Source organism: Atractosteus spatula (assembly GCF_055471065.1).
Source record: "Atractosteus spatula isolate fAtrSpa1 chromosome 10 unlocalized genomic scaffold, fAtrSpa1.hap1 SUPER_10_unloc_12, whole genome shotgun sequence".
NCBI lineage: Eukaryota > Metazoa > Chordata > Actinopteri > Semionotiformes > Lepisosteidae > Atractosteus > Atractosteus spatula.
The window spans coordinates 269,706-341,794 of record NW_028296615.1 but is presented as its reverse complement, the minus strand read 5'-3'; the positions used below and the strand labels follow the sequence as shown (position 1 = coordinate 341,794).

The 72,089-nt window shown below is 42.0% G+C and overlaps 1 protein-coding gene and 3 non-coding genes across 4 annotated transcripts; 2 read left to right on the top strand and 2 right to left on the bottom strand.

The window, feature by feature from the left end:
• Positions 1-6,727: 6,727 nt before the first annotated feature.
• On the bottom strand, positions 6,728-6,801 carry trnan-guu (transfer RNA asparagine (anticodon GUU)). Its single transcript has one exon. It is a non-coding gene; the product is annotated as a tRNA-Asn (tRNA).
• A 15,804-nt stretch (positions 6,802-22,605) lies between these two features.
• On the top strand, positions 22,606-22,699 carry trnai-uau (transfer RNA isoleucine (anticodon UAU)). Its single transcript has 2 exons — positions 22,606-22,643; positions 22,664-22,699. It is a non-coding gene; the product is annotated as a tRNA-Ile (tRNA).
• Positions 22,700-36,598: 13,899 nt separating this feature from the next.
• LOC148812994 (uncharacterized) lies at positions 36,599-50,911 on the top strand. The gene is made up of 2 exons (XM_088908453.1): positions 36,599-37,192; positions 45,748-50,911. The coding sequence occupies exons 1-2, from the start codon at positions 36,898-36,900 to the stop codon at positions 47,856-47,858; spliced, it is 2,406 nt and encodes an 801-aa protein (XP_088764579.1). The 5' UTR covers positions 36,599-36,897; the 3' UTR covers positions 47,859-50,911.
• Positions 50,912-66,191: 15,280 nt separating this feature from the next.
• On the bottom strand, positions 66,192-66,263 carry trnaw-cca (transfer RNA tryptophan (anticodon CCA)). Its single transcript has one exon. It is a non-coding gene; the product is annotated as a tRNA-Trp (tRNA).
• Between the last annotated feature and the right edge of the window lie 5,826 nt (positions 66,264-72,089).

Below are 72,089 nucleotides of genomic sequence, written 5' to 3'. Positions count from 1 at the left end.
TGTGCCAGTTTCTTTTTTGTGGAAAAGAAGGATGGTGGGCTCCGTCCCTGTATTGATTATCGGCTGGCCTTGCCTCCTACCCTCAGGATTCACCCTACGTTCCATGTTTCCCTCCTTAAGCCCTTTCGTAGATCCACTCTGTCTAAACCGCAACAAAAACCCCCACCACCTCGTGTAATTGATGGACTTCCTGCCTACACCGTTAATAAGATCTTAGATTCCCGATGGTCTCGTGGATCCCTGCAATACCTAGTGGATTGGGAAGGCTACGGTCCAGAGGAGCGGTCATGGGTAGCGGAAGGAGATATACTGGATTCAAACCTGATCCGGGATTTCCATCAGAATTTCCCTAATCGTCCAGCTAGGGCGTCGGGAGCCGCCCATAGAGAAGGGGGTAATGTTACGATCCCTGCCTCTCGGCAACGAAAGAGGCAGAAGAAGGCGTAGCCTTAGTTCATCAGTCCACCTATCACGGTACGCATTCACCACCACACCTCCGTCTCATCTGGTATTTAAGCATTAGTCTTTCCCTACCTCCTGGCTCAGTATTGGTTTTCCCTTTCGAGCTTCCTGGTTGTGCTTCATCTACACTGTGTTTGTCTTGGTTTTTGGTTTGCGGTTTTTCCCTTCGGACTTCGGCTTTTCGGATCTCGGCTTGGATTGGTACTTTCGCTCTACTTTGGATCACTGGCTACCTCTGGATTCTCGGATTGCTTTACGGACTACGACTTCGGATCACCCTTCGGCTTCGGTACTCGTTCCCTTCGGATATCTTGCTTCCCCTGGACTCTCGGCTCGTTCCTACGATTACGGTTTGCTTACGGATTACGACTCGGATTTGTTCGCTCCTGCAAGTGGGTTCATTCACTGGTTCGGTCCCTATTACCGAACCCTTAACAGAAATATAGAGGTAAAAAAACCCCAATGTCTTCTAGGCCAGTAATTCATCCTCAAAGATGTTTCCAAAGAACACCAGCACGTACTTCACAAAGTATCTAGCAAAGGCGATTGACCTGGACGGGAGCTGGGAAGTGGGTCTGGTCGAGCTGCACTATCTGCATACGCTAAACACGTTTGATCAAGATGAAGATTTTCTGTTCATCAACGATGAGACTACTGTATATGGACACGTACCTTACCTGGAGGGTACTACTGCAACATTGATCAGCTCATGCATGAAATGAAACGTGCTGCGGAAAAATCCAAGTTTTAATAGTTCTGTTAAACCTCTCTATCACACTAACCTGGCCGTAACGAAATGTTCAGTATTGTTCAACATATGTACAATAGTCCTCTAAAGTTATCCGTATAATAGAACTCCAACAATTTATGTATAATGAACATATAATCTTAGATGTATAATTGACATATAACGATATATTAGAATTTCTTTCTAGAGGAATTACGGACCACATTTATATGTCTAAGGTATGTGTTTAATAGAAGTATATACTACATCTTTTGCCCACTGGGCCAATTGCTGTTCACGAACTCCTAGCCCCACTTGTTCCCAGTGGAACCAACCTGGAGCAGCAGAACAGAGGTTTTGTTTCATTATATTGTCTGCTGTTGTAAAACAAGTCATCCCTTAGGGATAAAAACTCTCCCTCGAGTAACGCGTGCCTTCCGTATTTGCTCCATACTCCCAGGGCTCATCTCTCAGCTGAGTGATCAAAAGCTGAGCTCCAAGATTCTGAATTTCATGTTGGGGTACAACAGACCCTGCTGTGAGATTGGGCAGGGGAGAGCTGGTTGTGCTCCTGAACTAGTCCCTCCTCTCTTAGTTATTCCTGTATCACAGTCTATAAACTCCAGCAGTGCCCTATTGCTTTTCTTCCAGTTCCCATATTTTGTTATAAAAACAGCTCTGGTGAGTTAGGTATCTAACTCAAATTTCACAAACTTATCCAAAACGAATTCTGGTACAATTCTTTTTTTACTTGAAGGTCTTTAGCTTAGTTGGCAAGACCTGGGTTCGAGCCTATACAGTGAGGCATGAACTAGGGCGGGAGCGAAAAGGGCACAAGCCCTAGAACCCGAATCCGTTACAATTACGGAAGGACAGAATTATATGGGGATAATTTCGAAAACGCAAATATGAGATACCATAGCGCGGTTTTTTCTCACTCCCTGGTGGAAATGGGCTTCATTATTATGTGTATTCTTGATACATCACAAGGAGGTACTGTTCTCTTTATCGCACGTAGCCCCGAACACCGCGTATGGAGTTTGCGTGAGTGAGGTCAGTACGAGCTCGATCAGACCCAATCTACTGCTTTCATCCAAAACAGCCCTTTATTTGGCTTTAAACTCCACCTGTTACCCCTCACACTCAATGTTTCAGAAAAAGGTTTTAATTTAAGCTTTGCCCAGCAGAGTATTTGAGCAGAGAAAATGAATAGAAGCGCTATTCGCGCCAGTCTAGCACAGTAACCACTAACTCCAATAATAATACAGTAATAATAAAATAAAAATAATAATAATAGCAGGGAAAAAATCCTGGCTTCTGCTTAAAAAAACAACTACTGAAATTGTACATCTCCAACACTAGCTGGAGACTCTGTGTATCCGGGCTCAGCGGTTATATAGGACAGGACTCGGCGAGCTGCAGGTGAAACTCATTGCTCTGCGCTCCCCGTGCGGAATGCGCGTCTCCTCCCTCCAGACTCGTCACACCGCCTTCATACTCTACAGCGAGGGAAAAAAAACTCCCCTTTACTGTCTTCATACATCCCTCTTAAATCCCAGAAACACCGAAACTCCGGGGCGTTTCTGTGAGTCAGTACTGGGTTTTTCTGTTCGAGGTTACAAGCAGAAACAATAAAATCGCTGAAAGCAGGAAGTTATTTCTGCTCTTAGGCATAAACGTGTAAAAATACATTTTCTGATTCCTAAAACCTAATAATATCCATGTAAGTTTCCCTTTTGTTCCCAATGCACATAACTGAATATAAACCAGTCAAGTTCAGGTACTTTTCTGATGTATATGAATACACAAGTTCTGGCGCAGTTCTTACAACAAAGATACTTACATTACGAACTTTTTTTTCATACGAGCTCTTGCCGTTTTTAAATTGAATATTTTGTTTCAATTCGCTAAATCACACGAAACACCAGCAACACTCATCGTAAGCATCTGACCAATCACATTCCTGAATTTTAAAAGTATTTAGTATTTATTTTTAACTTTTTAAAAAAAAATTATATACCTGTTTTACATATTATTGCCATTTTTGGCATATTGTAAGTGGATTGTAACTTCAAATTGATCATTCCTGAGCTTTATAACTGTGTATCATTTCTTTTAACCTTATTTTAATATTTTTTTTAATTATTTTTGCATTTTACAGAACTTTTTAAATATATTGTGAGTATTTTAGCATAATTTTAAAATAGGACTATCATTGCTCCTGACTTTTAAACCTGTATTTCTTCTGACATCTCTCTCTCCACCTGCAGATGAGGAGGGAGGTAGTTGATTTTAAATTGGTTGATTTGGGGGGGAAATGTACATTAATTTCCTTGTGTGTATCACCAGTGGGAAACTTGGCATTTTTGGATGAATTGCAATCTATATTCAGACTGATATAGTAATGACTGGAGATTTAAATAACACATTTGATACATCACACAGGAACAGCATAACATCTAAAATGGCAGAACCCTCTAAATCACTGAAAAAATTCAGGCACATTCATAATCTATAAGATGTTTAGTGGTTACTGTGTCCTGCTACCCTTTCATATTTTTTAGTGTGCACGAATCTGTCCCTCTTCTTTTACTAGTTTTTAAGGAATATTCTGAAATCTCTGATTACAAGATCAAGCCAGAAAAAAATGATGACAATTAGTAGGAAGAAAGATACAGTACAATGTATTGAAAATGTAATATGTTTTAAAGGATTAAAGGTGTAGCGGCGAGGCTTAATAATAAGGCAGAATTAAGTGTTTCTGAGCTTCCCAAATGAGGCCCCATTTCTCTGTTCATCTCTGTGGTGCAGCCACAGAGAGACCATTAGTGCAGGGTGATTTAAGGTTTCCTAGGACAGCTCCCAAAGGGGGATGCACTTAGCTAAGCCTGGCTATCATGATCAATGGTCATCCATTGGCGCCTATCTGTCTAGGGAGTGCCAGATGGACATCTGGACTGCATTCCTAAGTGTCAGGAGTAAGTGACTCATATCTCACCTTGATCAACCAATGGGACTCTGATGCCCATGGAACTTTCAGCCAATCAACGAGCTGAAGTTCCTCCAGGTAAAAACAGGCAACACAGAGAGCCTGGGAGATTCAGTAAGATTCAGGAGGATTCTGTGGACTATTCTAAAGGGAATTCAAAGGAGAATTCCAGGGCAGGACGGCCCAGGAGCAGAAGGCTCCCAAGGGCAGGACATTCTTGCAGCGAGCCTCCTGACCATCCTGAGACTCAGCCCGGACAACCACAGAATGGCCAGTGTGTCCGAGTGCCAGAACTTTGCTTTGTTCTAAGAGTCTAGAGCGGAGGTTGCCAGAGAGTAACCAGAGGATCCACCCGAGGTTAGCACCAGCAGCAAGCCTCGTGAACAGGTCGGAACTGTGGACAGCTGAATCACTATTCAGAACTAGCTCTTCATCAGGAACGAACCAGTCCTCTTCCTGACTTGCTGGGACCCACAGTCATCTTTTCTCCTGTGCGCAAACTTTGCTAGTTAAAGCCAACACTAACTAGCCGGTCAGTGAGCATCAGCAGCGCACCGTCGCAAGCCGCACAGCACAGCCTGGCACGGAGCCAGAGAGCGCAGATTGGACAGCAACAGCCTGCAACTGTTTCTTTGAGCCCGCAGGAGATCTGAATCCCCAAAGATTGGATGAGTATTCAACTTCACTGCATTACTGCTCGAGAATTCAATTGTTATCCAAACCAGTTGATATCAATTTAATTCCTAAGAGTTATGTACTTGTTTTGAGTATCTAATGTAGAAGTTATAACCAAGTTCATTTACGAAACGGTCTAAATGAATGATATACTGAACGTATGTCCTCTTGATGTGTAACACTTCGTAACTGATTGAATATATACCTTTTGTATTCTGATAACCCTCTCGATAAGATCTGTTAGGTTTATATGCATATTTTATGTATTAATAAATGTATCCTCGTGTATTAGTACCTGTGTGTGTGCGTTGTTTGAGTTATGTCGCATGGTTGGATTCTAAAGCCATCAAAAGAATCAACTTTGTGATTTACTGCTACAATTAATAATTGTCACAGTAAATGCCCAAACCCTACAGAACTGGTGCCTTCAGAGAGCCACTACATTTACATTTTGGCTACCACAACATTGCAAAGGGAAAAGAAATACTTTATCTACGCAAACTAATTCAACTGAGCTCCTCTAAACAATACAGCCTGAAGAATTGCCAAAGCACAATGTATCAATTTGGGTGACACTGGGGGAAAAGGATCACAACATTGAGGACCACAAGGCTTATTTTCAACAGCAAACTCTGTGCTTGAAAATATTTGACAAAAAAAGGAATATTACACGCACAGAAACCAATATTTACCACTAGGGTAGAATGCAGAATAGAACAGTTGATTGAAGGTTAGTGTAACTCTATAGTGCATCACAGAGGTCAGTCTCTTCCCCCTCATTATGCAGGCTGACTTGTTCACAGTGAAGTGTCCTCCAGCGATAGTCAGCTGTAATCACCGACGCAGACATGATGTTAATACTCTGACAGCACCTTGGCTGATTTGGTTAAAGTGTTTTCCCCCTGGTTATAAAAACGTCTCAAAATTCTGACACTGAGGTGTGAGACACAATGTAACAGGCTCTCATAATCCCGAAGTACAATAAATTTTACTGTATTGTTTTTTAAATTTGATCCTGTGAACATTGCATGTCCCTCCTTCCTCATTACCAAAACATCTCAATGTCACCAACAGTATGTACATTTGTAATTACAACACTTCACTGTTGCATTTCTGAGTTGTGACATTGTGAACAGGATTATTCCATGCTGAAAAGAGAAGAAAAGAATCACAACATTTCGGCTGTGGAGCCTTCTTCAGGTGTGAGAAAGACAGGGCAGTAAGCAAAGATAATTTTCTTTTTATCTTTGCTGACTACAGTTTATCTTTGATGACAACATCAAAGACATTAAGTATTTTTTACTGCTAACAGCTCCACATCAACTTCCTTTTATATATAACCTGATCAGATCTCTCAACTCCCAACTCTTCCAGTTTCTCACTTCAGAGAAGGATAAAACATTCAATCATCCTCTACAGAGAAAAACCATCAACACCCCTACCACCTCCACCAATCCTAACCTTGTTGTTACTATACCCTCTGACCTTTCCCTTTCACCCCTTTGCATCCTCAGCTAACATATTTTAAAATTACAATAGACTGTATAGTATTTATGTTTAAAATCAAGGTAAATATGTCAAAATATCAAAATCCAACTGCACAGTGCTATCGTAACAATGCTTGTCAAGTTCTCAAACAAACCTGCATTGTATTTTTAAAATATTTCAGCAGAGGATTCAACTGGAGTATAAATGACGATTCGACGATCATTTTTCTTGGGTGAATATGGTTTTCTGCGGAGTTAAGATGTTGGGCATTATTGGACATTTCCTGGTGATCCTGACACGTGTTTAACACTCGCATTTGTTGCAAATATTAAAATGGCTGTGGTTTCGCTGAGAAATCCAATCGACTTTACATCGCCGAAGAAATTCGTCCCTGGGTGGATTCGAACCACCAACCTTTCGGTTAACAGCCGAACGCGCTAACCGATTGCGCCACAGAGACTGACTTGTAGGTTCTGCTCTCGAATCACAAATTTCCGGTTAAAAAAAAATCTCTTACCGTTTATTTTGCCAGCCGGTAATATTTCTTCTGCACTGATAACCAAGAATTGGATTTCATTTTCCGCAAGCTGTGTGAATTTCATCAAAAATAAGTTTTCCAGAAAGGAAATGAACACATGCATTTAACGAAATCAAGCCCTTTGTGAGTGCCCAAAATGGTACGTTCTGTACTACAAGAAAGGAAGAAATACACGGCTGGGATTTGAATTTCGTTTTTTTTTGTTTAATAAAGAGGCGCTTTAACCAACTAAGCTACGGTGACAGGAGAACCATCACCTTTTACAGCCACTTGGACACACCGCTCTGAGACATCTGCGTTCAGTAAGCGCTGAACTTGCTCTCAGAGCAAATTGCCTCTTTTACATAGCAGCCCCGACACTGAGAAACGAAGAGAACTGGCTTTAATCTGGCATTTTTCATGTCCAATGCGTTTGACATCTCTCAAGGGCGACAGAGTTCTTTTGCGACACTATTTCTTCTTTTTTTTCTTTCTGTACGCTTTGATAAAAACGAAAAATCGTGCAAGGGAAAAATGTACTTTTTTTCATAGAGAAAACGTGCACCAGGAAATGTGTTGAGAAGAAATGATTTAACATGATACGTGACCTAATTTATCGGAGCAATTGCTCACCCAGCAAGGTCTGGAGAGGTTGGAGAGCCTGGTGGATGTGATAATTATACGGTGTTGTGGAAGAAAACAATCTTTCTTTGAATTCTCAATCAATCGGAATTTCAGTGCGAAACATAAACCCCTTGTCATATTTAAAGAGATTATATTTTAAAACTCATAAAAATCAGAAAACACATGTTTCTCACTTTGAAATTTTAGACGGAGCGGTGCATTACTAGTAGCGGCGCTGAGCACACTATGGGGGAATTCAGGCTATGTGAAATGCCAACGGTTTAATAAATAACGCGTCAGATTTCGGATCATAAGATTGTAGGTTCGACTTCTACCTGGCTCGTGTAAATTATATTCAAGCTCCTCAGTAATAGATGTCTATTATGTAATGAACCGCACCTGAAAGCAAACGATGGGTCTGTTTCCTTTGTTTTCCAGCATGAAATAGCAAATCGTTACAAAAAGCACCTGCTAATGTACAATAGCGTTTTTTTTTTCAAATTACATTTTCAGGCTTCAGACACTTTTTAATAAAACAAAAGTGTCCGGAAACTCATTAACTTTCAGGTTTGCTTGAACCTGTATTAAAAAAAGTTATCTGAAACTTCCGGGATTCCATTCTCTGATGCAGCTGTCTCTAAAGTTGGACGTGATGTTTAGCAGATGTGAACGGTGCCTTTTCTCTTGTGTTCAAGGCTATTCGCTGTGTGAGCGCCACACTGCGTGTCCTGTACTGCTCTATTTTGTTTAGATTATCTATGTGGTGTACAGATAGAACTCAACTGCATGGTGTGAATTCCGTGTTCAGGACCAGCAGAACCTGAAAAACCAATAGCTGACACGCAGCTTTCTGATCTGGAATCAGACGCGCTACCGTTGCGCCACGAGGTCACAACTGTCAGCGCCTTTGAATTCCCCAAAGGAGACAAATCAGCTTCACAAAAAAAAAAATCTGTGAAGAGCGCCGCTCTTCCGAAGAGAGTCTCTTCTTCCCAGACCACATTTTATTCTTCCTCTGCAGCTCTTGTGCAGGTGTTGTTCTCAATTACAGATCCAGGAACACTGATTTTTTTTCTATTTTTTTAAATTAAGTACCCCATGGTGCAACGGTAGCACGTCTGACTCTAAATCCCCAAGTTCATTTTCAAAGTATATCGGAGTCAACTGATACTGATCAGATTCTGCTGCTACTGAACCCGCTGTCTTCACCTTAAAGTTCAATTCCCCAAGCCTTCTGACCTTCTATGTCCATCCCTTCTCGTCAAAACTCGTATTTTCACAGGGTACCCTACAGAAATCGCAGTATAGAATGAAAAACTCCAATAGATCTCGGCCGCTGTTGGTGATTTTTCTTTAAAAACAAATAAATCTCCGGAAATTTTACGGAGTGTATCACTTTCACTGAGACCGAGGAGTGTTAAGCTGTACATGAGTCTTTGTGGCTCGGTTGTTAACAAAAAGGGTGGTGGTTTGAGCCTTCCCAGGGACGCTATGAGCCTTTTAATGTACACACCCGTCTCACTTTACCTCCACGGCCGGTCTTGTACCGCAATCAAATACAGAGCCCGCAGGGGACAGTAGGCTCACAAATATAGCTCAATGTGTATATAATGAAGAAGCAGAGGTTAGTTTCTTCACTGCATGTTGCAGAGCCTTACGCAACTAGTACCAACAGCTGGGGTTTGATCCCTGCACGGGCTATTAGTTGAAAGGCCATTGTAAATGACGTGTAAGAGATTTATCGAGCTGGCTTTTATGTTTCACACTAAATTGAGATCTTGAAACCAAATTAGTTAGAAATATGGAACACAACCGTTGTTCCCCAAGAAGGAAAGCTGTTTTGTACTGACGTCACTCCTTTTTATTTAACCCAGATTGTGAAGACAACTCTGCCCTATCAAAGGAAAATGTTACACAAAAGTTGGAAAGCACACTCTGAACCCATCTGTATATTTGATTCCCGCGATCCGTTCAAAGCTGCTTAGTGCTTCGCAAGCAAATCATTTCAGGGAAGAAACTCAGTTTAGTGAACTACTGTTGTATTCTCACTCATTGAATTTGATCTTTGTACTCTCTTTGCATTCTCAGCAATAATATTTCAAAATTACAGTTCGGATTTTTTGGAAAACTTCACAAGCATTATTAGGTTAGGACTGTAAAATTGTTTTTTAATATCTTAATTTTAATATAGATATAACCATACATGTTGTTAAGCATATTGTACTTTTGTCGTACTTTTTAAAACATTTTAGCTGAGGACGCACGGCGACTATTATACCTTGTGATTCATGCAAGACATCTGTAAACGAAGATGTAATTACAATAAAATTGGCAATTAACAGAAAACCACAATTTGTATAATATTATTCCTCGATATCGATGATCAGTTGAAGGATTTGAAGAAACTATCAAAGAAACAGCAGCAATAGCAGATAATTTTGATTTTAAACCTATCTTTACACCTCAATAATCCATGTGTCCTCGAAAAAAGAAAAGACAGGCATGTTTTGAGTCTCATAATTATCCTCTTCTCGATCCAAAAGAAGCGTATACATTTGATTGCTCCCGTGGTATTTTGGATTTTCTTACGAAGATTTCACGAAGTATTGCCAGGATCTATATTTAGCGTTCGGTAGCGATAACACTGCTGATATTGATTGAGTAAAAATGTGCGATGTATTGACACCTTTATCTGAAGTGAGAAGTCCTCGAACGCCGCTTATGAAGTCTTGGGATTCAAACCAAGAAATACTTTTTGTTTTCCCACCCAAAATGCTGCTATTGCATTACACATTATATGAACATTACCAGTTTTGGTAGCTTCTGGGTGCGATTTTCCAAAACTGAAACTAATTACAAAATTATTTAAGATGAACCATGTCCAAAAATTGTAAATCATGACTAATTTTAATATCAACTGAAATTACTACAGAAAAAAAGATTTAACCGAAACATTCATAAGGCTATGCAAGCCTAAAAAGTAGAACAATTAATTTCATATAACTTTTATTTTTTTTAGAAATGGGCTCACACAGCTGAAGACACTAACGTTTCTCTCCGCTAGAGTACGTGAATAACAGTTTAACCCAGAATGTTTGTAATTGTGATTTTGTTAAAATGCAACAAATCGTCTATCAGCAGTAAGAAATTATTAAGAAAGTAAGAAATTGTTTTATTTCATAAACTGTAAGACGTGAAGAGAGTTTACAGTTCGTATCCTTCGTTTTGTCTTTTAACTTAAGCGTTCAGGATCCAAGCCCATGTGCGGACGGTTGTGTTTCTTGAATCTCTTGTAATCATCAAAAGTCGTTGTTTAGTCTTCATTTTTTTCTCGAGTTGTACCATGGATATTTTATACGATGCAGCTTTCAGCTCAGTGCGGAGTGCAGAAGGTGGACTCGCTTGCTGAACGCTCTCTCAAGAAATCCCGGGCTAGATTCAACAGGTGGCTTCTTCAACAGCCACGACAAGTCTGAAGACTTTCTCGGAATTTCCTGAATATACTGTTACATTAAATTAGTTCAAATAATTTGGTAGTTAACACAACTAAATGCATTGGAGGTATATTTAAAACAGCAGAGCAAGACTTCAGGCACTTCGAGTATGCATTAAATTAATTGTGTAAACCTGGATCTATATGAACAAGAGTTCTCTTGTTCATAATATCTTTTTATATTTGTTAATTGAATATATCAATTGAGTATATCTGTTATATTTTTGAACGGGATGGGACTGTACACTAGTGGTTCCCAGGGGAAAACAGGGTTATTGAGCCATTGGACATTCAGAGATTATATGTTGTGTGGGCGAATGTAACCGTGTGCAAAAGTAAAAAAATCCTCTTAGATGATCATAGAATAAGTTGCGTGGGTGAATGTAACTGTGCTCTAACAATCCTCTTAGATGAAGCTCTACAGATGCAGCCCCCGAAAGTGTATTCGACTTACCTGTATAGTACTGCTGACACAAATGTAGCCTCTACATCAGACAGAAAAGGCAATGTGTTCGCTTAATCGTGTGAAGGATCTCTTTGTGAATCTGTCTCATTCATCAGTGGAAATAGAAGCCATTAGAATACGATACATGTTCACCTTCAACCCCGCAGCTGCCGGACGTGCTTGTTTTGGGACTATTTGCAATGAGTATCGCATTAGTAGGTATGTGTCCTTAAAAATGTAAGGGACGTTCAGTTATATACAAATAGGACAGAGACAAAGTAATAATCCTATTTTAACGTGTCCTGCATTTTAACTTACTGAATAGATCAATTGAAATGTTCTGATTCAGAGCCCCTGCAGTTTGTGCAAATTAGAACCACAACAATGCTCCTGAGTCCTGAGCACCACACTGAGCACACGATCAGCTGGGTTCTCACTTGTTCAGCACGACTTCTTGTTGCAGTTGAGCTCAGAGCTGGAGATGATCTCCATATTCTACCACACTAACTAGTCCTAAACGTAGTACACAGTACACACTTTGTTTTTAACAATTTAAAATATTACACAAAGGCTGTAAAGCACATTCTGAATCGATCCGAATATTTGATTTCCGCAATACGTTTAGGCAACAACAGGGAACGTGGCGCTTCTCCAGCAACGAATTTCTCACTTTTGTGAACTACTGGTTCACAATGACTTAAGTAGCTTGTCAGGATGGCTGAACTGTCTAAGGTGCCAGATACAAGCACTTGTGTCTTTCCCTTGCTTGGGTGTTCTGGTCTTTGAATAGAGACGTGGGTTCAAATCCCACTCCTGACAGTCGCTCCCTTTTCCCTGTCTTGCATTTTTTCCGTCTTCTTGTGCTAGCTGACAATGACAGGAAGAGGAAGACGGAGAAACCGGTTTGCGGGCACATGATGGGCAGGGAAATGCTTTGTGAACACTTACACGTTATTAGCAGAAAGTCAAATAGGGTTCGATTTCTGCCTTAAGAACTTTTTGGGATGCCTGTAATCGAGTAAATATTTACAGCCAAGGTATGGATTCAAAGGTGAAAGACCGAAATATAAATCCAGAAGAAGATTTATTAAAACACATTGTTTTCCTTGCGGTTCCTCCTGTATTTAATTAAATGTGGCATTGTGAAATCAACCTGTAGCCCTACGGAATGCAGAGTGACAGCGGCAGGAGCAGAGAGGATTATATCAGAGCTCTAACAGAGAGTTCGAAAATATAGGCAAATTGATTTATAGAACATTTGATTTAAACTTTCCTATCTACTCGGCCTTACTGAAGTATTTGTAGTTGTATTTCATCTTCTGTCTATTTCTATACTTTACAGTAGATAGTGTTTAGCCAGAGAAGAGAGATACAAGCGCTATACCCCCACAGCAGCCGCCGATTCCGATAACCTTAACCAAAGCAGGAAGATCAGTTTCTGCTCGAGACAGCAGTTTTCTGAACTGTAAATCTCCAACACGGGCTGGAGACGCTGGGTGTCTTCGGGTTCTGAGATTATATAACAAAAGACTCAGGGAGCTGCAGGCGCGGCTCAACCGGGTTAAAGTTAGCTTGAAGTTCGAAAACGATTTTGGGACGCCTGTAGCGTTTACACGAAACCTCTTAGAATCGCGAGAATACTTGCTTTGTGTATAAAATACATTGTGAATGCTTTCTCAGCATTTACTTTTTCGTTTATACAGTATGACATTTTTTTGACCAAGCACGAATATTCTTTTGTCCATATCTTCGCAACGGAAGCACAGAACGCCTTCAAACCAAATGCATTTTAAAGGCCACGACATATGGATATTTCCACAGCCTCTACATCAAAGTATCAGTGAGCTAATTATCTTTTTTTAAACCTCCGGTTTTTCATCGATGCGTAATTACGCACTAACTGGAACCCGGGGGACCGCTGTATACACAAGTTCACAACGCGAGAAATACTGTTCAATACGGCTTCATGCGAAAAACCCGTATATGACCATAGGCAACAGAATAGCGCAGTCTCCAATTACCCAGACTGTAAGCACGGGAATAAAGCTTTGTCTGAATTCTGAAACCCTTCCTTTACGTCCTGTTTTTATTCAGGTAAGAGTCAACTATATTCACAATACTACTGACAGCAGGAAGATTAAAATATTCTTTACTCAGCAGCTTATTAAAAACAGCTCCCATGATGTTCAAACCGATTTTTTACACAGAACACTGACACAGCTTTGCGTTCTGAATCTCTTTTTTCTCGTGCGTTTATTTAATGTGGCACAATGCACTGGGATAGGGGGATTCTGTTCACAAACCAATAGCATTTAAACCACAGCACCCACAATGCTGCAAGTAAGTGTTTTGCACACTAAGCAGAGAGCGATGTCTTCCTCGTTAGTATAGTGGCGAGTATCCCCACCTGTCACGCGGGAGACCGGGGTACATCAGGACGCGCATTGAAGTGAAAGCAGGATGCGCTGCGACATGCACTGTGCAGTTCCCGTCACACTAAGAGGTGAGTGGGTCTGTTCGATCACAGCGCTAGGCGAATCCCCAAACAGTGTGTGTGGCGACAAACGAAACAGGCCTGTTTCCGCCCGGTTTCGAACCGGAGAAATCGGGCCCAGTAGAATGTGTAAAATGTGGCGCTGCCTTGTAGAATTCCCCACTCTTGTAGAATTCGAGAAACAGCCTCTTTTTGCACGCTCCTGTACTTCACAGAGGTCTTGAGCGACCGGTCATTTGTACCCAATGTATTTCCGGTGCCTTCATGCGCTCTTGTACCAAACGCACGTTCCTTCTGTATGCGGAGCCGATCATTTGCAATTGGGCTGTGCCGACAGACCAGGACGAGCTCTGTCGGCTCAAAAGCAGCGCAGGACCTGCAAGAACAACAGAAAGATAAGGATCCAGCGGGGGCCTCTTAGTGAGCCCAAGATCTCATCAAGAATCGGCTCCAGCAACAGGGCTGGGCGCATTGTTCCATTCTCCGACCGCTCTCGGTGTAAACAAGTCCCTCCTGGTCTCTGCTTGAATTGCACTTTCCTGCATTTCCTTTGGTGTAACTGGCTTCCCCTGCATGGGCGAATGTGAAGAAGATACTTAGTAAGTCATTGAAGAAAACCGAGAAGAGGTCGGAGTGGCCTCTGTCGTTCATCAACGATACAGTCAGGCAGTACTCCTCTGTAAAGCGCCGTTCGTTCACATCGATTGGCTTTTTTTTGCCTTCATTCGTGCAAGTAATAAAAGCAGACGCCCCTATTCTGCCGTGACCCGAAATTGAATCGGGGTTGTTGCGGCCACAACGCAAAGTACTGACCACTATACAATCACGGAGAGTTACCGAGACACACGGGACAGGGCGGAAAAGGCTGTGCTCTCTTCGTATGACATAATTCGGAAAAGTCCTGACGTTGCATTTCAACTGAGCCCCAGTATACATCGACCCTTCGACACTCTGAGTGACAACTCTCTTGCGTGTTTTCTCATATTTATGTAGTTTGCTTGCATGATGCCCGGAACAGCAGGGTTGTTCGCTCCCATATGGTTTAGCGGTTAGGGTTCCTGGTTTTCACCCAAGCGGCCTGGGTTTGACTCCCGGTATAGCAACGTGTCAGTTTTGCCTCCTGCTTTCCAAAAGATCAGCACCGTGTACGAAGGAGCCGCATTAAAACCACTCGAATGTGCAAAACGCGCGAGAAGAGGGGGCGCTTGTTTCCAACAAGGAAGACTTCTCGCGTGTGAGACGAGCTGATCATCGTTGCAGGAGGTGGGAGGGTTACTCTGGTAGACAGGGCTGACGTTCGGCAATAGGATTTATACTCTCCAAGATGATATTTGCACTTTCTGGAGAGGCGATTTTCTCCACTTCAGTAGCCCGATTTCGTAGATTGCGTGGAGAGGGCTGTAGAATGTGGTGCCGCCTTTCCTGCTCAGTCCATGACAGGCGTGCTGGTCTCTGGAGAGAGAGCACGGTCCATCAGCGCACTTCAATAAAGGCACTGGAAGCAGCTGAATCGCATTGGCGAAGCTCAGCGCTGGGCTACGGGGCAAAGTTTGCCACTGTTTCTGTAGTGTAGTGATTATCACGTTTGCCTCACAAGCGAAAGGTCCCTCATTCGAAACCGGGTGGAAACAGACTTCTTTTGTTGCCACGCACAAAAGGGGATTGGGGATTCACCTAGCGCTGTGATCGAACAGACCCACTCACCTCTTAGTGTGGCGGGATCTGCACAGTGCATGTCGCAGCGCTTCCTGCTTTCACTTCAATGCGCGTCCTGATGTACCCCGGTCTCCCGCGTGACAGGTGGGGACAGGTGACAGGTCCTATACTAACGAGGAAGACTTTTCGAAGAGGAGATTTTCTCCATTTCTGTAGTCTGACTTCCTCTATGCTAGAGAGCTGTAGAATGTGGAGTCACCTATCCAGTTCTGGGAACAGTGTAGGTAACAGGTTTGTTACTGCCTGATGAGCACAGTAAATTATTACAGCAGAATAAAGACACTGTGAGTATTTGAAGTGAATTAACAATCTTTTACGTCTTGACACGTTCAATGCTGCTGTCATTTCTGTAATATTGTGATTATCACGTTCATCACACATGCGCAAGATCCCCTGTTTGAAATCGGGCAGAAACAGGTGTCTTTTTATCCTCTCACAGTTTGCACTTCTGCCAGTGTTTTATGGATCTTGTTTTGTCTTATTGCAAGAACTCGCATTTCCTGTGTCATTCGTGACCACGTCAAACAGCCAGTAGATCATGTCACCTTTCAGATAGTCATTCTTCTGCTTCCTAAATTTCCTAGAGACAGGTCATTTCAGCAGAACTGACAAACTTGGCAAAGCAACCTGATAAGACCAGGTCCTAGAAGTCACTACTCAGTCAGTCACTGCTGCCGAAATGCAAGCCCTTCCTCCAGCCTGAAGAAGTTGAACCTACATTACTCATGAGGAAGATGTATCTACCAGACCTCAGAGAGCTGAGCCGGATCACTTCCCTTCTGAATGATGTTGCAGTAACACTCTACCACTCCTCTTCATGCATTCATGCTGGAACTTTAAGAGGCTACTGCAGACAGCAGAGGTCGGATCATACACAGAGGTTGAAATAGCTCAGCTGAGAAAGCCTTAGACTGACGCTCTAAAGGTCCCTGGTTCAATCTGGGGTTTTGGCATTTTATTTCATTGCGCCATTTGTTCCTCTCTGCAACGCCCTGTATCTAAAGTCACACTTCCCTTTCTCATCCCGAATCCCAAACTAGATTTTTTGTGTCCTTGAGTCCCTCTTTTACCGACGCTGATGAAGTACAGAAATAACTTAACATGTTTTGCACTCCTTATGGTGTTTTATGGTGGGACCTCTATTTCTCTTAGTGACAGCCCATTTGTTTTCAATATATTTCTGGTGCACTTATTACATCAGTCTCCCCTGGTGGCCTGTTTTCATATCCCACTTCTGACAATGACTTTTCTTATGTCACTTTGATGGGAGTACAATTGGAAAAAAAAACTAAAATGTGTGTAGTTGTTTCCATATCAAACCCATCTTCCATTTTATACAGTATTTCACAGGAGTGAATCAATTCCTTGTTTAATTTTGCAAATGACCCTGCTGTCAAAAAAACAAAATTCCCATGAAGCCAAGGGGTTGCTGAAAAGCAGATTCACTTTGATGTTTTGTGTTGTTATAACAAATTCATCTCATTTAAAAAAAAAATAGATTTCTGTAGGAAGAAAGGTGTCTCACACTACAGTTTAAATTGTAAACAGGTTGTAGAAAAAGCTCCTTAGCTCCCTGTCAAGAATCAAACCCCACTCTCCTGTATGACAGGGAGGGATTCCCACCATGGTTAAATTTCAACTGTAATATCATCAACATGAATAAATGCATATATAATTGAAATTGAAAACATATCTAACACAGTTCTTTTCCGGTTATATACCACAATGCATTGCTGATATTCGTTGTTTGCCATTTAGGTTAAATATGTTTTTCTGAGCAATCCTCTTTTGATGAGTAAGTATAAATAGTAATAATACTATTTGAATACATACAGGTCTTACTTAATATTATTTTGATTAAAAATAGTATGTTAATAAGCAATAAATGGCACATAAAAATAGTGTGAAAGTGCAGATCATACAAAATCAACTGCAAATGTGGAAATTTAACATTTTTAGGATTATAAATTACATGCAGCACATTAGCAACACTACAGTTATGCTAATGTAACAATAGTGTAAGAAAATCCTGACCTAATTCCTTTCAAATGCTGATACAAAATGTGAATGATTTCAGAGTTTCGGGTATTGGGTCTCCTGATAGAGATCAGAGGATGAACTGAGTTGTGTGGGAAAGTGTATAGAACAGGTGGACTCCCAATTCCACATCAAGAGGCTGAGCACAATGGAAGAGTTCTGTACACACAAGCGAGTCCTTGACAATATGGACAATCAAAACCTACTTGTATGATATTATATTCTCTCTGTGGTGTGGAAAATATCCACTACTAGTATTCCAGTTTACAGATAGGTCATTATATGACAGCTTACATCTGATTAATAGGATCCATCTCTGGCATACTTTCTTATTTTTAGTTTATAATGTATAATCTTGCTGATCTTTTAATGCCAAAATAAAGTGTTTTACAAAAAGCTCCATGTTCTAAAAAGTTACTACAACTTTTGAACTTTGAAATATGGTCATTTTGTATTCTAGGACTGAGCAAAGACTGCAGAAAAGTGCAGTTAATGTTTGAAAATGTGTAATGGGTATGTCTGATTGGTTGATTAGTGAAGATCTAGTAGCAGTTGATGATTAGCCATATGTTGATTACAATATTGTATATAATGTACTATAATTTGAACTAGATATTTTTCAGGTGTGAATGATTGTATATTTACAGAATAAATTTCTAAACCAAATCATTGGCTTGATTTACTTGTTTCTGTGCCTATAAAACTTTTAAAACTAAAACTAAAATCTTTGATGTATAATAGATCTCTATCCATATGTGTATAATAGTCCTCTACAGTTAATGTTATAATAAAACTATATATTGTATAATAGAGCTCCAGCCATATATGTATAATAGTCCGCTAAACTAATCCGTATATTAGAACTCCAACCATTTATGTATAATGGACATATAATCATAGATGTGTAATTGACGTATAATGATATACGTATATTAGAATTTCATTCTAGACAAATTATGGACCACATTTATAATTCTAAGGTATGCATTTAATAGACTTATATTCTACATCTTTTGCCCACTGGGGAGACACTTCAACAGGTAACATACCGTGCGAAACATCATGAGCATCTGTAAAATCTCTCTACCTGCCCCTTCTTCACAGAGACGTGACGAGGGTCTAAAGGGACATGTTTGAGCCGTAGAAACATTTTATTATTCCGTACTTTCGTAAGGCCGTTTTGAAAACACGAGAGTAAAGGGACACTGCACGTCTGCAGAACATCACGTCCGAGTTTAAGGAGAGTAACATCAGAGATTGGAAGCTATGGAGTTTCAGGTCTGTTTTTTATTATAGGTTCAAGAACGTCTGAATACCTTTGCAAGAAGTATTTCAGAATCCCAGTCAAATCCAGTACGAATGCGTCTTTTGGAATACGTCTTCCTGTAAAAATAAAATGACTTCAAGGGCGCTATAAGCACAGGTTTGAAAGCCTGCTCCACAGAATAACTATATCCAGAGGTGCCAAAGTCGAGATTTCACCACGTGAGAGAAAGCATCTCAGAAAATGAAGTTGCAGTCGCTTCCACGCGTCATAACACCACTAGGTCAGACCACAAGAACTGAAGAGCCGCTGTCGAGAGTAACGCGGCCGAGCGCTCTAAGGAGCTGGATTAAAGCTCCAGTCTCTTCAGGGGCATCTGTTGGAATCACACCGCTGCCGCGTATCTCCTTGTTAAGAATCCCTTTTTTGTTGTTGTTGCTGCCTCCAGGCGATGTAAAACAGATTCAGAAACAAATAATTTGAACAACATTAGTAGCCTGTTTGCTTGAAGGCGCGTTGGCTAAGTGGTAAGGTGTCGGTTTCGTAAACCGAAGATCGTGGGTTCAAGCTCCACCTGTTTCATTTGTCACCACTTTCCTTGAGTTTCAGTGTCTTTAAAAAACACGCAAAGTAGGAGTCTCTATAGTAAAAGAATGTAACTGTTGCCAGTGATGAGTGTTCTTGTATATCCTGTCTTGTTCTTTAGTCGACAAAGCCTGTCTCTCTTCACACCCATCTTCCGAATGATCGTCTCAGCATTGGGAAGGAACGGGCATTTGGTACAGCCCCCCCACTCCATGGTCTGATCACAAACAGATCGGGTGAGCTGTCAGTCTAGGTTGGAAGTAACGTCCGAAAGCACTAAAAATCTGATTAGGAACGAGAACACCGTGTTTTTTTAAAACGAGTAAACGATAGAATTATATAAGTAGTGGGACAAAACATTGTCTGCCTGCAAGACTATGTCATGCTAAACGCCACAAATTGTGTTCGTCCAGTCGTGTCAATCGTCCTAAAGTTACGGAAAATCGGATGCAACTGGTGCATTCGGCGTACATTTCTTCAGGATAGGCGCGTGGTTTAGAACAGCAGATTCATAGATTCGTGTCTTTTAAGCTTTGTGTTCCGCTCTCCAGATAGAGGCGAGGGTTCAAATCCCACTCCCGACAGTCAGGCGTTTTACCCTGTCTTTACACTGTTTCAGTCTTGTGCTCGCTGACAATCACAATACGAGGAAAACGGAGAAACTGCTTAGCAACAACATAATGGACAGAAAAAAGCTTCGTGAACACGTGAATGTGATTAGCAGCAGTAACGTATGCATTCAAATGTTGAAGTCCGAATTATAAAAACAGCAGAAGAAATTTGTGAGAATCCTCGGGTTTTTATGCTGCTTGGACTTCTTTCAAGGCTACGAAGTGACCCCCGTTTCATTTTCATTTTCAAACTTCAGAACCGAATAACAAAATGGCAAATACCGTTTCCACGATGTATTCAGCGACGCGAATGAAATATTTTAGTGCTGTCTCAAATGCGAGGAATTTCAGAAAAACCTGGAAAAGCAATGCTTGCAATAAATGACATAAATTTAAAGCGTGTAGTCAGCATGAACAGAACAACGCACTGCTCTGTAAAAACGATCTGAAGCCGCAATTATTCTTTTATCCGGGCAGTTCATTCTGATACGATGTTTCTGCAGAATAAATGAAATGCCGAACTCCAAAGATGTTGTTGCCATTATTGTTACTCCTGTTGCTGTAGTTTTAAACTTAATCAGTGGGTATGTAATGTTGTATAGGGGCTGGACTACTTTGTTCCGTCCAAATTCCATTATGTGAATTTATGCTTTTTTAATATAAGTATTTACAATACAACGCGTGCTCAAAAACCGTTACTTGGTAGCTTAAGAAGCGGCAGTGTTTTGACAAAGTGTGGTATTCGAACAGAAAATGCTGAAGTGTTTAATACTTGCTTGTGAGCGAATCACCCTTGATTTAGACAAACTCTTGTTTGGCCGATGATTTCAGATCAAAATCTGAATCAAGTGGAAAGAAAGCTGAATTACGCAAAGGTCATAAGGCACTGGGTATCACTGTTACGCCATCGGGTCATGCTAGGAGAATTGGGGGGATCAAATTGACACAGAGGGACCCAATGTGGGAGCTGAACCCACAGTTCTGAGATTAAGAGATTCATGCGCTCTCGACTGCGCCTATATAACTCTTGTGCTACAGCAGTAATATTTCTGGGTGTGGATGAACATGACATAATAGGCTGACAGCAGGAACACGTGGCCCACACGCAGTGACAGTATCGCTATCACATTTGACTGCAGTATATTGTGTTGAGAGCAGCAATAACTTTCCTGCAGAGGTGGGAGTGCCTTTAATACAGCTCTTTCAATCGGACAGAGTAACAGGAACCGACCTAAAGTTTCGGCTGTGGATCCATCTCCATGTGGGGAAAAGAGACAGTAAAATAGCGATGAAGAAACAGAAAGAATTGTGCTTGCTGCAAAGTAGGAAAGAGGTGGTCAGACACATAAAACAGCTTGGTGATGATTTGCAGCGACAGTTTTATGTTATTTAGTACATGGATTTCTCTTCATGTTCCTTAAGATGTGTAATTTTATGTTGGTTGTATGAGAACAGTTTCTTCTAAAGTCCTGTCAATTGACAGTGGAGAGCTAGCTGGTTCACATCTTCAAGAAGACTCTTTTTAAGGTGATTACAAGTTTCTCGAACAAATCTGTGTCATATTTTTAGCTATTTTTAGCTGTGTCATATAGTTTAGCTAATGAGCAACGAGAGTCTAAATGAATTCTCCCACCCTCCATTCCAAGATAAAACTCCATGTGCGAGTCTAAGTTTCCTTGAAGCTACTGATGTTCGTCATTATTGGACATTCCCGGTGATAATGACTAAGGAGCTCAATTTTTACGTGTTGTAGTTCAACATGTGCAAAACATTCGTATCCCCTGCAAATATCGGCAAGGTCAGTGATATTCTCAACAATTTGTGCCATTGCAATTCGTGCAATTCATGCCATACTTTTTCGAAATGTATTCTGACATGCCAGGATCAGAGGGACATATTAAAAAAATTGGTGCATTAAAATTTCTTGTACTTCAGGATTTTGATAGTCTGTTACATTGTCTTTCACACATCAGTGTCGGAACTGTGAGACATTTTCATAACCGGGGGGAAGGCTGTAGCAATAAGCATAAAGTGCAACACCTTTTCCCAGTGTAAGTCCGTGTTATGGTGAGTTTTTACATTGAAATTGAAGCCATTTCTCATGCTTTCTCTCAGTGTCGGGGCTGCAATTGCGTGTAAAGGAGGCGACTTGAAAATGAAACGTGTAATCACCTTACAGAGGGTCTTCACGACGGGGTGCGTCAGCTAGTTCTCCATTATTGTCACTTTACTGGACTACTCGGTGTGCTGATTGACTCAAAAAATGTCGCTACAAATAATCCGCCGGGTTGATTTTCTTGTCCGACCACCTCCCTCCGTCCCCCTTTGCTGTTAGCACAATTCTTTCAGTTTCTTTTCTTGTATTTTCCTTGCTATTTTACTGTTCCTTTTCCACATCTGGAGATGGATCCACAACCGAAACTGGTTTCACCCTGTGTTTCTGCAGCGTCAGTCTGTATGAGGAGCACAACTTGTTCAGCTCCAGTGGCGCAATCGGTCAGCGCGTGGTACTTATACAGCAGTACACAGCGGAGTCATGCCGAGGTTGTGAGTTCAAGCCTCACCTGGAGCAGTGTCTTTAGCTACTGAAAGCAACTGTCGAGTTTAGATACTCTTAGGTATTTGATGGAGATAAATTAACATCAAACGAACAAGTAAAGGTAAAGGTTTATTTCGAGTCACAATCAAAGAAGGCTCCACAGCTGAAACATTGTGTTTCCTTCTCTTTTCAGCATGGAATGTGTACCTCCAGTTGACTTGCACACAAATATATGAGAGAGGTCTACTGAGATGAGTGGAGCACTGAAGACTTGATAAAGCTCTTGCATTAGATTCTGTTTTTGTTGTTCCCCAGATTTGTTTTTAAATGTTCTTTTTCTTTTGAAGTTGTTGCATTTGGTTGTTTTTTATAGTTGCTAGACTACTACAGGGATTTACCTAGGTTCCCGGAAGACTTCTCGTTTTGTGTTTGTTGTGTTTTCGGGTTACAACTATTTTTTTCTTGATAGGACCCCACGCATTACTGTGGGACTAGTTAACTTTAGTTCATACATTGTACCTGAAATTACCACATAAACTACTACTCTGTTTTCCTTTTTTTTTAAAAAAAGGCTAAACTAATGTTTGTTTCTCCTTGCTTCTGATTGGTAGCTACAACGGGTCAGTTGAAACAAACTGGCTGCTGAAATTTGTCAGCAGCTCTGTACCAAACCTCTTCTCAATTGCAACAACCCTAAAATAACAGCTGCTGCCCATTAGACGTTACTAAAGTAGGAGACTAAGCAGACTAAGCGGAACAATAGATCACATTGGAACTGTCCTGAATGTAGTGGAAATAATATCGTCATTAAGTAATGAACAATTGCTTTCCAGACACTACAATTATTCACAAGGAATTTTATCAATACATATTTTATTAATAAAAGCGTGATATCTTAATAATGAAGTTTAATGTTATCTTTATTAGTAGCTGTATTACAGGTAATGCATGCACAGACTTTATTATGCTATAATGAATTTTCAGGTATCCCGGGGAGAGAACTGAAATGAAGGAAATACATATTTAAAGGGGTGTAAGTCTTAAATGTGTTCTGTCACATAGGAGTGTTAATTGAATAGATTTGTTGTATGATTTAATATGATTTGACTCTACACTTGTGTTTCTCAGGAGACAGCATTAATATTGGGGATTTGCAGATACAGATAATAAGTTGTACTATACAGGCAAATGTACGGTTACCTTAATGAAAAAAAACTCTTATCATTACCCTTTTCAACATTATTATTTAAGACAGTCTTTCAGAACAGTATTCTCGTATTAGTGGCTATAGTCTAATGATAATGGTGGTGAAACAGGCGAAATGTGCGGAAAGAATTGGAGATGGAACAGGAGACTCATCCAGTCGATAGAAAGGTTGGGAAGGACTGCACAAACACCGTGCCAGTGCTTAGTAGCGTCATTCAAAAACAATACGTGGTTTAACAATATCAACTGCTCTACTTTGAGCTCAGCTCAACTGCTAGTAATACATTGCCCAAATGTTCTAATTAGATACATGTGTTTTCTATGTGTATTTAATTAGTATTTCTTTTGTTTTAATTGATTTAAAATAGAATCTTTATAAAACAGACGAAGGCTTTATGTGTTGCGCTGAAATTCACACACAAGTAAGGAAAGATATCGCGCTTAGGAAGAAATCCAGAGTGGAGACGCCGGCGATTGAAAACAGCCATATACATGCAAGGTACTGTACTGTATGTGCTCTACCACTGACCTAAACTCCCGACAACTACTGTATCTTTATCTGCGGCACTTTGTTTTAGGAAGAGTGAGGAGTCTACAAGCCTAGAAAATGTTAGAAGAATTCAGAACAAGAGGCTCTGCTTCACCGTTTACTCAGCTTTCGTTGGACAACTAAGTGAATGACAAATTTTCACTTTCTGATTAAAGAACATAAAAAACACCTTTCTTCCAGACAGATTCAAACCAGAGAACAAATAGTTCCCAGCTGTTTCCACTATATTCCTCCGCTCTTACAACTGAGTAATCGAAAACACAGGAAGCCCACCTTTTGTCTTAAATAAAGCACAATGTAGTGCAACGTTTCTATTTATTTAAATCCCAGTTCAAAATCAAATCTCATTCCCATAGTCCTGTTTAGTTTGAATTTAAGCAGTTAACCAGGCTTCTACAGTATACACTCCCAGAGATATTACAAAATGTTTGAGGGACATCATTAGATATAGAAATTGACTCTTTTTCTAGTGGGATCACATTAAACCTTTCTTTCGGATTGAGAACAGGATCGTCGTGAGATTCAATACACATCTGCCTTTGCTTCTTTCGATGACGAATGGATTATTGAGGTGCAAACATTGGTTCAAATCAAAACAAAATTGTACTATACAGTACTTCTGTTTCAGCTACCAAAATTTAGCCTTAGTTGTAAAATTCCATATTAATATTCAATATTAAGTGGATTTAAACATGCACAGTAGAGAAACAGATAAAATCTCTTCCTCCCTGGGCCACTTGCCCGCTTCTCTCACTAAACCACCATTCCGTCTCTTCACAGCTGTTCCAAGACCCTCTTTCTGTCACACCTCTCTACATCTATTCTGACTTCACACCTCTTGATTGGCCTCTCTTTCTGTCCCCTGCTCCCGCCTCTCACTCCTCCTCCCTCCCAGCCTTTGTTCTCCCACTACTTTACCTTTGCCTACTGCCCTGTCTCTCTCACACCTGAAGAAGGCTCCACGAACGAAACGTTGTGTTCTCTTTCTTCTTTTTTTCAGCATGGAATAAACCTATCTGTCAGAAGTGTTTGACTGACAATTGAGCAATATGTGATTATCTCTTATTATTATTTTTACTTATTTAATGAACAGCAGTGTTGTCACTCTTATAAGTGTAATATGATTATCAGCAGCAGCAGACTGATGGTCGTGTCTACAATAGTGACTAGTTGACAAGTTTGTAGCTCTGAGCAGTGGGACTCAGATCACACAGAAGACCTGTCTGTGTGTGATTCCACACCAGCCCTGGGATTCAGCGTCTCCCACACGTCTCTCATGTGGAGTCTTATAAATATACAGTTAAACAGAGTCTGATAACAGTTATATAGTTAATTAAATAATCAAACTGGCTGAGGAACTGAGAGATCGAGTGAAAATAAAACCAAGAGCTGCTCTTCAACCTCCAGGATCAGGAGTCTGATCCTCCTGGCTTCTATTCTATGGAGATTCGTGTAAAATGCTTAAAAGCACTTATTATAGAGACCTGTGCTCCTTCTCTTTCTCTTCTGCTCCACAGGAGTATGCTTTATAACGCATTATTCTGTGAAGTAAACATTTTTTTTTCTGTTAGTGTTTAATGAATTTCATTTCTTGGTTTGTCATTCTCCTCCTTCTGCTGTTATGAATCGCTTCTCTTAACAGCCCGGTGTGGTTTGTTTTTGGAGATGTTATATCTGTAAGAAAAGCCCTCCGGGCTCCGGACAGGAGTCGTCTCCAGCGGAGACGTGCTCTGCTCTGTCAGAAAGAGCGCTGTGACGTCACAGACACCAGGCAGAGCGCCGGAATCGGAAAGCGAGACCGCGGGAGACGCGCAGAGCGCACGGAGGAGAGTTATTGATCACTTATCAAGCAATTAATTCAACTAAAAAAACATAGAATAATCGATTAAGTTCACCGATTGGTGAGCACTGATTCTTTTCCCATTCTTGACCCATTTTAAAATCTAGAAAAGAGTCAAAATCGATTAATTAACTTGCGTTTAGTGTTAATAATGTTCAATCTGAAATTAAAGAATGATTTATTCAAATTATTATTTAGGAATTGTATCCTAGAGCTAGAAAATTATATTCAAAGTTAATAAATTTGTGTAAGTAACAGTTTAAATGCATTTTCCATTTGTTTACAAATCATAAGTATGGTAACCATGGCGACACGTGGCACATCACTGTGCCTGGCTAGATGTCTCGCCTTCGTCACAAAGAGTGGTGTGACGTCACGGACAGCAACTAATACTAATGCTAGTGTATTTATGTTAATATTAGTGAGAGTACAACTGGTAGTTTTACTAATGCTAGTGTTCATGTGAGTATTAATGATGATAGCACTACTGATAATTTTAGTTTTAATGGTCATATTAATGTTAATATTAAATTTAATTATAGAGTTACTGTTACAGTATTAACAGTAGCAGTAGTGTTAGTTTTAGTGATATCATTACTGTTATTATAAGTGTAGAGTGTGTCTGTGAGTTTGTGGTGTTTGTGAGTGTGTGGTGTTTGTCAGTGTGTGAATGTGTGTCTGTCAGTGTGATATGTCTGTCATTGTGCAGGTGTGTGTCTGTTAGTGTGTGTGGGTGTGTCTGCAAGTGTGTGGTGTCTATCAGTGTGTGGGTGTGTGTCTGTAAGTATTAGTAGTGTCTATGTGTGTGTCTGTGAATGTGTGCGAGTACTGTATGTGTGTGAGTGTCTGATTGTGTGTATAAATGTGTGTGGTGCCTGTGAGTGTGTGTTGTGTCTATGTGTGTGTCTGTGAATGTGTGTCTGTGAGTTTGTATCTGTGAGTGTGTGTAGTGTTTGTGTGAATGTATGTGAGTGTGTGGTTGTGTGTCTGTCAGTATGTCATAATGTGTGTGAATGTGTGGGTGTATATCTGTCAGTGTGTGTGAATGTGTGTGTAGGTGGGCTTGGGCTCCAATGCTGTGTCTGACAGAAGTGACCCATCAACAGGTGTTGAGGTCCAGAGTCACTTGCAAATTTCTAGAGCACTTTAGAACTTTCTAGAGTCCAGACCAACGAACAGAAATCTGTGAGTGCTGTGTTTTTATCACTATTAGCGTATGTGGTGTCTGTGGGTGTGTGGGTGTTTGTGAGTGTTTGATGTGTGTGGGTGTGTGTCCATGAGTATGTGTAGTGTCTGTGTGTCTATGTGAGTATTAATGATGATAGCACTACTGAATACTAGTATTCATGTGAGAATTAGTGATGATAGAGCTACTTTGAATTTTAGTTTTAATGCTAGTATTCATGTTAATATTAGTGATAATCATAGTGTAAGTGTCAGAGTATTAATACTCATTGTCATGTTAGTTCTTTTGATAGTATTACTGTTATTATTGGTATTATTAGTGTACTACTAAGTTTGTGTTATTGTTAGTAATATACAAACTGTAAGCCTTAATTGCAGTGTTACTGTTGTAATATTGGCAGTATTTGTGTAAGTGTTAGTTATAGTGTAACTGTAGGTAAGAGTGTAGGTAAGGCCCCGGCTGCCCTGTGGTGGCTCGGGGAGGGCCTGCGGGTCGAACTGGAGGGGCTTCTCTAGGTTGAGGAGAGCTGGGTGCGGACCTGGGCTCAGAATGCGATGTCTTCCATCCAGCTTGACTGCCTGGAGTTGTACGATGAGGTCCTGGCCAAGTTTGGATCGGAGGCAGCATATGTGGGATTGGTGAGTCCCTGAAACCCCTCCCCTTGTCCAGCTTACACTGTGGTATCAGGGCGGTACAGGGGCTGGGGCGACTCTCCTGACCCCCTCAGCTTTCCAAGATACCTGCGTCACCCCACTCAACCTGGAAATTTCCCAGATCCAAGGGGAGAGAGACAGGAGCTGGGCTGGGACACCAGCCTGCTGTTATTTCAAGTGGTTGGCTGAAAGACACACCGCTTATAGATCACCACTAGCGGGCATCATAGAGTGGGTGGTGAGACTCTTGGTCATCGATGGCAACAGTGGGGTTACTCCCCCTCTCTCTAATGGCTCTATTAACAGTGGGGTGTCTCTGTCTCTCTATTGGCTCTATTAACAGGGGGGTGACCCCCCTCCCCCTCTCTTTTGGCTTTAGAGATACCACAGTTCCACCCCTAGGTTGCATCTCCTGTCTGGCGCTGTGGAGGTATGATGATGATTCACTGTCTTTGTTCTCTCTCTCTGGTACAGGAGTTGGTACTGAGTTAGTGAAGTTTCACAGAGGATATGATAAGAAATTTTACCAAATCCCAAAATTAAAACAGTGAAGACAACGGGCAACACAACGGGAGCTCTGATAATGGAGGTTTGGTTTGACAGCAGCAGACATGGTCAGGACATCTTGCCTGATTCTCTCTCCCCATTTTCCTAGGATTTTCCCTTCCAGGGCACAGGAATCATGAAGCAGGATGACTAGGAGGAGGCGAAGGAGACACTGAAGTCCTGCTTCGAAAACATGAAGGTCAGGTGTGACTTCTCTGAGGTGGACAAGTGCTTCCGCCAGTGTGCAGCATAGCTCTACCTCATCCTGCAGAACTACCTGGGAGTCCCTGTAACTGAGGTCTGTGAATAGCAGGTTAATTTTTTCTCTTTGTAGTAGTCTTAGGACAGTCTGACTTGTTGTGGGACTCAGCAGGAACAGAAAGGTCTTCTGTGTGTCTTCAGTCTCCACAGCCAAGGAGACGCATGATCCAGATTGGCGAGGCTGTTAAAAAAAACAAGTTCATCCCTCCCTCTCCTGGACCTCGGCGCCCCTGGGCCCTCCCTCCTCAATCATCTGAACTCAGAGAAACCCCTGGTGACTGTGCCATGCCGCCCCCATCAAGCCCTGGAGGAGCCCCCTCCTTTGAGGAACTTCAGAGTTCCTGAGACTCAGAGACAGGTGAGAAGTGAACAGAACCTCTGTCCTTGTGTGGAGTCACCTGTACAGGCTCTTATTGGACACACTGTATAAACTCATCTGGACAGACTCTTACTAGATACACTGTATAGTCTTACCTGGACAGACTCTTATTGGACACACTGTATAGTCTCATCTGTATAAACTGTAGAGACTCTAGGAGGAAAAAGGAGGAAAAGAAACAGATGAAGCAGGAGGAGAAGAGGGGGGAAATCTTGAAAAAGAAGGAGATGGAACAGATGAAGCAGGAGGTCGAGAAGAGGAGACTGGAAGTGGAGAAAAAGAAGAGAGAAATGAAAGCTCAGAAGAAGAGAGTGAAGGAAGAGAAGAGCAGCCTCTAGGTATGTCTAGACTGTAGGTTTAGCAGGAACAGCAGTAGATACAGCTGTGATATTATTCAGAGCACTAGTAGTGTCATCAGTACTATAAACATAAGGGGGGAATTTACTGTTGTAAGCAGCAGCAGGAGTGATATCATTAGTAGAAGAAGCAGAATTAATTATTATTAATAAAATTGCAGAAACTGCTCAAGGTATTGTTTGGAGCCTGACTTCTCACCAGACTAGAATGAAGAGAAGAAGGGATCTGAAAAAAATTCTGAAATAAAGTTGAGAATCAAGCGGAAAGGAGTCACTACACTAGGAAGAGAGAATCGATAAACCAGAGTGTAGATAAGAAATAAAGGAAGAAGGGAGATCAATGACTTATGTTGTGGATTATTCTATATTAAATCTCTGTCAGGGTGACGAGGCAGTGCAGTGGTTAGCATTGCTGGGTTCATTTCGTGCATTCAATCTGCTCCCTGGGTATGTGCATGTACCCTTGTTCGCTTGGGTTTAGTTAATTAGCTTCTGGGAAAACCAGCCCTGGTGTAAGTGTGTGTCTGTAGTGTCCCATTCAGGGCGTATCCTGTCTTGTGCCCATTTAATGCTGGGATAGGCTCTGCCTACCCCGCTACTCTGAATTGATTGAAGCAGTTACAACAATGGAGATAGTATTTAATGCAGAGTCTCTGTTAATACTACAGTTATACAGTTGTTCTCTCAAGAATATAAATACTCTACAACAAATACATGAGCTCTATAAATAATACAGATAAGATAATATATCAATAATATCAATCTGTAAGGTCAAAATAGACTAGATGAGAAATTGAAATTGAGATTTTTTCCTGAGTGTACACGGTTTACTTGTGTGTGAACATTTCTGTGAAGAAAGAAGCTGGTCCCACCCTGAGCATGACAATAATGATTCAAAATCCAAACCCAAAAGTCTATTAAGTACCGAACTTGTAAAAACACAGATTACCCTCATATCAAGCTTCACTTACATTTTTTATTATTTTTTATAACTACAAAGCAGATGGAGCCACCCCTTAATTGATTCAAACACCATATTAGTTAAAATACCACATACCTATTTATATTTATTTCTAACAGCACCGGAGAAAGCTGAGTCAATAATGTCATAAACAGATATTTTACAAACCAGAAACATATTTTAAAAAGGACAAAGAAACACAAGGAGCCCACAGTTTCTGGTACTTCTAGTTTGAAAAACCGGATTGATTAACCAGCACACAAATGGATAAACTCCCCAGTTGATTGAAAGCAGGGAGGGCTGTGATTCGGTGAAAACTACCAAGAATGAGAGCTGAGACTGTGATTGGACAATTCTTTGTAAATAATTGGGAGCCATACAGGCTTTGATTGGCTAAGGCTACCAAAAACGAACTGAGACCCAGGGCTGCAAGTTTATAATGTGGGAAGATTTTCATCAGGTGTATCTGTGTTCAACTCCTGGTGTGAATATGTTGAATGCAGGTGTGGCCTTCTGTTTAGACTCTGCAGCGCTCTGGTTGTCAGCTAGCTCTCAAGGAAGCACGGCATAGAGACAGGAACTACAATTTGCCTGCATTATGCACAGAATGACTACGTTGGTCTAGCAGTTAGGATTCCTGGTTTTCACCCAGGTGGCCCGGGTTTGGCTCCCAGTATAAGAACGCCTCTCTGTTGCCTTTTGGTTTCCAAATGAGCAGCTCAGTTTAGAAAAGAGCAGTGTAGAGCACTGTGAGGTCTGCAAAAATGTGTAATAATAGTGATCGCTTGTTTCAGCCAGCTTTTGTACTGAAGCCCTTAAATTTTGCCAGGTGGGAAGGGGTAACTTGTATAGAGTATTGAACTTCAAGAAATTTACTCGTCTCGGTAATATTTTTCCACATTGTGAAGAGGAGATTTTCTCCATTTCTCCACTTCTGTAGCCTGACTTTCTCTATTGCTAGAGAGCTGTAGAATCTGGAGTCACTTATCCAGCTCTGGGAACAGTGTCTAGATGACAGGTTTCTGACAGAGGCCAGCAGGTTTTGTGCCAAAATATCTTGATATTTGGAGCTAGTCATTATCCTATCTATTTTGAGTAGAGCCCCTGTCCCAGCTGAAGAAAAGCATCCCCAAAGCATGATGCTTCCACCACCAAGTGGTGTGTGATGATGGGCTGTGTTGCACCAAACATATCTTTTAAACTTAAGGCCAAAAGGCTCACCCTTTGTCTTATAAGACCATAAGACATTTTTTAGGGTGACTGAATGCATTTTATTGCAAAATTTAGTTTTATTTTTTTTGAAAAATGGCTTCTGTCTTGCCTCCTATCCCATAGCCCAGACGTGCAGAATAGGGGAGATTGTTGTCACATGCAAGGAGTGACCAATACCCACCAAAAATTGCTGCAGCTCTGTAGGTCTCTGTAGCTTTCTGTAGGCCTCTTGGTAGCTTCCCTCATGAGTTTTCTCCTTGTCCCGTCATTAACTTTGGAGGGTTGTCCTGATCTTGTCAATGTCCCTGTGGTGCCGCATTTGATGATAATCTTCACAGGGCTCCATGGTACATCCAATGCCTTTGATATTCTTTTATACCCCTCTCCTGATCAGTACCTTTCAACAATAAGATCCCTTATATTTTTAATCACCTCCTTGAGGACCATGGCTATCCCAGTAGACTTCAACCACGAAAGTTTCAAGGAAGTCCTACAAGAACACCTGATTTTTATTTGGGGTTAATCAGAATCACTTTCATTAATGGCAGGTGTATGCTATTTTACTTTAGACATGATTTTGAATGTGATTGGTTAACTCTGAACACAGCTACAGCCCCCATAATAAAAGGGTGTGCACACTTATGCAACCAGAGTGTTGTAGGTGTCACGCCCTCTGCAGCCAGAGGGTGCTCCTTCTCTGTCCTGTCTCTCATTTCCGGTTATTTGCTGTCCTTCCGGTATTTCTCTCTCTCTGGGGCTATATATTTCCGGGTCTTGCACTCTGCCCTGGCTCAGCATTGACATTCAGATGTCCTGAGACCCGCCTAGCACCAGGTCGCCCTACGTCCGCTACCTGAGGGCATTGGTTTCTATACGGCACTCCTGAACTCTTTGCACGAATGAGCCCGGGCTAACTCCCCGTTTCGCCGCTACGCATATGGGTCTTTTTCCGCTCTCCTGCTCTCCACGGTTAGTCCTTTTGGACGTCCGTGACAGTAGGTTTTTTAATTTCAATTATTTTTCCTAATAATTATCTGTTTTCTCTTGAATTTTGTTGGTTGCAAGGTCACATTAAAGATGGAAAAATGTCTGACATGATTTATCTTGATTTCTGGTAACAGTACAGAACAAGGAGTGAGCAGCTCGCATAGCTTTCAACTCAGTGCGGAGTCCAGAGGGAGGCTTCGCTCACTGAATGATGTCTCAAGAAATCCCGGTTGAGATTCAACAGGTGTCTAATAATCGCGTTCAAAAGGGTGCTGAAAAGTTTCTTTTTTAACATAACCTTACATTTTCCCGTACAGTACAATGTATTTTCTGTACCCTCAAATCCCCAATGTTACTACTTTCTCCTGAGAAACACAAGTATGGAGTGAAATCACAATAAATTATACAACAAATCTATTCAAACGCCCAGATATGAAAGAACACATTTAAGACTTTCACCCCCTTTAAATATGTATTTCCTTAATTTCAGTTCTCCTCCCTCCCCAGAATACGGGAAAATTCACTATCGCATATTAAAGGCTGTACAGTACGTACTCAATTGTTTAACAAAAACAATCACATTTCTTGCAAATATCAAGTGGGTTAAGGTTTTGCTAAGAAATCCAATTAAGTAGAGATGAGATTGAGATTAAGTGGAGATTCTTTATACCACCCCCTTAATACTTTTCTCTGAGATGCCTTATGTAGCAGAGAGGTAATTAAAGAGATTAAGGATGTGCAACATTTCTGCTTTTACATGAAATATATTCAGCTACAGTAGACTTATTTAAAATCCAAGATTTACAAGAATCTATTACAGACAGAGATTACGTGTTTCTAACTTGATTTTCCAAAGTTATTGACTGAGAGGATTTATAATTACTGTTCGAAATGTTTGAGCATTTGTTATTTACTTAGAGGTTGAGTGTTATAATGTGTAAATGAAGGTAAAATAAATTCTGATATAACATGCCTTAGTTCCATGCCTACAAATTGTGATATTTGAAAAAAATTGGGAAGGACTTCTACAGTTAATATATAGAAAAGAGTAACATAAAGTATAAATGCAATATCAAGAAAAAAATATCTGATGCTTTTTAAATGTTCCAATATCTAATAATTGAACTGGTTCCTCAATGTCAATTTGGGGTACCACAGGGATCAGTGCTGCGGCCAATATTGTTCTCTCTGTACATGCTGCTGCTAGGTAGGATAATACAAAAACATAATATTAACTTTCATTCATATGCTGATGACACTCAAATAAACATTTTGTTTACACCTAACAACAACTCGTCTATTATCACTTTATTTAATAGATACTTTATTGATCCCGTGAGGGATCAATAAAGTATCTAATTGCATTAATGAAGTAAAGACTTGGATGTGTGAAAACATTTTGTTCCTCAACTCTGATAAAACAGGTTCTGTTGTTTGGTGGCTACAATACTGATAGGACTACTATAACTTCAGCACTTTACTCAGAGCATTCAAAAATTTGCCTCAAAGACTCAGCACATAACCATATTAGACGCAAGGCTCTCGTTTAACTCTCATGTTAAAAGAGTATCAAAACATACTTCCTACAGTTGAGAAAAATTGCAAAACTAAGGCAGTTTCTCTCCACTCAAGACACAGAGAAATTAATGCATGCTCTTGCATACAGCAGGTTAGACTACTGCAATGCCCCACTATCAGGTAGCAAAGACCTTTAGAGACCGCCGTGTATAAGCCCCACATAAGTGATGTGAACAAACAGCGTTTTACAAAGGAGCTGCTTTGGAGTCGACAAAGCTCATCTTGGTCTCTCTGCACAGCCAAATTTCAAGTGATCAGCTCCGTGTACAGAAGGAAAGTGCATTTGGTACGAGATGCCATGAAACACCAGAAATACATTGAGAAAAGATGGCCTGTCGCTAGGGACCTTTATGCAGTTGAGAAGCATGCGAATAAAGGTGGTTTGTTTCCGCTTGGGAAACCTTTCGTTTAGGCGAAACCACTACAGAATGGAAAGCTGCAGGCACTACTGCTGCTGCTGCTGGTGACTCTTGTTGTGAATGCAAGGAGCTGCATCTCCAACATCCCTAACTTCCACTCGATAATCTACTGGACACACCTGCCCCTCACAGAGTCAGTGGAAAGACCCCTGAGTGGGAGTAACGGAAGGCAAAAGAGATAGGGGTCTCTCTCTTCTTCTCACAAGCTGTGGGACACAACAGACATACAGAATTTGCTGCAGCACCATTTTCATAAAATGCAATTATGTTGGATGAAATTGTCGAGCTGCTTCAACCTCTGGGGCAGGAAAGGCAGCCTCAGACATACCCACAGCCATGCCGGCTCGAAGTGGGGAAAGATTTTTCCCCAAACCACATCCAAGACTGGTGCCCTGAACTGCTTTGCCACAACCAGCCTGTGGAACACGATGGTGGTGCACCCCAGAAGGCTCACCCCATGGTCCCCCGTCTTCACTGTCATCTCCCTGAGCCATGCACCTGTCACAGCTTCTCCAGCCAGCTGTCCAGGAGGCTGAGTTTGAGTTGCTCAAAGTCCTGCAGGATCTAACTGCCAGACAGCTCATCGTCAACCTCCCGCACAGTGTCGACAATAGCTTGAGCAGGTAGAAAGCCATCCTTTATTTCGTAAAGAAGATCCCTGAACTAAGACAATTCAGCCTCATAGAAACATGTACTCCATCGAGACCTGAGCCAGGTGGTTGAGGAACAGAGGCTGCTCAAGCAGTATTCGTCCCACAATAGACACTTTTTTGGGAAAAAAAAATTGAATTGATGTATCATGTGAACCCTTGCTCTTAAGATGGAAAGAGATTGCATTTGGTATTGCATGCAATTAGATGCTAATTATTTTATTTACTTTGCCCTCTTGTTAAGATGTGTTACATCAGGAAAATAAAGTATATGCTCAGTAGAGGGGTTGTCATATTTTGTCTGTTAATCAAACATAATCAACAATTATGGACAACCATTTTTTGCCATGGTTGTGAATTATAATGCCTTCAAAGTCACATTTAAACTTTCTGTAAAATTAAAAAAAAAACAGAAATAAAAGTGGGCACTGATTTGTGTCCAGAATACTCCAACGTAACAAATCCTGCTCCAGAAATGGTCTCTTCTCCCCTTTTGAGCCACTGCCCACCAAAAGGTCTCTACGTGTCTCTGTTAGGAAGATGTCAAGATGCTGAGCCTGTGCTGTGCTTCAGTGGCGGGTGTAGAGGACACGCTGTTGTACATGGAATGCAAATTGAGCTCCTTGGACATGAAAACTGACAGATGGTATAAACTTCTCTCAATATACAGGAGATCCTGTGTCTGAAATCCTGAGGTGCCTTTCTTCCTGTCTTGTCATACAGAATGTATCATTAAGGACAATCACATATGGCTTGATTTTGTTACTAGAAGTATTTATTTCCTTTCTTGGAACAACGTGTTTTTCGAGAAATTCATACAATTTGCGAAATATGAAATACAAATCTTGCTTATGTTGCAGAATAAATACTGCCAGCTGGGAAGAATATGACAGCATTTTTTTTCTTTAACCAAAAACCTGCAAAGGGAGACGTTTTCGTTGTGGAAGGGCAAAACAGTAAATATGTTCCGTTTCACAAAATTCACACTTACGAACGGCGCAAGTCGCAGGTGATTCACTCCTCTTGACTAGGTGGCGCTAGGAGGTGCAGTTAAGTTTATATCAGGCTGCAGAAACTCCTCTTTCTCAGCTCCGCTTCTCGATTGTTTTGAAGTCGCGGCCGCGCTAACGAATGACGTCATCACACGGCGCTACACAACATAGCTGTGGGTGCTTGAATGATTTTCTTTCTATAAAGAAGAAAGTTGTTTTTTTTAATAACTTCAGTTTCTGAAAACGTAGCATCTTGTCAGCTGTGTTTATGCTTGAACAGAGCACAGCCCTGACAACAGAATCTGTGAAGAATAGAAATAAAGAAGCTGTTCTGTTTAAACATCGCAAGTCAGCCTTTGTTTCTGATCGACTCTGAAGAAGGATGGCGGAGTACTTGTTAAATCTGGAAATCCAGCTTGACTCGTTCATGCACGTTTTGCTCAAATCGATCGTGTATGAAGTGTCAGAAGTTTTTGGAAACAGGATGTCTGACTCAGAACGAGTTTGAAAACAAACTCCGCAGCGTCTCCCAGGTCCTGGTGAGACGGGCCGTGTTTAAAATCACACAGTGTGTGCAGGACATTGTCGGGAGTGAAATGGCGCAGCTGAAGAAGGAAAACGAGAGCTTGAAGTGGAGATTGCAGCTGTGGGAGGAGGATTCGGGAGCAAGAGGAGATCAGGGTACCCAGACGCTTCCCTGTGAAGTCACTGCAGAAATAAAAGAAGAAATGGACATGAAACTGTTGTCAGGTCAGTGTGGTGACGTGTATGAAGTCAGAGTATGTGTGTGTGTTTAAAACCAGTGTCTATAACTTCCTCACTGGTGAGGTCTGTGTCTGTATTAACTCCTCTGGAATATTAATCCACTATATCTGTATTAATCCCTCTCTCTCTTAGTGCATTGTTTATGTACCGTACTGTGAAGTAAGTATGTCTGTATTAACCCCTCTCTCAGTGCGGTGTTAATGTACTGGAGTGTCCAGTCAGTATGGCTGTATTTACCCCTCTCTGTCAGTGCAGTGTTAATATGCTGTAATTTCCAGTTTGTCCTTGTTTGTATAAAGTGTTAATGTACTGTAGTGTCTAGTCAGTATGTCTTTATTAAACCCTCTCTGTCTCAGTGTAGTGTTAATGTACTGTAGTGTCCAGTCAGTGTGTCTGTATTCACCCCTCTCTCTCTCAGTGCAGTGTTAATGTACTGGAGTGTCCAGTCAGTGTGTCTGTATTAACCCCCCTCTCTCTCTGCAGTGTTAATGTACTGTAGTGTCCAGTCAGTGTGTCTGTATTAACCCCCCCCCCCCCCTCAGTGCAGTGGTAATGTACTGTAGTGTCTAGTCAGTGTGTCTGTATCAAGCCCCCTCTCTCTCAGTGCAGTGTTCATGTACTGTAGTGTCCAGACAGTGTGTCTGTATTAACCCCCCCCCCCCCTCAGTGCAGTGTTCATGTACTGTAGTGTCCAGTCAGTGTGTCTGTATTAACCCCCCTCTCTCTCTCAGTGCAGTGTTAATGTACTGTAGTGTCCAGTCAGTGTGTCTTTATTAAACCCTCTCTGTCTCAGTGTAGTGTTAATGTACTGTAGTGTCCAGTCAGTGTGTCTGTATTAACCCCTCTCTCTCTCAGTGCAGTGTTAATGTACTGGAGTGTCCAGTCAGTGTGTCTGTATTAACCCCCCTCTCTCTCTGTGCAGTGTTAATGTACTGTAGTGTCTAGTCAGTGTGTCTGTATCAAGCCCTCTCTCTCTCAGTGCAGTGTTCATGTACTGTAGTGTCCAGTCAGTGTGTGTGAATCAACCCCTCTCTGTCTCAGTACAGTGTTAATGTACTGTAGTATCCAGTCAGTGTGTCTATATTAAACCCTCTCTGTCTCAGTGTAGTGTTAATGTACTGTAGTGTCCAGTCAGTGTGTGTGAATCAACCCCTCTCTCTCTCAGTGCAGTGTTAATGTACTGTAGTGTCCAGTCAGTGTGTCTATATTAAACCCTCTCTGTCTCAGTGTAGTGTTAATGTACTGTAGTGTCCAGTCAGTGTGTCTGTATTAACCCCCCCTCCCCTCTCAGTGCATTGTTAATGTACTGTAGTGTCCAGTCACTGTGTCTGTATTAACCCCCCCCCTCTCAGTGCAGTGTTGATGTACTGTAGTGTTCAGTCAGTGTGTCTGTATTAACCCCCCCCCCCTCAGTGCAGTGTTGATGTACTGTAGTGTCCAGTCAGCATGTCTGTATTAACCCCTTTTTCAGTGCAGTGTTAAAGTACTGTAGTGTCCAGTCAGTGTGTCTGTATTCACCCCTCTCTCTCAGTGCAGTGTTAATGTACTGTAGTGTCCAGTCAGTGTGTCTGTATTAACCCCCCTCTCTCTCAGTGCAGTGTTAATGCACTGTAGTGTCCAGTCAGTCAGTGTGTCTGTATTAACCCCTTTCTCTGATTGCAGTGTAGTGTTAATGTACTGGAGTTTCCAGTCAGTGTGCCTGTATGAACCTCTCTCAGTGCAGTGTTAATGTACTGTAGCGTCCAGTCAGTGTGTCTGTATGAACCGCTGGAGAGGTGCGTTCTTGCGGTTGGGATGGTTGTGGGCTGCAGGAACATCAAGTCCGCTTCCCGCATGAGTGGAGGGATAGTTATTTTCCTGCAATCTATTGATCTGGCAAATGCCCTGGTGGTAAAGTGGGTTGTCCTGGACGGCACCTTCACCCCGGTGCTGCCGTTCACAGCCCCAGCTCGGAAGATCACCCTCTCCAATGTGCCTCCGTTCATGAGAAACGAGCTGCTGTAGAGGGAGCTGTCCTGTTACGGACAGGTGGTCTCTCCGATCAGGAGGGTCCCTCTGGGCTGCAGGGGACTTCAACTGAAGCATGTCATCTCTTTCCGAAGACAAGTCTACGTGATCTTAAAAAAACCCCATGGAAGAGATCAATGTGGATCTTAAATTTCGGATTGACACCTGTGATTATGTTGTATTCGTGACTTTGGAATTGACGAAGTGCTTCAGGTGCGGGAGCGAGGGGCATGTGGTGAAGAATTGCCAGGAGGCCAGGAGACAGTGTCAGGCAGCGGGGAGTGGAGCAGTGCAGGGAGGCAGCAGGGAGGCAGAGCCCACGGCCGGGGTGCAGGAGAGGAGATCGCTGGAGGGGACAGGTGAGCCCGAGCTGGTGGTGTCCCATGCAGGAGAACAGATAGCAAAGAGTGGACCACCTCAGCCCTCAGATGGGAGCTCCCCACACCGGGGAGCAAGATACGAGCGCTGGCGGAGCAGGGGAGCTGCAGAGCCCCGCTGCTCAGGAGAGTCAGGGAGAGAGAGCAGGCAGTGACACCGACGGAGGAAAACTCGTCACAAGTGGCAGCGAAAACTGTAGACACAGTGTGGGGAGGAAATTAATTAACATCCAGAAAAATAGACAATGGTTTTAAGACACCGTGGAGAAAGCGCACGAAAAAATCTATGCAGAGTGCGGTGCAGAAAAAGCACAGCACAGAGAGCTCGGTGGAGGGCGGCTCTGTCGCCGGCCCAGGGGCCGCGAGTGACTCCGACACTGGGAGAGTAAGGACGCGCTGGAGTGTCCTCGCCGCCGCCGCCCGGAGCTCCTCGGAGTCCGGGAGCAACGATGACGAGGGCGGCTTCCCAGACTCCTCTCTCGCCTCGGGCTCCTCGGCCCGGCAGAGCTGCAGAGTAGGCTACAGTTTCCAGAGCATCAGGGAGTTCTTAGAGAAGACTAAAGGTAAGAGGGGAACTGTGGTCGAGGACTTTTTTCCCGACACTGAGCTCTTTGTCCTCTCCGCGACCCACCATCTGAAAAGGCTCAGGTGCGAATGACTTCAGCGATCAAGAGAGATGGTGCCTGAAGAGCTTATTGGGTAAGATCAGGGCAGGACCGCGGAATGCACCTCAGCACGAATGAGTCCCGTCTCTTACATCACATCACTATCCGTCTGCGTGCTATGTGTCTGTTTGTGTTTTATGTTGTTTCTTTTTTTCTTTTCCGCAAACATGGGCGGCATTAGAATAGGGAGTTTGAACACCAATGGGTGCCGGAGGGCTTTGAAGCGAGCTGCGGTGTTGGAGGTCATCAAAGAAAACAGCCTGCAGGTGACGTTCCTGCAGGAGACCCACACCGACAGCTCCAACATCATTGCCTGGCAGCGGGAGTGGCAGGGGGACATTGTGTACAATCATGGGTCCCCTGTGAGCACGGGGATCACGGTGCTGTTCTCTGTGGGGTTCAAGCCCCTCTCTATCGCCGTCCATGAGGTTGTGAAAGGTCGCCTTTGACTCATGCGAGTAGTTTACAGGAAGAAAACCTTTGTTTTTATTAACATTTACGCATCCACAGACGGCGGAGAGAGGGTCACCTTCTTCAGGGAGCTTGAAAATGCGCTGGTGACCTGCCAGCCTGAAGAGCTGGTCTTCCTGGGGGATGATTTTAACTGCACAGAGAGCAGCACACTGGACAGGAATTATGCAGGAATCACGGAGAGCCACATGGCCTGTCGGCCAGGGAGCTGCGCAGGATCCTTGTCAAATCTGACCTCACTGACATCTGGAGGAGATGTCATGGGGACACGAGGCAGTACACCTGGGCCCAGGTCTGAGGGAACACCCTCTCTCTGGCCAGGCTTGACCGCATCTACTGCCGTAAACATCATTACAGCATCGTCAAGCAGTACTCCCATCTGTCCAGTGGGCCTGTCGGACAACTGTCTCACCATCTGCACAGTCGTCGTCCCATCAGTGAGGTCCCGCAGTGCCTACTGGCACTTTAATACCCAACTGCTTGACGATGCTCACTTCTGTGACTGCCTCGTGTTCTTCTGGTAGCAGTGGAGGAGTCAGAAAGCCCACTTTGTCTCCCTGAGGCAGTAGTGGGATACTGGGAAGGTGCAGATTCGCCAGTTCCACCAGCAGTACACTGGAATTGTCACGAGAGGTATCCGTGAGTCCATGAAGGCTCTGGAGAGAGACATTCTGGAGCTCCACCAGGCTCTGGAGTGTTGTGCAGACAGGAGGCTAATTGATAACCTCCACACTCAAAAAGAATCACTCATTGGCCTTCTGGACACAAAAGTACAGGGAGCTCTAATAAAATCTAGGGTTCAGAGTGCATCACAGGTAGACGCCCCGACTCGCTACTTCTTTGGCCTAGAGAAGAAACCGGGCCAGAGCAGGCAGAACCTCTGCCTGCGCTCGGAGACAGGGCAGGAGCTGCACGAGGCTGGGCAGATCCAGGAGAGGACCATGCAGTTCTACAAGACACTCTTCTCCAGCGAGGCAAGTGAGGACTTGGTCTGCACACGCAGGTTCCTTGAAGACCTTCCACAGGTCCCCGAAGAGGAGGGGGCATGGCCGGAGAGGCCTCTATCCCTGGAGGAGCTCTCCACTGCACTCAGTGTCTTGAGTAATGGTATGACCCCTGGCCTTGATGGCTTGCCGGCCAAATTCTACTGTGCCTTCTGGGCCGTGCTGGGACCTGACCTGCTGGATGTGTTCTCGGAAAGTCTGGAGCACGGGGACCTGCCACTGAGCTGCAGGAGAGCTGTTGTCACCCTGCTGCCTAAGAAAGGGGACCTGTGTGACATTAAGAACTGGAGACCTGTTGCCCTGCTGTGTGTGGATTATAAAATCCTGTCCAAAGCTCTGGCCAACAGGCTGAGGGTGGTGCTGGGATCAGTGGTGCAGTCCGAACAATCGTACTGTGTACCCAGAAGGACAATCTTTGATAATATATTTCTGATTTGAGATGTTGTGGCCACCTCCAGACTATTGGGTTTAGATACTGGTCTCATTTCGTTAGACCAGGAAAAGGCCTTTGATAGGGTTGAACATCAGTATTTGTGGAGAACCATGAGGTTTTTCGGATTCAGCTCTGTCTTTGTTGCCATGATTCAGGTGCTGTACAGTGACATCTTCAGTGTGCTAAAGGTCAACAGAGGGCTGAGTGCTCCGTTTCCAGTGCAGAGGGGAGTCAGGCAGGGCTGTGCACTCTCAGGAATGCTCTACTCCCTTGCCATTGAACCTCTGCTACATCAGCTGCGCCGGGTCATCAAGGGGCTGTCCATCCCGGGCTGCCCCAATTCTACTGTCAAGATGTTGGCATACGCTGATGACATCATGGTCGTGGTCGGAGGAGAACAGGATGTCAGGGCGCTACAGACAACTTTGAATGATTTCCAGTGGCTATCATCAGCCAAAGTAAACTGGGCCAAGAGTAGCGCCCTACTCCTGGGAGAGTGGAGCGAGACGGGTCCCCCAGTCTTGCCAGAGAGGTTCAGCTGGACCAGAGGAGGACTCAAATACCTGGGGTTGTACCTGGGGGACAAGGCCAGTGTGAGGAAGAACTGGGAGGGGCTCCTCGAAAAAGTGAAAGGTCGGCTGGACCGCTGGCGCTGGCTGCTCTCCCAGATCTCCTACAAAGGCCGGGTTCTGATTGTCAACACCCTGGTGGCTTCAATGTTGTGGCATTGCCTGCTGTGCCTGGAGCCAGCAGCTGGACTGATCGAGGAGCTGCAGGCCACGCTTCTCGACTTCTTCTGGGATGGACTGCACTGGCTGTGGAGGGGTGTCCTCTATTTGCCCAGAGAGGACGGAGGACAAGGACTCGTTGACATCCGGAGCCGGGTGGACGCCTTTCGTATGCAGGCAGTACAGAAGCTGCTGTATGGCCCGGCCTCGCTGTCCTGGAAGGAGCTGACCTTCACCCTGTTGCGTCTAGCAGGACACTTCGGGATCGACTCTGTTCTCTTCCTGATGGACACCAGCAGGGTTGACCTGTCTCCACTGCAGCCTTTCCAGCGTAGTCTCCTGAAAGCCTGGCGGCATCTGCACGTGCGGAGAGAGGAGGAGCGGCCCAGTCTATACTGGACACTCTGAGAGCCACTAGTACACAATCCGTGAATGGACACAGAACTGGGCCGCTCCTTGGACTTTACCAGCAGACTGGTCCGCGCCAATGTCACACAACTCCACCACCTGCTTGACGTGGATCAGGACTGCTGGCGCAGCATGGAGTGGGCATGTGACGCTCTGGGACTACACTCGCGGCGGTGTGTGGACGGGTTTCTTACTCAGCTTTGCTCTGCTCTGCTCTGCCTCTTGAGGAGATGCTGCTAGTCCAGGATCTGTTTGAGGAACGCCACCTTCCAACCACACAGCCTCCTTTCCCTGGTCTGCTAGTGTCTCCTGCACTCAGTCCCGGGCCGACAGGATCTCTCCTTGAGTCCCTTGCTTCAGAGGAGAGGTCTCTGGCTGGTGTTGGGGGGAAGTGTCTATATAGACTAGTTGTAACATCTAGACACCAAGCCCAGCTGTCTGCACTCCCTGACACTCCCTGGAGGGCTCGTCTGGGGGTGCCAGATGGTGTCCGGCCTGCCTGGGGTAGCCTCTACAGATTTCCCCTCAACAAAAGGGGCCTGTCCCTTCTGCGCTCAGAGGGAGACGGTGTTCCACTACTACAGTGCCTGCCCCCACCTGTCGCCCATGTTTGCCGTGTTGATTTGGCTCTTCATCAACCTTGGCCTGGCCTTCAATTACATTATTTTCATGTTCGGGGTGGGTCATACGAAAAAACAAAAAACTCAGACCCTCCTCGCCAACTTTCTACTGGGCCAGGCCAAACTCACCATCTACAAGACTCTGAAAAATAAGATCTCTGGTTCCGGGTCTGTAGACTTGGTGAGGATGTTTGAAGGGTTGGTGAAGAGCAGGATGTCGTTAAAATATATGTTTTATATTATCTCATAATGACTGTGGAACATTTGAAAAGCATTGGTGTTTTGGAAACGTGCAGGATTGTGAATAAAAAATTAATATTCCAATTATGATTTTATTTTAATAATTTTTAAGGTGGGGTCCTAAGAATCAAGATTCATACTTTCTTTATTTTTTCTGTCAATAAAGATTGATTGAACACTGTCTCTCAGTGTAGTGTTAATGTGCTGTAGTGTCCAGTCAGTATGTATGTATTAACCCCCCTCTCTCTCAGTGCAGTGTTAATGTACTGTAGTGTCCAGTCAGTGTGTCTGTATTAACCCCTCTCTCTCAGTGCAGTGTTAATGTACTGTAGTGTCCAGTCAGTGTGTCTGTATTAACCCCTCTCTCTCAGTGCAGTGTTAATATATTGTAGTGTGCAGTCAGTGTGTGTGAATCAACCCCTCTCTCTCTCAGTGCAGTGTTAATATACTGGAGTGTCCAGTCAGTGTGTTTGTATTAACCCCTCTCTGTCTCAGTGTAGTGTTAATGTACTGTAGTGTCCAGTCAGTGTCTATGTATTAACCTACCTCTCTCCGTGCAGTTTTAAAGTACTATAATATGCAGTCAGTGTGTCTGTATTAATCCCTCTCTTTCTCAATGCAGTGTTAATGTACTGTAGTGTCCAGTCAGCATGTCTGTATTAACCTGTCACTCAGTGCAGTGTTAATGTTCTGTAGTGTCCAGTCAGTGTGTCTGTATTAACCGCTCTCTCTCAGTGCAGTGCTAATGTACTGTAGTGTCCTGTCTGTCAGTCTGTCTGTATTTACCCCCCTTCTCTGAGCAGTCCATGGCTGTATAAATGCCTCCGTCTCAGTACAGTGTTAAAGTACTGTAGTGTCCAGTCAGTGTGTCTGTATGAACCCCTCTCTTAGTGCAGTGTTAATGTACTGTAGTGTCCAGTCAGCATGTCTATATTAACCCCTTTCAGTGCAGTGCTAATATGCTGCAGTGTCCAGTCAGTGTGTCTGTATTTACCCATCTCTGTCAGTGCAGTGTTAATATGCTGTAATTTCCAGTTTGTCTAGTGCAAGTATTCACATTACTCCTATCCTGGAGTCCTTGCACTGGCTTCCTGTCAAGTTTTGTGATGCTTAACAATCCTCCTGCTTACCTATAAGGCTCTCTATGGCTTGGCACCTCAGTACCTGTCTGAGTTATCGCCCTACTCCCCACCTCACAACCTTCACTCTTCTAATTGTGTTCAACTATTTGTCCCCCAGTCCTTCTACACTCTATGGGTGACATGGCCTTCTCCTGTTTTGCCCCAAGCTCTAGAACTTTCTCCCCAAGGATATCAGAGTCACTTTCTCTAAGCTTCTTCAAATCCAGACTCAAAACCTTCTTCTTCAGAAGAGCCTTTATTTATCTGTTCTTTACCCCTCTGCTCCTACTGGACTTAGTACCACCATCTACTGACTCGTCTAACTATATTCTCATCATGCTTATATTGTGTCTTTTTTGTTGTTGGCCTTCTGTAAAGTGCTTTGAGAAGCCACCTTTAAAGGTGCTATATAAAATAAAGTTTATTATTATTATAAAGTTATTGTTTTCTTTTCCTGTATTTACAGGCACAGAGACCAGTGCTCTCTCTGATGCTGGGGACATGGCTCCTCTTGAACAGCAGCACAGTGAGGAGGAGTGGGGCTCCAGTTTGGTGCAGGAGAGAGAGCTCACTGTCGCAGAAGGGAAAGAGACACTCAGTGAGCAGCACACAGAGAGCAGACAGAGTGTCGAGGATCTGGACTCTGTGACCATGATGAAGACAGAGCCTGAGAGTGAGACACCTGGGCTCTTAGTATGTGATGATTTTATAGATAAGATTAATAATCTGGACTCGAACAATATTACACAAGGTTGTAATGAACTGGGCTGTGTCTCTGTACGAGAGCACAGTGAAGAACTGGATGTTTTAAATCTTACAGAACAGGACATGAAGTCCAAGTTGATTGACGCTGCAGAGCAGCAGACTGATGTACCTGGTGAAGAGAACAGTACTGAGTCACAGCACACAGAGAGGAGTCAGTACAGGGAGGAGCAACAGCAGCTCCTACAGGGCTTGATAATTAGGCCTTGTTCTGTTCAAGTGGAGAGACTGTCATTGCAGAGACTCAAACAATCATATGATCCCTTAGTATCTGATGGCTTTACACACAGGTTTACTAATCTGGTTACTGAGAAAATTGTTAAAAGTTTTAATGAACTGGAGAGTAGGTCTGTTCTTGGGCAAAGAGGAGAACAACTGAATGAACTAGACAGTTTTAGTCTCAGAGAGCTGGAGAAGGAGCCCCGGATGATTCACACTGCTGAGCAGCACACTGAAGGACATGGTGGAGAAAACAAATCTCAGCACACGGAGCAAGACCATTCCATGGAGCATTGGCAGAATAAGAGACCCCAGTACAATCAGAGAATGAGGAAGAATCACTCAAGGCCTTGCTCAGATGGAGTGGACAAACTGCCATTATGGCACAGAGAGGAGCAGCGTTTCTGTCAGTCTAGCAAATCAAAACCCGACCAGCACCTTCAAACGGGAGAGAGACCATTCAGCTGCAGTCAGTGTGGGAAGAGTTTTATTCAGTCAAGTGACTTTAAAAGACACCAGCGTATTCACACGGGAGAGAGACCTTTCAGATGTAGTCATTGTGGGAAGAGTTTTAGTCACTTGCAGCTCTTAAAACAACATCAGCACATTCACACAGGAGAGAGACCGTTCAGCTGCAGTCAGTGTGGGAAGACTTTTAGACAGTCAAGTAATTTAATAACCCACCAGCGCATTCACACAGGAGAGGCACCATTCAGCTGCAGTCAGTGTGGGAAGAGTTTTAGTCAGTCACATGCCTTAAAATCCCACCAGCACATTCACACAGGAGAGAGACCATTCTGCTGCAGTCAGTGTGGGAAGAGTTTTAGTTGGTCATGTAACTTAATAACCCACCAGCGCATTCACACAGGAGAGAGACTGTTCACCTGTAGTCAGTGTGGGAAGACTTTTAGTCAGTCAAGTAATTTAATAACCCACCAGCGCATTCACACAGGAGAGAGACCATTCAGCTGCAGTCAGTGTGGGAAGAGTTTTAGTCAGTCAAGTAGCTTAATAGCCCACCGGCGCATTCACACAGGAGAGAGAGCATTCAGTTGCAGTCAGTGTGGGAAGAGTTTTAGTCAGAAAAGCCACTTACAATCACACCAGCGCATTCACACAGGAGAGAGACCGTTCAGCTGCAGTCAGTGTGGAAAGAGTTTTAGTCGGTCAAGTAGCTTAATAACCCACCAGCGCATTCACACAGGAGAGAGACCATTCAGCTGTGGTCAGTGTGGGAAGAGTTTTAGTCAGTCAAGTAGCTTAATAGCCCACCAGCGCATTCACACAGAAGAGAGACTGTTCAGCTGCAGTCAGTGTGGGAAGAGTTTTATTCAATCGCATGACTTAAAAAAGCACCAGCGCATTCACACAGGAGAGAGACCATTCAGCTGCAGTCAGTGTGGGAAGAGTTTTAGTCAGTCACGTAGCTTAAAAGCCCACCAGCGCATTCACACAGGAGAGAGACCGTTTATCTGCAGTCAGTGTGGGAAGAGTTTTATTCAATCGCATGACTTAAAAAAGCACCAGCGCATTCACACAGGAGACAGACCATTCAGCTACAGTCAGTGTGGGAAGAGTTCCAGTCAGGTGACTTAAAAAAACCAATTTAGTCACCAGGTTTTTTATTTAATCATAGTCTAAGTCAAGTCAACTAAAATGTCTTTAGTTCAAGTGGGTAGGTGCGTCAGCATGTGACATCCGAAGAAGGCTCCACAGCCGAGACATTTATTTTCTTCTCTTTTCAGCATGGAACAAACCTTTACTTGTTCCCAAAATGTCTATTAGTCATAGTCACTTTGTAGTCACCCAATTTTGAGTTCGTCTGGTCAGTTAAATTTTGACTATACTCTTATTTACAGTTGACTAAAACAGAAATAGTTCTTGTCACAGAGTTTAATTTATGTGGATAAGAGAGCATATATATCAAATACAAGAAATATTTATGCAATAAAGGGTAAATAATAAAGAATAAGATACTGTATGAATCTCTTTTAATAAGAAAATCTATTTTGGCACCGTTAGTAATACTTCAATTTTTTTTTCAATGCAACTGCAGACAGGACAAGCTATATATACAGTGCCTTCAGAAAGTACTCACACCCCATTGTTTATTTCTCATTCTGCTGTGTTGCAAAGTCAAATTAAATCATATTTAAATGTTTTTCTCCACTCCTGTAGAAGCAATTCTTTATAATGTTCAAATGAAATTAAGTATTTATAATTCTGAAGACATCTATTAAAAATAAAAATGGAAAATTACTTAATTGATAAGTATTCACTCCCTTTGTTTCAACAACCTAATTTGGGTCAATTATCTTGAGAGATCACACTAAATACATTAACAAGGTACACCTGTGTTCATTTCAAATTCACCGGTGTTCAATTGCTTGATTGCACAATAGATATCACTGACTGTGAGGTCTCACTGAAACAGCAGATCAGATCAGTCCTGCTGTCATGAAGACCAAGGAGCTACCTTTGGAACTTTGAGATGAAGTTGTTAGGAGGAAAAAAAACTGGAGAAGGTTATAAAAAGATTGGCAAAGTTTTGAACCTTCCTAGGAGCACCGTTAAATCCCATTGTAACTAAATAGAAAAAACATGGCAAAACCCAGACACTACTAAGATCAGGCCCTCCTACCAAATTGAGCAACCGGACAAGAATGGTGATTGTCAGAAAAGTGACCAAAAGTGGCCAGCTCCAACACTGACAGAGTTGCAGAGCTTTTTGGCTGAAATGGGAGAAACTGCAGACACAAACAATCTCTTGTAATACAATACTTTTGTAAATGAGAAATGTAAATCTTTCATTTTGAAAAACAAATGTTCTTGAATAAAAAATATTTTTGATTCATAAATGTGTTGAATTTAGTGTTCTTAAAACGAGGAAAAAATGTTAAAATGTGGAGGTGTAATGGGAACAAAATGCAACAAAATTCCACTGGGTGAATACTTTCTGAAGGCACTGTATATACACTCATCTACTGTGACAAGACCCTGCTGACACTACCCTGACTCAGGTAATTCACACACACAAAAACACAAGACAAAAGGCATTTTAAGGTCAAGCAGGATTTAACACAACAGAGTGTAGAAGAAGCTACACCACTCCATAACCCTGCTTCACAACAACTAACACTCATCTTCTAACTCTGCTGGTATTCTCAAGCTAACCCTGTCAGCCTGTTGAAGGTGTAACTGACAGGTATCACATGATGCACAGTTTATATGCACATCCTATTCACTCCCGGAAAGATACCAGTGTGCAGCATTAATGTATCAGCTACTACCAGAAATATTTGTTTATGGATAATGTCATAATGCATTTATTTTACATTGTTAGAGAGTGAGACTGCAGGGAGGAATAAAGATTTCATGATACTATTACTGTTACACCTGTAGCGGCAAGGCTTATTAAAATACAGGAATTAAGTTTTGCGCTCTCTTGCCAGTGAGGCCCCATCTCTCTCTTCATCTCTGTGGTGCAGCCACAGATAAGCTATTCATGCAGGCTGATTTAAGGTTTCTTTGATAAGGGACAGCTCCCAAATGGGGATGCACTTAGCTAAGCCTGGCTATCATGATCAATGGTCATCCATTGGCGCCTATCTGTCTAGGGAGTGCCAGATGGACATCTGGACTGCATTCCTAAGTGTCAGGGGTGAGTTACTCACATCTCACCTTGATCAACCAATCAGGAACTGGTAGGGCCGAGTAACCCACGTGGGTCTCTGATGCCCATTAAACTTTCAGCCAATGAACGACCTGAAGTTCCTCCAGGTAAAAACAGGCAACACAGAGGGCCTGAAGAAGAATTCCAAAAAGAACAATTCCAGGGGTGTGAATGATTCCAGGACAGGACGGCCCGCAGGCCAGAACAGTTGGGAAGTGCAGGACATTCTCGCAGCACGCCTCCTGACCATCCTGAGACTCAGCCAGGACCACCATGTAACGGCCAGTGTGTCCGAGTGCCAGAACTTTCCTTGTTCTAAGAGTCTAGAGCGGAGGTTGCCAGCGCGTAACCAGAGGATCCACCCGAGGTTAGCACCAGCAGCAGGCCTCGTGAACAGGTCGGAACTGTGGACAGCTGAATCAGTATTCAGAACTAGCGTTTCATCAGGAACGAACCGTTCTTCTTCCTGACCAGCTGGGACCCACAGTCAGTTTTCTCCTGTGCACAAACTTTGCTAGTTAAAGCCAACACTAACTAGCCGGTCTTCAGAGAGCAGCGCAGCAGGAATCTCTCCAGCCGCACCGAGCACCGCTTGGCACCTAGCCAGAGAGCACGGATTGGACAGCAACAAGCCTGCAACTGTTTCTTTGTCCGGGGGAGATCTGAATCCCCAGAGATTGGATGAGTATTCAACTTCACTGCATTACTGCTCGAGAATTCAATTGTTATCCCAACCAGTTGATATCAATTTAATTCCTAAGAGTTATGTACTTGTTTTGAGTATCTAATGTAGAAGTTGTAACCAAGTTCATTCAAGAAACGGTCTAAATGAATGATATACTGAATGTATGTCCTCTTGATATGTGTAACTCTTTGTAACTGAATGAATATATACCTTTTGTTTTCTGCTTACCCTCACGATAAGATCTGTTAGATTTACATGCACCTTCTATGTATTAATAAATGTATTTTAGTGTATTAGTACCTGTGTGTGTGCGTTGTTTGAGTTATACCGCATGGTTGGATTCTAAGGCCATTAAAAGAATCATTTTGCGATTTACTGCCACAATTAATTATTGTCCCAGTAAATGCCCAAACCCCTACAGAACTGGTGCCTCATGAGAGCACACTACAACAGCATTCTGACCTTTTTTTTATTTGGTAGCTAGTACTGAATTGATCCCAGGATGTCATCCATTTGTTTCCTGAAAGAAAACTATCCCACCACCCTTTGTGTGAGCTACTGTCTCCCATGCTCATTTTTAAATGTACTTCCCTGTGGTTTCCATTTGTGAAACAACTTGGATATTTAGCTTGTTCCATGCTCCCACATCCCTTTGTGTAAAGGAGTGCCTCCCTTCCTGACTGGAGGACCTCATCTAGCTGTCTTGAATGAAGTCAGGGTATCGGCTTCAACACTATCACTGGGCAGCATGTTCCACACACCTACAGCTGCTTTCGTAAAGAAGCCAATTTGAAATTCACTTGTGCCCTCTAGTGTACTAGTACAGTGTACAGTAACACTTTGGTATTTATGAGGGTTAGGTGCCTTGAGGTCTCCTCAGATGGTGAATTTTCAAACATGGAACTTAATGCCTTGCGGGAAAATATGTGTGGTTCCACAGTTCACAAAACCATAATTATTTTTGTTATAACTATATCAGAAATAAGTGATATTAGTTATTAGTATTTTTAAAGAAAATTAGTACTGAAAACTTCAGAAAAGCATTCCGTCCTCCCTATAATTCTAATTATTGTATGTGCAAACTAATAAGATCACTGCTATATAACAGATTACCATGTACTGGACTAAGTTTTTCTTTTCATTGTTGTGTGCATTTTCTTTCCTTTTAGATCTTATTTTTATTATTGTTAAAAAATGCAGCACTATCGTCTTGTAATGACGTTTATTACCTCACAGGAATAACTGACAGGAAAGTAAATTGAAATTGATAGTTTAGGGATTCATGGAAGATATTTGTTTTAATAATATTTCTTTTATCTGGCAACACAACACTGAGTCGCGCACAGGCACTGCTCTGGTAACAGGTCCACATACAAGCCACTTCTTACGCTTTCCTGAAGGAAACTGAACAACTGAAGCATTACCCAGGATGCACTGCTCCAGAATCATGTTAAGTCATGTTAATGCAGTTGTGCCTTATAACATTGTAAAACCTTATAACACTTTTGTGCAAAGAAGCGAAATCATGAATATTGAACACGGTTTTACTACAGAAAGTTGGCTGTTAGTAGCTTAGAGTTTAATGAATAAACCGCCTTTTCTAATTTTCTGAATTTTAATTTTCTGCCAGGAACTGAAATTAGTACTGGGTCCATCTCCAGGAATTGTGTGTGCCCTACCAGTTGGATTCAGTAAGGTGGTTACTCTAAGGAAACTGTACTTGAATATTACCATACAAGAGGAAGACGCTATATTAGGTAATATCAGATTAATCCATCCATCCATTTTCTAAAGTGCTTTATACAGTACAGGGTCATGAGGAAGCCAGAGCCTATCTAGCAAGTAACAGGGGTAAGTCAGGATACACCCTGGATGGGATGCCAGCCCACTGCAGAGCAGACAGATACAAACATACATGCACACTCAGATCAGGGTCTGTTCACCTACCAGCACTGCCAGTGGAATGTGGGAGGAAACCCACATGAGCACAGGGAAAACATGCAAACTCCATGCAGACAGCACTGAAATTGAACCCAGGGCCACTGCGCTACAAGGCTAACCCTAACCCTGAACTGGAATAAGTGGTTAGAAAAAGGGTGGATGGATGAGTCAGACTAACAAAGATCTATTGGAATGAATGGCTACTCCTGACCAAGACTGGGAAGCAGTTTTTAGGTGATCAAAACATGATTCCAGAAATATTGTGCCAGAGCAAACAAATATGGGTGTTTGGACTGCATTTTCTTCTAAAACATCAAACCATTTTATCTTTAAAAACACTTAACATGACCGAACAGATGTGTTCCTTGGAGCAATACGAATGCAAAAAATATTGCTGCATGAATCTAAATATCTGCCTTAACTGCATTCCATCTTAAATTTCCAAACTTATTTATGTAATCAACTACAAATTTCCCTTTATAAATGCGATAGTGTGTGACAAGTAGAAGCTACATTAATGCTTACAAATAACCAAAATGTAAGTCTTACAAAAGTACTGATGGAAAGTTAAAGGACGAAGGAATAGAGCGCACTTTGGGAGTTGTCACAGCATTGTTTGAAAAGGCACAAGCAGATAAATTAAGAATACCAATACCAAAATGAATCAAGGTAAGGACAATGCTGAGGTCAAATCAATATACAGTAATTATTATTGGGAAAACTCCTACTGTATTATTGCAATGTGATTGCACTGCCCTTCTTGGTGAAAGAACCAGAGGCTGTGGTTTTCAGGAGGAGTGACCAGTCATCGTCTGCACCAGTAACAGTATGAAGCTGCTGATGGGTGGTTTTTGTTTTTTTGTTTCTGTTTCAGCGTGGCTTTTCACACATTTCCCACTCTTGTCCAGCTTTGTATTGGAAAGTGACTCCTGTCCTGCATTGGAAGGCATCATCAGCCCCCTGCCTTGCGCTAGCCTGCAGGAGCTCAGACTGGGCTGCATAGCGTTCACCGGTTCTCAGCTGAGCTCTTTTGGTGAGCCGTTTCCTTCTGCCAATGAGTCTGTGCCATGTTCTGATGGATCATATTCCAGATTGTTGTTCTAGCAGTTCTTATCCACACCAACGGGTTTTAAAGAGTTTATCAAAACTAGTAACCCTGGCCTAGACTTTTTCACATATTACTGACAAAATAATGTCAAAATAACAAAAGTCTACAGCTCATCCCAAATCAATTAGAAATCTAAGACAGAATGTAACTTGCATGAGTAGTTCACTGCTTTTGCTATGAAACACTTGAATCCAGGGCATTACCCTCAACAACATGCCTGGGTATCTTGTTCTGCACTCTCATAGTTTCCTTCTGTCCTCTTTGGTTCACATTTCACTGTTCATTCTGAAGATGTCCAGCCAGTGTTTCTATCTCATTTTCATTTGAAATTACTGTTTAGAGTGTCTGACCATTTGTTTTTCACTTGGAGGACGTATTTTACAGTGTGTGAATAAAAGTAAAATAAATTGTGATTCTAGGTTTATTTCCCTTGCACAACCTTTTCACAGATCAAACTGTACAGAAGGTATTCTATTTCTGGACATAATAGAAGAGAAAATGTAAGAGGTCTTTTATCAAGTAAACAATCACTCTAACAGTTGTAGTTGTGATCTCTGCTAATTGTAATGTTTTGTTTTTTTTCTCAGTTGCACAGCTTGGAAGATTCACAAATCTGAAAGTGCTGAAGCTGTGTAATGAAGTGTTTGAAACTGTGGAAGTAACGCCAGCTTTCGGTAGGTGGAAACTAACTTCTAAAAAGCCAGGCACTTCTCACTGAGTTATTGAAGCTTTCATGTGAACGACTCGTCTTATTGACAATGTGACTGTAACATATTTATGATTTGATCAAAAGTTCTTTGAGTTTTTTAATATAGGCGAAATGATTGTTTGCTCTGCAATTCAGCTCCAATTTCTTTGGGATGTTGGGCATGATTGTGTTGACCTAAAACCAATTAGCTTGCTCTGTCCATGGGTGGCACGGTGGCTCCCTGGGGTGTATTGCTGGGACATTGGCATTGCCTGTCATTGCATTAGCAGTTCTGGAGCCCTGGGTTTAATTCCGGTCCTGGGTTCTGTCTGTGGGGAGTTTGCATGTTCTCTCCGATTTAGTGTGGGTTTCTTTCAGATGCTCTGGTCTCCTCCCACAGTCCTCCCACAGTGGTAGGTTATATAGGTATGTGCACATCTAGATACATCCAGGATGTATCTGCCAGGCACGTGTTTCTTGCTGGGATAGACGCCAGCTGCCATGCAGCTCTGTACTGGATAACATGGCTAGAAAATGGATGGATGAATTTGGTTGACAGAATTATCAGTTTTTTCAAATACATTGCATAGATATTGTATTGTATGTGTGTCTATAAAACATTAAAATATCTACAGCTGGCATCTATATGTGCCCTGTGATGGAAAACCAAATGATGAAAACATTTGACTGTCCATTGGACTTGCTGTAACAGTCTTTAAACACAGGCTAATGCAGAGAAACAGACATGCACAAATACAGGCATAAGGCTCAGAAACAGGACTGTTTATTTATAGTGCAGGGAAATAAAAAACAAACTCCAAAGGAATAATCTAGCTCCTTTTCAGTCTCTCACTATCAGGAGTGGGCAGCTAAGCTAATTGCCAGCCTTAACTGAACAACTCTTAACTCCAGTCTCTCTCTCTCTGTGACTCTTCACAAAAAACATGTGACTTTTGGTAGCTTGAGCTTCCTTCTTTGTGATCTGACACCTGACCAATAATCTTCCACCAGCAGGTCTTGTGACAGCGGGCAGCAGCTCACACCCCACAGCATTCTGGGAAATGCGGTCCAGACAAGAACCTCAAGTTTGTCTTGACTCACTCCCCTCTTGCACATATTTGTACAGTATGTATAGTAAAGAGACTGAATGTCCTGAAGGGATAGGCTGAGGAGGATAGGATAGAGCTGAGTAAATAAGTGCTGCTAATTATCTGTGTTCTCACCTTGTGCACTGCAGAAACTTAAAAACCTTGAAGTCTTGCATCTGCCGTTTGGAAAAGGCATTAAAAAGGCAGCTGAGATGATTATTAAAGTTTGTCAAACTGCCGTGCTTGAGGTCCCTTCGAATGCACTCCTGTTTGAAAGATGACAGTCTTGTCACATTTGGTAAGTTGTACAGAGATCCTTTATGTTTAGAATAGATCTAGAACAGAATAAGTGCTTGTTATGACAAGTCTACTGTATGATTTTCAAATGGGGTAAAAATAAGAACTAAATCAAACCTGTCAGTGCTGGGGCCCTGGGTTCAGTTCCTAAGATGCTATCTGTGTGGCGTTTGTATGTTCTCTCTGTGTTGATGTGGGCTTCCACCCACATGCTGGTAGGTTAATTAACCCTGCTGTTTGTGAGTGTGTGTTCGTCTGCCCTGTAATGGACTGGTGTGCCATCCAGGGTGTATCCTGCCCTATGCCTGTTACTTGCTGGGATAGGCTCCAGCTCCCCTCCGACCCCGTGTGGGATATCCTGGTTAAAATAAAATAGAGCTTTTTCTAATTTTTTATAAGCTGCATGCCAGAATTGTTATCCTATTAAGTTAGGACTGTGTTGTAAGAAAACAGTAGTTCTATTTCTAACAATAGTGCATTTCATTTTTCAATGCAATTGAAGTTTTTTTTATTAGATATATATATAAACTTAGTAGCATTAGTATTCTCAAAAAATAATATTGTTTAAACCTATCTATCAGGAAAACATTATCTTGGTTGATACTACTGTTTTGAAACGTTCCTGGAAATGACATCCAAATGAATTAAAATGCTTGATTAGCTGTCCTTACCTACAGCTGTGATACCACAACTGTATTCAGCCTATGGGAGGAGCGGTGGCTCTGTGGCTAAGGGACTTTGCCTCTGGCTGGAAGGTTGCTGGTCCAAATCCCGCGGCCGGCAGAGGAATCCTACTCTGTTGGGGCCCTGAGCAAGGCCCTTGACCCCAACTGCTCCAGAGGCGCTGTACAATGGCTGACCCTGGGCTCTGACCCCAAGATTCTCTCTGTCTGTCTGTCTCATGGAAGGCAAGCTGTGGTATGCGAAAAGACAAATTCCTAATGCAAGAAATTGTATATGGCTAATAAAGTGATCTTATGTTATCTTATTCCATGTAATAAATAAATATAAATATTTTTTTTAGCAAAGGCAACTCAAAATGGCCATTTCCTTGGACTTCATAAACTCATTATAGATCACAGCATCAACACCACAGAAAGAGGTTGGCAGGAATTATTCCACTGTCTGGGGCGCCTGAGTAACCTGGTGAAGGTGGACATCTCCAGACCCGTGTCTCATCTGCTGAAACCTTCTTCCTGCCTGGTCGTCGCCTGTGTAAGGGCCATCGCGCATCTCCCTAGAATCCAGCATGTTCTTCTGCCGGGCTGGCTAGATAGATAGATACTTTATTGATCCCGTGAGGGAAATTGCTGGACGAAATGGACTGGAAGCTGTTCGAAGACACGAAGAAGAGGCATCCTCAGTCACGACACATTTGTTTGACCTACAAGATCCACGTTCAGCCAAAGATTGTAGAAAGCGTTTGAACTTTAGTTGGCAACACGTACCACAACTTAAACAACAGAAATCAATCCCCGTTCGACCATCGCTTTCGGACGCTGTTGGCACCCGGTGAAGTACAGGTGTACTTGAAATGAAATGAGATGTGTACTTGTACTAATTAACTGCTGTCACTGTGTTTTTCTATTATTGGAAAATAAGACTGCAAAACCTGAGACCTCTAAATATATTCATATTAATTATATTTACATTTCCCTGTGCAAGGTCTGAAACAACTCCTTAAGCCTTGCAATCTAACACTGTTCTTGTATCTTATGTGGAAATAGAAAGGGCAAAAGGGTCATGATCTGTTTTGTAACCAAATGTATTCTGTAAAAGGATGTGATGAACTGTCTCCGGTCATTCGTCCTGCTCTCCTAATATGGACTAGCTGTAGATTGCTGTAATAGCTCTCACTATGTTGTTGTTACCGAGGGACTGTTGTTCGCTGTAATCTGGTATCCCATGACACCAGTTAACTGAGGCTCACACAAGCACATCACCAGTTGGGTCATCTGTCATTCCAACATCCCAACGACTGGAGTTACTTGTGGGAAGTAACTGGTGAGAAGGAGCCCCAATTGGAAATGGCTTCACCCAGAGGTTGAATGAATATTCAAGTGCTTGTGAAGGGCAGGGTCTTTATTAACAGCGGTTCATCTCTGATATCCACAAAATGTGTCCTCTTAGACATTTCCGAAGGTGTGTGTCCAATGTTGTACACTGGGCCAAGGAAATGTCGGGGAATGACGATGCCTAAATAAAGGAATTTCTTTTATTTTGTAACTGACCGCACCGCCTAGCAGTTTGAGAGGGTCCCAGGACTCTCTGGGGAAAGCAGGGATATTGGGGATTTGGGGGTACAGAGAATTAAGTTGTGGTGGCAAATGTAAGGGTACGTTCAAGGAAAGAACCTTCTACGTCTTTTTAAAAGTGATTATTCATGATAGTTCGTAGGAACACTGCCCCTTCTCTGTCCTGTGGCTGTGGTCCAGTAATATACAGCCAGAGTGCTGATAGTCTTGCAGATGGAAGAGGAGGTTCATCCTGTTGATATCAAGGCGGTGTAGGACTGCACACGTCATAGTGACTGTGCAGCTCCTACTGGACTGGTCCGCAGAGCAAGTCAGAGGCGAGCAACACGCTGTTCTGAATTTCCTAAGACTCATTCCCAAGGTCAGAGGAGCAGCACTGAGCTGAAATGACCTGAAAAGATCTGTTACAGAAGTCTCTGAAGTTTATCTTTTTAGAGCTGCAAATACAATTAATTTGCAAATATAATTTCTGTTTTACTTATAAGTCAAAAATGCTACAGAGGAGAGACCTCTGTAACTACAGTGAACTAAAATGACCTGAAACAATCTGCTCCTCTGACTTTGTGAGTGAGTGAGTGAGAGAAGTGAGAGTGTTCAGAACTGTCTTAAATAATGACTTTTAAAAAGAGGACATGTCCTTACACTGGCCTACAAACGTTATACTCGGAATCCCCAAATCCTATCCCTTTTCACTCTCAAAAGTGTAGAGTACCATCCTAATGAAAATTTCAACAAATCTATTAAATTAACAGCCAGAGGGGCCAGATCGCATTTAAGACATACACTGAATTTAAATATGTATTTAATTTTTGTTCTTGTTGCTCCCCAGGAATTCTGAAAATTCACTATTGCATATTAAGGCTCTACATCTATTAGCTGAAATATCGAATCTTATAGACATTAAAATACATTGTTAAATTGCACTGATTAATAAACAAGAATTAATTAAACTTCACTGTGTATATTTCTGGTGTGTCTTTATAGCAATTTTAGGGAAATATTACAATAAAATTCAAGCGACTGATGCAAGTTCATTTCTGACTGAGGATATTATTTCCACTATATTCAGGAACGTTCTAATATCATCTGGTGTTCTGCTTAGTCACCTACTGCACCAACGACTACAGGGCAGCAGCTGTTACAGTGGATTCCTTACAAATGAGGGACCTCTCGCATCCTCATAACCTCATCATCAGAAAGTTGTGAGTTTCGGGGCAGGGCCACTTCCTCTCTTGCTCTTTTCAGACACTTGCGGCAACTGTTCTCTCATAACCACGTCTGGAACGTGTGACCTTTACATGGGGGAGAAGCAACGCCGCATCCCTTTCCTGAAGAACATTCACATTCAGAAATAAGTCAAGAAATTTGCCATTACTTTCTTTCGCGCTGCTGTCAGGCTGCCCATGTTGCCCAAAGAAAGATTCACTCGGCGTCAACATGACAGAACAGCGATCCTTTCAAAACAATGTTCCACACTCCGTAAGCAAGAACTTCAGTGTTTGCAGTCACCCGATATGCCGATGGTCAAAGGAGCGCAAAACACGAAGCGTCAAAAGACAAGATGAGTTGATGGAAAGAGCATTGTATTGATGAGCACAAAAGTTCAGCTTGTACAATAGGCAATGAAGGTCCCGGCGTTGTCATCGCACTTGAAAGGACTGCCTTGCAGACTAAGGGCAGTGGGAGGTTGCTGTTTTGAGACGGGGGCATTGGGATGGTGGGCCGAGATCTATTCTTCTTAAGGAATTCTTCATCGTGAAAGATTGGTCCACAGGTCATCTAAAGAACTCACAATTGTTTTGGACTCAGGGAATCACGTGCTACTGAAGGGAGTGAAGTGCTGAAACACATGACATGCCCCCTTGATCTCACATGCACAATTCTGCTGCAACATGCACAGCTACCGTCCACACCAGGCAGTGGGGCTTCAGCAGAATTTGCTACGCCACCTGCAAATACACATCCAGCTGCACACATATACATGGCCTCTCTGGCCTTTTCAGGATCTCAAAAAAAAGCATAGCGTGGTTTTCCTGCAACCTGATTGACCGCATCTCTCTCAGAATGTGCCCCGCTGCATTCATTGCTGAAGCAGGATGGAGGCTAACGGACATGCCAGAACAGTGAGGTTCAGCGATCTCTCTGTCTATGGACACTTCTGTAGCAGCAAGGCGTATTTAAAATACAGGAATTAAGTTTGCTGCTCCCTTGCCAGTCCCTCTCTCCCTCATCTCAGTGCAGCTGGATACAGAGAGGCCATTCCATCTGGTTCACATTTAAGGTGTTTTTCTAGCTGATAGAGTTTCCTGATAAGGAACAGCTCCCAGGGCTGAGATTCACCAGCCACCCTAATAAATGGTCATCTCTGGCACCTTACTGTCTGGGAGATTCCATGGGAGAGTCTCATCCCAAGGTTTACAACCCTAAGGACAGAGGTCATTGTTACTCATCCTCCACCTCAATCAGCCAATCAGGAACTGGTAGGGCAGGGTAACCCCACATGGGTCTCGAATGCCCGCGGAACTTTTAGCCACTGAACTACCGTAGGTTAGCCCAGCTGACAGCCTCGTGAACCACCGGTACTCCACCGCCAAAGCTTGCCTGATCAACGAGTGAACTACGGTCGGAACTGTCGACAGCTGAATCTCAGGATTCAGGGCTAGCGCTACATCGGGAACGAACTGGTCTTCTTCCCATCTAAAGAGTGTGACTGGCTTGGACCCGCAGTCACTTTCCATGTGCACAAGCTCTGCTAGTTTCAGCCAACACTAACTAGCCGGTCTTCAAAGAGCATCAGCAGCGCATCGCAACAGGAATCTCTCCCTCCTCTCCTTCTCGCCAGCCGCACCGGCCACTGCCTGGCACCGAGCCAGAGAGTGCCGATTGCACACAGCAACAGCCTGCCACTACTTCTTTTGTCCGCGGGAGATCTGAATCCACACAGATCGGATGAGTATTCAACATTCTGCATTACAGCTCGAGAATTCAATTGTTACCTCAACCACAATTGATATCAATCTAATACCTATGAGTGATGTACTTGCTTTTGAGTATCTAGTGTAGAAGTTGTAATCCCAGTTCATTTACGAAACAGTCTAAATGAATGGTATACGGAATGTATGTCCCTCTTGGTTTGGAACTCTTCATGATTTAATATATACCTTTTGTATTCTGCTAACCCACACTCTTAAGATCTGTTATGTTTATATGCACATTTTATGTATTAATAAGTGTATTAGTATCTGTGTGTGTGCGTTAATGAGTTAACTCACAAGGTCGGTTTTCTAATAGCCATCAAAGAATCATTTTGTGACTTACTGCTACAATTAATAATTGTCCCAGTAAATACACAAAACCCCTACACATTCATGGAAACCAATATTTACCTGCTAATCCAGAATGCAGCAGAGAACAGTTGGACAGAAGGTTAGTATTTGTCGATACTGCATCACAGAAGTCAGTCTCTTCCCCCTCATTATGCAGGCTGACTTGTTGAACGATGAACTGTCCTCCAGTGACTGTCAGCTGCAATCACTGACTCAGACATGGTGTTGATCCATTGATGGCACTTTGGCTGATTTGGTTAACATGCTTTCCTCTTAAAACAGGAGATGCTGAGTTCAAATCCCAGCAGTGCTTGTCTTACAAAATGAATCACTATGGATGATTACGTACAGCTTGATTTTGTTTAACGCAAGTTTTCATTTTCTTTCTGGAACAACTTGCTTTTCATGAAATTCATACAGCTTGTGAAAGATGAAATACAAATCTTGCCTTGTATATCGCAGGCTGGTAAGAAAAAAGCATTATTTTCTTTTTTTAAGCTTGCAAATGGAGAAAAGGGACACATGTGAGTCTCTGTTAATTGAAAGGTTAGTGGTTTGAGCCCACCCAGAAATGCACTTCTCATTATTGCAATGTAAACCTCATCTCTACTTATTCGGATTTCTTAGCAAAACCTTAACCCACTTGATATTTGCAAGACATGTGAATGTTTTTGTTAAACAATTAAGTACGTAAGTCAATATCACTGGGAATGGCCAATAATGACCAACATTCAAGGACATCATATTCAGCCAAGGACTGAACGGCTGGCAGAAGAATTCATTTATGCTCTTGATGCATCCTTAGTTAGAATATTTAAAATTAAATTACAACACAGATTTGTTGGAGAACTTGACAAGCAAAAAAGATAGTTGGACAGCATGATTATGTTAGGACTGTACATTTGTATTTCAATACTTTTGTATATTTATCTTAATTTTAATATACATGTAACCATAAGTGCTGTTCTATGTAAATAAATTTTGTTGTATTTTATCATATTTTAGCTGAGGGCACAAGGGGGTATATTATACCTTTCGAAACTTCCAAGACAACTACAGTATAACAGAGGCTCATACTTTAATATAATTTGCTTTAAAAGAAAACCACAATTTGTACGATATCATCCCTCAATATCGACGTTCAAATGAAGGATTTAAAGAAGCAACAGCGATAGGAGAGTACATTGATTTTGGACCAGTGTTTGCATCTGAACAATCCTTCCTCCTGGAAAGAAGAAAAAACAGGTATGTTTTGAGTCTCATGATGATGCTCTTCTGGATAAAAAAAAACAGTGCGAATTTGTTTCGGATGTATTTTGGATAAAATTATAACTGTCATCGAAGAGAACTTTGATCAGTTGAATGCAGTTGAAACTTTTGACATTTTATATGATGACAGGACGTACATTTAGGACTCAGTACCGATAACGCTGCTACTATTGATGGAGTAGAAATAAGTGTATTGGCAATTTTATCTGAGGCAAGAAGTACTAGAACACCTCCTATAAAAATGTTAGGATTCAGAGCAAGAAATATTTTTCCACTTCACCCAATGGTATTGCATTAACGAGGCTGAAGCTGGCTTCTTATTCGCCAGCTTCTTCTTCTGCCTTAAATGCTGCTGCTGTGATGTTATGCCGCCTTTCGCCTGTAGATGGCTCTTTACAGTAATTTTTAAAAGTACTAATCGGGATGGATTACTGTATTTATCCTCAGTAAATGGGAATATGTAAGTAGTGACTATCCAAATAACATTTTTGTGTGAAACACATTTCAGAAAATTGTAAACCAATTTTCAAAACTCACAGTAACACAAACACAATAAGTAAATAAGACAAAACAGAAGTTCACAGGCACTTTCTGCATATTTACCACGACCTTGCCTTCTGACCATAAAAAGTCTTAAAATCTTGCATTTTACAAGAACTTTTTAATATAAATGGGACGTCTAGAACATGGCATATGAGAATATATGGTTAACCGAGGATGAGCAACGGGTGATGGCACTTTCTGCTTCTTGCTATAAACCTACCCCCTGGTTATAAAAACATCTAAAAATTCTGACACTGAGGTGTGAGAGACAATGGAACAGACTATCAAAATCCTGAACTTTAGGAAATTTTACTGTGCTATTTTTTTAAATATGACCCTGTGAACCTGGCATGTCCCTCCTTCCTCATTACCAAAACATCTCAATGTTCCGACACTATGTACATTGGTAATTACAACACTTCACTGTTGCATTTCTGAGTTGTGACATTGTGAACATGGCATGTTAAAGTATATAGACAATCTAGATCAGAACAGGCTAAATGCAATTCATAGTGATTTATCACTTTCTTACTTTCTAAATGAAAAAAAAAAAATTCAGTGATTATGACACTTCGGTATGACATAAAATATGCTTCAATGACAGAATAAATAATCATGGAAAAAATACCCACAGTGGACATTCATATTTGTGATTATAGGAAATTTAAATATCAGGTGAGTAGCTGCGTCAGCATGCGTATGCTGCAAAGGAACAAGTAAAGGGTTATTCCATGCTGAAAAGAGAAGAAAGGAAACACAACTTGTTGGCCGTGGAGCCTTCTTCAGGTGTGAGAAAGACAGGGCAGTAAGCAAAGATAATTTTCTTTTTATCTTTGCTTACTGCAGTTTATCTTTGATGACAACATCAAAGACATTAAGTATTTTTTACCGCTAACAGCTCAACATCATCTTCCTTTTATATCTAACCTCATCAGATCTCTCAACTCCCAACTCTTCCAGTTTCTCACTTCAGAGAAGGATAAAAAACTCAATCATCCTCTACAGAGAAAAACCATCAACACCCCTGCCACCTCCACCAATCCTAACCTTGTTGTTACTATACCCTCTGACCTTTCCCTTTCACCCCTTTGCATCCTCAGCTAACATATTTTAATATTACAACACAATTACAATAGATTGTATTTATGTTTAAAATTAAGGTAAATATGTCAAAATATCAAAATCCAACTGCACAGTGCTAACGTAACAATGCTAGTCAAGTTCTCAAACAAATCTGCATTGTATTTTTAAAATATTTCAGCAGAGGATGTGACGGGAGTATAAATGATTCGACGATCATTTTTCTTGTGAGAATATGGTTTTCTGGGGAGTTGCGATGTTGGGCATTATTGGACATTTTTGACACGTGTTGAACACTCGCATTTCCTACAAATATTAAAATGGCTATGGTTTCGCTGAGAAATCCAATTGACCTATGCGAAGACAATATTTACATCGCCAAAGAAGCCCTTCCCCGGGTGGCGTCGAACCACCAACCTTTTGATTAATAGCCGAACGCGCTAACCGATTGCGCCACAGAGACTAACTGCTGGACATTTTTTCTCGAATCACAAGTTTCCGGTTAAAAAAAATCTCTTACCATTCTTTTTGCCAGCCGGTAATATTTCTTCTGCACTGATAACCAAGAATTGAATTTCATTTTTCGCAAGCTGTGTGAATTTCATCAAAAACAAGTTTTCCAGAAAGGAAATGAACACATGCATTTAACGAAATCAAGCCCTTTGTGAGTGACCAAAATGGTACGTTCTGTACTACAAGATAGGAAAAAATACACAGCTGGGATTTGAACCTAGGTTCTTTTGTTTAATAAAAAGGCGCTTTAACCAACTAAGCTATGGTGACAGGACAGCTGTTTCCTTTTACAGCCACTTGGACACACCGCTCTGAGACATCTGCGTTCAGTAAGCGCTGAACCTGCTCTCAGAGCAAATTGCCTCTTTTACATACAGTAGCAGCCCCGACACTGAGAAACGAAGAGAACTGGCTTTTATCTGGCATTTTTCATGTCCAATGGGTTTGACATCTCCCAAGGGCGACAGAGTTCTTTTGCAACACTATTTCTTCCTCTTTTTTCTTTCTGTACGCTTTGATAAAAACGAGAAATCGTGCAAGGGAAAAATGTATTTTTTTTTTCATAGAGAAAACGTGCACCAGGAAATGTTGTGTTGAGAAGAAGTGATTTAACATGATACGTGACCTAATTTATCGGAGCAAATGCTCACCCAGCAAGGTCTGGAGAGGTTGGAGAGTCTGGTGGATGTGATAATTATACGGTGTTGTGGAAGAAAGTCTTTCTTTGAATTCTCAATCAATCGGAATTTCAGTGCGAAACATAAACCCTTTGTCTGATTTAATGAGATGATATTTTAAAACATAAAAAATCAGAAAACACGTTTCTCACTTTGAAATTTTAGACGTGGCGGTGTATTACTAGCAGCGGCGCTGAGCACACTATGGGGGAATTCAGGTTATGTGAAATACCAGCGGTTTAATAAATAACGCAGCTGATTTCGGATCATAAGATTATAGGTTCGACTTCTACCTGGCTCGTGTACATTTTATTCAAGCTCCTCAGTAATAGATGTCTATTATGTAATGAACCGCACCTGAAAGCAAACGTTGGGTCTGTTTCCTTTGTTTTCCAGCATGAAATAGCAAATCGTTACAAAAAGCACCTGCTAATGTCCAATAGCGTTTTTTTTTTCAAATTACATTTTCAGGCTTCAGACACTATTTAATAAAAGAAAAGTGTCCGAAACTCCCTAACTTTCAGGTTTGCTTGAACCTGTATTTTTTAAAAAGAAAGTTACCTGAAACTTCCGGGATTCCATTCTATGATGTAGCTGTCTCTAAAGTTGGACGTGATGTTTAGCAGATGTGAACGGTGCCTTTTCTCGTGTTCAAGGCTGTTCGCTGTGTGAGCTCCACACTGCGTGTCCTGTACTGCTCTATTTTGTTTAGATCATCTATGTGGTGTTCAGATAGAACTCAACTGCATGGTGTTCAGGACTAGCAGAACCTGAAAAACTAACAGCTGACTTCGACGTGATTTGAACACGCAGCCTTCTGAACTGGAGTCAGACGCGCTACCGTTGCGCCACGAGGTCGCGGTCATCAGCGTCTTTGAATTCCTCAAAGGAGACAAATCAGCCTCACAAAAAAAAATCTCCTGTGAAGAGCGCTGCTCTTCCGAAGAGAGTCTCTTCTTCCCAGACAACATTTTATTCTTCCTGCGCAGCTCTTGTGCAGGTGTTGTTCTCAATTACAGATCCAGGAACACTGATTTGTTTTCCTATTTTTTTTTTAAATTAAGTACCCCATAGTGCAACGGTAGCACGTCTGACTCTAAATCCCCAAGTTCATTTTCAAGGTATATCGGAGTCAACTGATACTGATCAGGTTCTGCTGCTACTGAACCCGCAGTCTTCACCTTAAAGTTCAGTTCCTCAAGCCTTCTGACCTTATATGTCCATCCCTTCTCGTCAAAACTCGTATTTTCACAGGGTACCCTTCAGAAATCGCAGTATAGAATGAAAAAACTCCAGTAGCTCTCGGCCGCTGTTGGTGATTTTCCTTTAAAAATAAATGAATCTCTGGAAATTTTACGGAGTGTATCACTTTCACCGAGACCGAGAAGTGTTAAGCTGTACATGAGTCTTTGTGGCTCGGTTGTTAACCGAAAGGGTGGTGGTTTGAGCCCTCCCAGGGACGCTATGAGCCTTTTAAGGTACAAAGCAGTCTCACTTTATCTCCACGGCCGGTCTTGTACCGCAATCAAATACAGAGCCCGTAGGAGGCAGTAAGCTCGCATATATAGCTCACTGTGTATATAATGAAAAAGCAGAGGTTGGTTTCTCATCTGCGCGTTACAGAGCCTTACGCAACTCGTACTGTACCAACAGCTAGAGTTTGGTCCCTGCACGGGCTATTAGTTGAAAGGCCATTGTAAATGACGTGTAAGAGATTTATAGATAGATACTTTATTGATCCCGTGAGGGAAATTAATAAAGCTTATCCAGCTGGCTTTTATGTTTCACACTAAATTGCGATCTTGAAACCAAAATAATTAGAAATATGGAACACAACCGTTGTTCCCCAAAAAGGAAAGCTGTTTAACACTGACGTCACTCCTTTTTATTTAACCCAGATTGTGAAGACAACTCTGCCCTATCAAAGGAAAATGTTGCACAAAAGTTGGAAAGCACACTCTGAATCCATCTGTACTGTATATTTGATTTCCGCGATCCGTTCAAGGCTGCTTGGTGCTTCGCAAGCAAGTCATTTCAGGGAAGAAACTCAGTTTAGAGAACTACGGGTGCATTTTCACTCATTGAATTTGATCTTTGTACTCTCTTATCAGTCTCAGCAATAATATTTCAAAATTACAGTTCGGATTTGTTGGAAAACTTCACAGGCATTATTAAGTTAGGACTGTACAATTGTATTTTAATATCTTGGTATATTTACCTTCATTGTAATATGGATGTAACCATAAATATTCTTAAGCATGTTGTACTTTTCTCGTACTTTTTAAAACATTTTAACTGATGACGCACACGACTATTATACCTTGTGATACATGCAAGACATCTGTAAACTAAGATGTAATTACAGTCAAATTGGCAATTAACAGAAAACCACAATTTGTATAAGAAACGTATAAATTTGATTGCTTCCATAGTATTTTGGATTTTCTTACGAAGATCTCACGAAGTATTGCCAGGATCTATATTACCGCTCGGTAGCGATAACACTGCTGATATTGATTGAGTAGAAATCGATGATGTATTGACAACTTTATCTGAAGCGAGAAGTCCTAGAACGCTGCCTATGAAGTGTTAGGATTCATACCAAGATATACTTTTTGTTTTCAACCCAAAATGCTGCTATTGCATTACACATTATATGAACATTACCTGTTTTGGTAGCTTCTCTGCGCGATTTTTTAAAACTGAAACTAATTACAAAATTACTTAAGATCAACCATGACAAAAAATTATAAATCAGGACTAATATTAATATCAACTGGTGTTACTACAGAAAAAAAAGATTTAACTGAAATATTAATAAGACTATGCAAGCCTAAAAAGTAGAACAATTCAATTTATATAACTTTTTTTTGAGAAATGGGCTCACACACCGGAAGACACTAACGTTTCTCTTCGTTGGAGTATGTGAATAACAGTTTAACCCAAAATGTTTGGAGTCCAGAGGGAGGACTCGCTCGCTGAATGATCTCTCAAGAAATCCCCGGTGAGATTCAACAGGTGTTTTCTTCAACAGCCACTAAAAGTCTGATGACCTTCTCTGGATTTCCTGAATATGACGTCAAATTAGTTCAAATCATTTGGTAGTTAACAGAACGAAATGCTTTGAAGGTACATTTAAAACAGCAGAGCAGCACTGTAGCACTTCGTGTGTGACTGAATTTAATTGTGTAAACCTGGCTCTCTATGAACACGAGCAAAGAGTTCTCACTCAACAGAAGATTGTGATGTGAGCACAATAATATAAAGCACCTGGTGATGCCAGCGATTGATCTCGGGACTTCATACACGAAAAGCATACACTCTAGCACCGAGCTACATCCCCTATGGCACAGATAGTGAAACTGACTTAAAGATGTGCATATGTTCACTGACCACAATCCACCCTTCATGAAGAATGCCTGCAGTTTCCCACTTTCGAGTTTCTTCTACTACAAAGTAAATCAATGGGAATGAAGAAATAAGGAAGGGAAAATAATCGCATTGAAGCTTCCAGAGACTGGGCAAAATGAATAATTTATTTTTATATCCAGTCACATGGGCGACGGTGGTTGATTCTTCAACGGGGGAGTGCGTTTTTCTACCTCCTCACTGTCTTTCAATTATGTTTTCTTTGAAACCTTTTTTCATCTTTTAAGTGCTTGCGATTAAATTACGCATAGAAAAACAGCAGTACAATTGATGTTCATGGACCGATGCACACAACTCCAGTGATAAAGCCCTGTCTGTAAATATTGTAGAAGAACGTTAAAGGGCGAAACAACGCTCCAACCACGTGAATGGTAACAAGAAGGATCGTGTTCTTATTTAATATGTGCTTTTGAATTGCCTTGTCAATACACGCAGGCTTTAGAGATGGACAAATAATTTACAGTGGTGTTTGTAAACAAAGATGGAACATGTTATTTCTATACCAGGAAGAAAGGAGCAGAATCTTAAACTTTAAGAGACAGAAACAACACCTCATCACAGCTAACACTAATTAAAACGACATCACAACAGAAGAGTGAAGCCTTGAGTGAATCAAATCAGTTTTTGTTGGTCGTCTGTGTCTTCATAACTTTGTAGGTGAGAGAGAGGATTGCGAAAATGTGCAGGTGCTTCTCAGAAGTGTGTTGGTGGTATAGGTTCCTTCAAATAACTGAGCCAGTGCATCCCCCATTCTTTTTAAGATGATCTGTGATCCGGTAACACATCTCCTGAAACTAACATTCGAGGTAAGAAGCATGCTCTTAAACACCAAAACACTCAAAAAGGAAGAAGCAGGTCTCTGTACACAAGACGGTAGTGCGATATTAGAATTTCTGAGTTTTTGACGGATTCAGGCTCCTTCTCAGAGGTCCTTGCTCGCCAAATAACTTTGCATCTGAGGAAGAGCACCACGGAAAAAAACCAACTCAACAAGCGAGCGCGTTTGTTGCTCTTGCTCTTAATGCAAGGAGCTGTTTTTTTTTTCCTCGCAATAATCATTATTAACCAGAAACAGGTAGCAGCACAGGTAGGTCGCATTTGTGATTATGTCACTTCTCTGCTTCAGCAAGGTCAATAAAAGACTCTGAAAGTAGTAAAGCAAAACTGAACTCAAAATCATATTAGGAATTCTGAGCGATATCTCCATACAGGTAATCCAATAAGAACGTTAAAATATTTGAATATCATCTCTTTGTATATTGCGCTGCTTTTTACCCAGAGTAAAACTATTAGATTGAAGGAATGCTAAGCGCTGGGTTAAAATGTATAGTTGTTATTTGGAGAAATCTGTAAACTCGTGATCTTATATGTTTTAAAAGACAGTACAGGAGAAAACGACAGTGCTGATTATTTTCCAGAGACGGAGCACTGATGACCTATCCGAGCTGATTGATAAAGCCCACCCAGTGGATACTCTAGCAGAACGTCAAAGAACATTCACCTTTGTATCCAAAGAAACCACAGGAACAACATCAGGAAGCACAATCAATTCCCCTTTTAAATCTTTCCTGTAAGTTATGCTATGTGAATTCATGAAGTTAATCCTCTGAAATCTTTTGACCATGAACAAAGTATTTCCGATGGAGCGCTATGTTCAAAGATTTAATAAGCTTTACCCCTGCCAATGATTCGGCGTGAAGAATTAAAAGTTTCACAGACAAAAGAAGCTCACCACCACAGCCAATATTAAATGTACTTGCCAGTACACTATCATGTGCACTGCCTCAAAAGTGATCTCGGCAGATGTTGTTCCCTACATAAAGCTGAACATGCCAAAGAGAATTTATGTTAAGAAAACAAAATATTTTTTCTGCCTTGATGTTAAGCCTGTATTTTAGAAAGTCTATCTATAAACACCTCCCGCAGCCTAACAAAAGGTGCTTTTACTGATCGTATTGCAGGTCTTCAAACATTAACATTTTGCAGCCGTGGGATTCGAACCCACACCCCCAGAGAAACTGAAGCCTAAAATCCAGCAACTTAGACTGCTCGGCCACACTACCTTCCTCCACACCCATCTTCCTCACATTGCTGGCTTGGAAAATGTCGGGGGCTTCAGCTCTTGTCGTCGGATCTAATGATATCATGATATGTGGAAGTGACTGCACCTTCATCTTCCGAGATACTTTCAATAGCACAAACGCTACTTTCACCTGCACAAACAGCAATAACGAAGGAGGTGGGATTCATCCTTTGTGCTGTTTGTAGGGGCGCAACTCTATGGTGATCTACTGACTTGAAAAGCAAAATTCAAAATCCTCTGCTACTACTATTGCTTTTTTCATAGTTTCTTCAAATCCTTCATTTGAACGTAGATTTTGAAGGATATTGATGATAAGTTCTCCAACAAATCTGCATTGTTATTTTAACATGTTTCAGCTGAGGGTGCAACAGGAGTATAAATGAATTTTCTCGCCAGCCATTCAAAGACCAAATTCCATGAGTGAATATTATTTTCTCAGACGTTGCCGGCATTGGACTTTGCCGGTGGTATTGAATTATGTCCACAACTATTGTAGTAGTTCCTTCTTGAAGTTCGACACGTGCAAAGCACTCGTAATATCATAGGCGTTAAAGTTCGCTGAGTCTATTTGAGTCATGGTGTGTATCCCTGCCTATCATTGGGAGACGGATAGCTTTTTTACACTCAGATTCCAATCTTCAATGCTTTGTGTGAGAGCTTACATAACTTTCATTTTCTCACATTTTCTGACGACTGTTCCAAAGGGGAACCCTGACAATTCTGAATACTTTTCAAAAATCTGCCTGCATATTTGATTATTGTCACTTCATTTAAAAAAAGTTCAATATTGATCATAACTAAAGAAAATAATGATCACGAACAAAAAAGGGATAAAGATGCAAGTCAATCTTGAATCTGAGCTCGGTGACACGGGCTTCTGTTCTGATATGGTTGTACAAGAAACAGGAGGAATCGCCAGTCTCCTGTAGAACGTGAGATGAATCAGGAGTGAGACATTTCGTATACTCGTGCATATGTCAACGCCTGAACTACATCGTAAAACTAACATTAAGTTGTCAGAGACATTCATTTATATACAAACAAGAGACAGACCAAGTAATAATTCTACATTAGTTCAGGTGGGTACACCTGAACTAACAAACCTATTAATAATTCTACATTAACGTGTCCTACACTGATCAGACTAATTGACATGGTCTGATTCAGAGCCT

What these genes read in the sequence shown, in the direction of transcription:
- LOC148812994 (XM_088908453.1), top strand. Translation starts at nt 36,898, where the DNA reads ATGAAGTGTCAGAAGTTTTTGGAAACAGGATGTCTGACTCAGAACGAG. An exon ending in GGACATGAAACTGTTGTCAG is followed by an intron (nt 37,193 to 45,747) that starts GTCAGTGTGGTG and finishes CTGTATTTACAG; the next exon opens with GCACAGAGACCAGTGCTCTC.